The 71,540-nt window shown below is 44.7% G+C and overlaps 3 protein-coding genes across 6 annotated transcripts; 2 read left to right on the top strand and 1 right to left on the bottom strand.

The window, feature by feature from the left end:
- Positions 1-21,220: 21,220 nt before the first annotated feature.
- On the top strand, positions 21,221-44,626 carry LOC136532089 (guanine nucleotide exchange factor SPIKE 1-like). Its single transcript, XM_066524705.1, is given in 37 exon segments — positions 21,221-21,582; positions 21,671-21,777; positions 22,596-22,706; positions 22,708-22,728; positions 22,730-22,760; positions 22,846-22,868; positions 22,870-22,965; positions 23,402-23,514; positions 23,635-23,690; positions 23,810-23,907; positions 24,049-24,078; positions 24,080-24,187; positions 24,286-24,600; positions 24,681-24,944; positions 25,060-25,227; positions 25,309-25,500; positions 25,583-25,626; positions 27,068-27,137; positions 27,247-27,408; positions 27,763-27,870; positions 34,170-34,207; positions 35,267-35,333; positions 35,335-35,412; positions 35,964-36,090; positions 36,191-36,384; positions 36,565-36,695; positions 37,340-37,415; positions 37,574-37,684; positions 38,367-38,549; positions 39,044-39,187; positions 41,465-41,638; positions 41,717-42,064; positions 42,143-42,472; positions 42,661-42,846; positions 42,937-43,518; positions 43,520-43,912; positions 44,019-44,626. Coding segments are annotated over 36 exon segments (5,520 nt in total). The 5' UTR covers positions 21,221-21,582; positions 21,671-21,684; the 3' UTR covers positions 44,274-44,626.
- LOC136532098 (uncharacterized) lies at positions 27,884-31,083 on the top strand. 3 transcript variants are annotated; one of them, XM_066524725.1, is made up of 2 exons: positions 27,884-29,793; positions 30,035-31,083. In XM_066524725.1, exons 1-2 carry the CDS (start codon positions 28,623-28,625, stop codon positions 30,046-30,048), a joined length of 1,185 nt encoding a protein of 394 aa, XP_066380822.1. In that variant the 5' UTR covers positions 27,884-28,622; the 3' UTR covers positions 30,049-31,083. The 3 variants fall into 3 exon arrangements, with proteins under 3 accessions (XP_066380822.1, XP_066380816.1, XP_066380809.1); XM_066524719.1 differs by having other exon boundaries at positions 30,027-31,083; XM_066524712.1 differs by having other exon boundaries at positions 27,884-29,841.
- A 17,235-nt stretch (positions 44,627-61,861) lies between the features above and the next one.
- LOC136539982 (rhamnogalacturonan I rhamnosyltransferase 4-like) lies at positions 61,862-65,705 on the bottom strand. 2 transcript variants are annotated; one of them, XM_066531969.1, is made up of 9 exons: positions 65,339-65,464; positions 64,593-64,638; positions 64,431-64,498; positions 64,214-64,302; positions 63,980-64,133; positions 63,600-63,889; positions 63,302-63,506; positions 63,055-63,212; positions 61,862-62,795 (listed from the first exon to the last, which is right to left on the bottom strand). In XM_066531969.1, exons 3-9 carry the CDS (start codon positions 64,440-64,442, stop codon positions 62,534-62,536), a joined length of 1,170 nt encoding a protein of 389 aa, XP_066388066.1. In that variant the 5' UTR covers positions 64,443-64,498; positions 64,593-64,638; positions 65,339-65,464; the 3' UTR covers positions 61,862-62,533. The 2 variants fall into 2 exon arrangements, with proteins under 2 accessions (XP_066388066.1, XP_066388065.1); XM_066531968.1 differs by lacking the exon at positions 64,593-64,638 and having other exon boundaries at positions 65,339-65,705.
- Between the last annotated feature and the right edge of the window lie 5,835 nt (positions 65,706-71,540).

The following is a 71,540-nucleotide window of genomic DNA, read 5'->3' as shown; positions in this document are numbered from 1 at the left end:
TTCCTGAGTGAGGAAGAGTAATGCCAAAGAGAGAGAAAACTTACAGATTTGCTTGTGAATCTAGAGTGTAATGTCAAGCCAGAGGTTATCCAACATAGATGAGATGGTGCGTGTCGCCCTTGCTAAGGAGTCGCTGCTACCGAAGGAGAAGAGGCGCCGGTGGGCGTCGTACGTCGTCGACTGCACCATCGTCCGCTGTGCTCCTCCTTTGGCGGGAGGCATTTCCTGCCCACACGCTATTGTCAGGGTTGTGGCTGGGGATGATGGCATAGTCCTCGAACGCCCTGGCGGTGGCATCGCTGTCATGGTTGCGGCTGATGATGATGGTGTAACCCCCGGACGCTCCAACGGAGGCGTCGCTGTCGGGGTTGCGGCTGACGACGATGGCGTAGTCCCCGGACACTCTGGCGAAGGCATCATAGATGGTGGCGCCTTCGAGGATCCAGCGAAGTGGCAGGATATCGGGATGTCGCTGATAGAGAGCGTGGTACGGCGACCGCAGTAATACTTGTAGTAGAGCTAAGCAGAGACTGTAATGAAATAACTTTATGGGGAAGCCCCCGAGTAAACAGTCCTCTGAATTTATAAGTATATTGTTCCTTTTTGTAATGAAATCGCTTTGTAAGTGACAAATTTGTGCAAAAAATGAACAAAATTACATCCTTTGCTTATGGCAAGCAATTTTTTATCTTTCTCCTTTCTGTAGGAATGATTTCAGTGCTTTTCGACCCTTCTCATGGTCTAAGTCATAAGAAGCTAGGAACGTGGGCGAACTAATTCTGATTGAACTGGTGAGCAAAGAGGTTGCAGCCGCTGGGGCATGTGTGTCTCACAGTCCTACCAGTTGTATTCAGAATTGTTTCCCAAAATCTTAGCCCTTGGGACTTGTTTATGAGGCAAATGGAAAACTTAGAGAATGTTTGTAAATATAACACAGGAGGTTTTTTGCAAGTGTAATACTTGTATTACATATGTCATATGTTATGATCACATGCCAGCCCCCGAGTGAGGTCTGACCCTTCGCAATTTCCAGGGGTCGGAAGTCACTAAGGATCGGGGTTTTGTTATGACAAAATCTGATAAGGAAGAGTGTAAGCTTATTTTAAGGATAGAAATGACATGGCTGCTCGATGTTCCAGGCGTTGGTGAAGACCTCACCGTTGATGGTTTTCAACCGATAGGCGCCTGGGCGAAGTACTTCCGCAATGACATAGGGCCCTTCCTAGGGCAGGGAGAATTTGTGGTGGTCCTTGTTGCTCTACACAAGACGGAGGATGAGGTGTCTGACATTGAAGGCTCAACCCTGCACCCGTCGGCTGTGGTACCATCGCAATGCCTGCTGGTACTTAGCCGAACGGAGGAGGGCGATGTCGTGGGCTTCATCTAGCTGGTCCATGGCGTCTTGGTGAGATGCTTCGGCCCCCTATTCATCGTATGCTCTGACTCTTGGTGCTCCATAGTCGAGGTCCGTTGGGAGAACGGCCTCGGAACCATAGACCATGAAGAAAGGTGTGTAGCCAGTGGCCCGACTAGGGGTTGTCCTTAGGCTCCAGAGCACGGCCGGGAGCTCAGCTAGCCAGCATGCGCCGAATTTGTTCAATCGGTTGAAAATTCTGGGTTTGAGGCCTTGAAGAAGCATGCCATTTGCGCGCTCGACCTGCCCGTTTGTCCGGGGGTGTGCGACGGCTGCCCAATCAATCTGGATGTGTTGTTCATCACAGAATCGAACGAATTTCCTACCGGTGAACTGCGTACCGTTGTCTGTGATGATGGAGTTCGGTACTCCAAAGCGATGGACGATGTCGAGGAAGAACAGCACGGCTTGCTCGGATTTGATCGTGGATATTGGTCGAGCTTCAATCCATTTTGTAAACTTGTCTATGGTGACAAGCAGGTGGGTAAAGCCCCTGGGCGCCTTTTTGAGTGGCCCAACCAGGTTGAGCCCCCAGACCGCAAAGGGCCACATGATGGGGATCATCTAGAGAGCCTGGGGCAGGAGGTGTGTTTGCCGAGCATAGTATTGGCACCCTTCGTAGGAGCGTACAATTTGCTCGGCATCAGCTACTACGGTGGGCCAGTGGAAACCTTGTCGGAATGCATTCCTAACCAACGTTCTTGGTGCGGCATGATGACTGTAGACTCCACCGTGGATGTCGCATCAGCAGGAGTTTTCCCTATTCGCTAGGGATATAGAGTTGCAAAATCCCGCTATGACTCCGTTTGTAGAGTTTGCCTTCTACAAGAACGAAGGACTTGGTGCGTCGTGCGAGCCGTCGGGCTTCCATCTTGTCTGCCGGTAGTGTGTCATGGAGGAGGTAGTCGAGGTAAAGCGTTCTCCAGTCATCAGGAGGGTTAGACTCCACTGCTGGGTCCTCTTCAAGCTCCATGACCTCGGGGTCGGGTGGAGCAGTTGGCGGATTGGCCCCTGGGGTCAGACTAGAAGGGCCATCGTCGGCTTGTTCTGACCCCGCGTAGCATATCGAGGGTTTGTGTTGGTCACTGGCAAAGATGCTAGTTGGGACTGGCTCTTGCTGGATGCTGCTTTTGTGAGCATGTCGGCTGCTTCGTTGAGGTGCCTTAGGATGTGATTGAGTTCGAGGCCATCGAATTTGTCCTCCAGCCGTCGGACTTCTTGATAGTATGCCTCCATCTTGGCGTCCTGGCAGCATGACTCTTTCATGACCTGGTTGACGACCAGCTAAGAGTTGCCCCTGATGTCAAGGCGTCGGATGCCCAGCTCGATGGCGATTCGTAGGCCAATGATGAGCGCTTCGTATTCTCTAGTATTGTTTGACGAGGGGAAATGGAGCCGAACCATGTACCTCATGTGGACCCTGAGGGGAGATATAAAGACTAGTCCTGCTCCGGCGCCCTTCTTCATCACCGATCTGTCGAAGTACATTATCCAGTACTCTTGATCGACGGCCGCTGGTGGCATCTGGACCTCGGTCCACTCCGCGATGAAGTCAGCTAGTACCTGAGATTTGATCGCTATTCGGGGAGCATAGGAAATGCCCTGATCCATCAGCTCGAGTGCCCACTTTGTAGTTCTTCCCGTAGCATCATGGCTATGGACGACCTCACCGACGGGGAACGACGTCACTACTGTCACGGGGTGTGACTCAAAGTAGTGGCGTAGCTTCCTTTTGGTGATGAGGACGGCGTAGAGCAGTTTCTAGATTTGAGAGTAGCGGGTTTTGGAATCGGATAACACCTCGCTGATGAAATACACAGGGCGCTGCACCTTGAAGGCATGCCCCTCTTCCTCTCGCTCTACTACTAAGGCAGAGCTGACCACTTGGGTGGTGGCTGATATATACAGTAGGAGGGATTCTCCGTTGCATGGAGGAACTAAGACCGGTGGTTTAGTTAGAAATCGCTTAACCATGTCAAGCGCCTCCTGAGCCTTGGTCGTCCATTCGAAGCGGTCAGCTTTCTTTAGGAGTCGATAAAGGGGGAGTCCTCGTTCGCTGAGGCACGAAATGAATCGGCTGAGGGCGGCGAGGCACCCTATGATCCGCTAAACCCCCTTTATGTTTTGGATCGGGCCCATCCTTGTGATGGCTGATATCTTCTCTGGGTTGGCTTCGATGCCACGCTCGAAGACGATGAAGCCGAGCAGCATGCCCCTTGGGACCCCAAAAACACATTTTTCGGGATTGAGTTTGATGCCGTTTGCCCGAAGTTTCGCAAATGTTTGCTCAAGGTCGGCGACAAGGTGGTTTGCTCATTTGGTTTTGACTACGATGTCATCGACATAGGCCTCAATGATTTGCCCGATGAGGTCTCCGAAGCAATTGAGCATACAGTGCTGGTACGTTGCCCCAGCATTCTTCAAACCGAATGGCATTGAAACATAGCAAAACGATCCGAAGGAGGTGTGATAAAAGATGTCGCGAGCTGGTCGGACTCTTTCATCGTGATTTGATGGTAGCCAGAGTATGCATCAAGGAAGCAGAGGGTTTCGCACCCTGAGGTGGAATCGACAATTTGGTCTATTCATGGCAAAGGAAACGGATCCTTTGGACACGCTTTGTTGAGGCTAGTATAATCGACACACATTCTCCATTTTCCGCTCTTTTTTCAGACAAGAACAGGATTTGCTAACCACTCTAGGTGGTATACTTCCTTAATGAATCCTGCAGCCAGTAGTTTGGCTATCTCCTCACCGATGGCCCTATGTTTCTCCTCGTCGAAGTGGCGCAGGCGTTGTTTCACCGGCTTGGAGCCCAAGAGGATCTGGAGAGTATGCTCGGCGACCTCCCTCGGGATGCCCGGCATATCCGAGGGTTTCCACACAAAGATGTCTTTGTTGGCACGGAGGAAGTCGACGAGCACGCTTTCCTATTTGGAGGAGAGCGCGGTCCCGATACGGACTTTTTTGCCCTCGGAGCTGCTGGGATCCAAGAGGACCACCCTGGAGCCTTTTGCCGATTTGAACGACCCGGTTGATTTCTTTGTGTCGGGTGCCTCTTCGACGACCTTCTCCCTGAGGGTGGTGAGCTCTTCGGAGGCGATGACTGCAGATGCGTGTCCGCAGCATTCAACATCGCACTTGTAAGCGCGCTGGAAGGAGGTGCCGATGGTGATGACCCCGCAGGGGCCCGGCATCTTCAGCTTCACGTACGTATAATTGGGAACAGCCATGAACTTTGTGTAGCATGGTCGCCCTAGGATGGCATGGAAAGTCCCTGGGAACCCCACTATATCGAAGGTGAGGGTCTCAGTTCGGTAATTGGACCGATCCCCAAAAGTGACGGGCAGGTCGATCTGCCCTAGTGGTATGGCTTGCCTACCAGGAACGACGCCATGGAAAGGTGCTCGGATGGGATGGAGGTTCGTTCGGTCGACGCCCATCTCGTTGAGTGTTTTGGCGTACATGATGTTGAGGCCGCTGCCCCCATCCATCAGTACTTTGGTGAGCCACTTTGGACCGACGATCGGATCGACGACAAGCGGGGTACCTTCCCAGGTGTGGGACGGCATCCGGATGGTCGGTCCGATCGAAGGTTATGGCGGATTCCAACCACCGGAGGAAGGCTGGCGTGGCTGGTCCGGCGGTATAGACCTCGCGATGCGCGACCTTCTAGCGGCGCCTGGAGTCGTAGGCCATTGATCCTCCGAAGATCATGAGGGCGCCGGTCGGTGTTGGGAAGGCATCGTCTGTGGCGGGAATAGGTTCCTTCCTCTGCTCCCCTTTGTTGAGGCCCTCGGCCAAGTATTTCCACATGAGGCCGCAATCCTTGTATAGATGCTTGGCCAAGAAGGCGTGGTTTGGGCAAGGCCCCTCGAGCATTTTCTCGAAGTGGTTCGGAGTGCCTTCCGCGGGCTTCTGGCCACCTTTGCGGTCGGTAGCGGCCACGAGCGAGTTGTCGCGCCGTTGCTTCTTATTTTTCTTTTTGGCGGGATGGTTGAAGGCGCCTTCGCCGACGTCCTCGTCTCGCCTCATCTTTCTGTCGGAGCGATCAAAGATGGCTCCGACCGCCTCCTCTCTAGAGGCGTGACTGGTGGCGATGTCTAGGAGTTCCTTGGTAGTTTGCGGGCCCCTATGTCCTAACTTGTGGACCAGGGATTTGCAGGTTGTTCCGGATAGAAAGACTCCTATCACATCGGCGTTGGCGACATTAGGGAGCTCATTGCACTGTCGAGAGAAGCGCCAAATGTACCCGCGAAGGGTTTCATCGGCCTTCTGGCGGTAGTTTTTGAGGTCCCATGGGTTTCTAGGGCGTTTGTACGTGCCCAGGAAGTTGCCCACGAAGATCTTCGTCAGATCCGCCCAACTCTGAATAGCATTGGACGGTAGGTGCTCCAGCCATGCTCGCGCCGAATCGGCCAAGAACAGCGGGAGATTGCGAATAATGAAATTATCATCACTCGCACCACCGGCCTGACATGCAAGCCAATAGTCTTTGAGCCAAAGCCCAGGATTTGTTTCGCCAAAATATTTAGGGATGTTGGTAGGTGGTCGATACCTTAGGGGGAACGTAGCGCTGAGGATGTGTCAGCTAAAGGCCTGAGGGCCTAGCAGGCCGGGGCTCGGGCTTCGGTCCTCGTTGCTGTTGTAGCGTCCGCCACGTCGGGGATGATAGCCGTGGCGCGCTGCTTCTCCATCGTCGCCGTGGGCACATCTTCGAGCATCAATGATGCTGCGTACGTCGTGGCCATGGCCGAGGCATTGATGTACTGGGACGACGGAGGGCTGCCTGCCGGCTGGCGGTGTTTGGTGAACGGACGCGTCCTTGGTGGGACGCACTGAGGGGGTGCGCTGGCTGGTGTCGGGTTCACGTCGTCGAGACAATGAACTTTCCGCCTGCTGCGCCGCTGCACGCTCGAGCAACATGCGAATCTCCCTGTGGGCCCTGCGATCTTCGGCTGTCGCGGCCTCCGGAAGGCCATGCAGCAAGGCGGTTGCTGCGGCTATGTTCTAGCTGGCTCGGGCAAAGTGAGGAAGGGTCCCATCATCGGTGAGGATCCTCTGGTGTACGGCGCGGGCCATGGCGCGCGCCCCCCCATCTTTGCAGCGTTCAATCTCACGATTGATGTCCGCGTACTCCCGGATGAGCCTTTGCAAAGCCTCATCGATCTCTTGCTGACGGGCCCTCAGCTGCTCCATCCTTAGGCGAGATGGGGCCATCATCTCTTCCCCAGATCTGCTATCAGGGTTGTTCGTAGAGGTGACCTCTTCCCTGGAGACACTTTTGATATGACCCTCGGGGGTCTGCGTCATGAAGCATTCCCAGGAAGGGTGGTGGTTCTCCTACTGGAATCCAAGCTAGAGAACGATCCTGGCTCCTCATTGAGGAGCTCGTAGAGGGTCTCCGTATCATGTTCAATCGCCCCCACGAACTCGATGTCCATGGGCGACTAAACCATACGTAGCGCCTGAAGGCGGCCAGCGGTCGCCGCAGTGTTGTGGAGACTGAACGGAAACGCCGTTGGGGCGCTCCGTACGGACCCTCTCGGACATAGCGTGGCATTGTGATAGGCCTCCCTTGGTGACTGGACTCCCAGTGAGTTGCTCGGCGGGCCCTCAAGCCTAAGACGGCTGAGGTTGATGGAAGGGAGAGATGGGGTGGCTGAGTGAGTCAGCGCTAGCTCTCCTCCTAGTGTGATGATGAAATCTAGGTCACCGAAACGCACGTGTGCACCCGGGGCCCAGGTGATTGCGTGGGTGGTCATCCGAGGCCTGATTTAGAACACGCAAGCTCCCCTACTAGTGCGCCAACTGTCGGTGTTTCATACAAGCACTGGCAAGTAAATTTGTAGTAATACGCGTTAGGCTCGGATGGTGCGCTAAAGGACACAAGATTTATACTGGTTCGGGCCGAAAGTCTCTACGTCCGGTTTGTTGCTGCTCGTGTTATTAGCACCGTGAACGGTTTGTAGTAAGGGGTACAAACGATCGAGAGAGGGACTGGTCCTAAGTCTCTGATGGAAGGGTTGAAGGGAGGTTAAGAGGTTCGAAGCGACTTGACTGTGGGTATCTATGTGTCGTATTATTCGGTCTTCAGAGTTCGTCTGTCTGATGGAGGAAGCACATCCCCTTTTATAGATGAAGGGGCTGGCTTTACAAGGATGAGGGCTCTACCTTATTCTTGTGGCTCACGTCTACCCAATCCTCCTTCTTCATTCTGATGAGTGCGAAGGAAGATAAGTGCCTATAATACTGTCGATGTCTCTGTAGAATGTCAGGTTGATCACAGAACGTTGCCCTACACAGGGTATGGGCTGTAACATAGTGGTTTTGACTTATTAGCCTCCCCTAGCCTTGCTCCGCACACCTTCTAGTTCTTGTGAGTCTTTGTCGGAGGGACGAGGGGTCAGGATCCGGCGTAATGCTGTGGTCAAGGCCTTCTGACTTGGTGGACCTGAGGGGTCGGGAAGAGGGCGCCACTCCCTTGGGTCCATAGCGTGGTGACGAAAAATCTATCGTTCGTGGAGATAGCAAATCTTTTTCTGGAGCATAGCGGTTGTCGTATATCTTCGTCGGGTTTCGTATCCTAGAGCTGAAGGTGGCACCTACAACTCTACAGGGCGAGGAGCACGCACCTGTACAACCTTTCGGGCTCTGCGGCGCCCGGAAGGGTCTAAAGCACCTGTCCTATCATCCCCTGGTAGTACTTTTCCTGCCAGGGCGTAGGGTATGGTCCTTGGAGCCATGGTTGACCTGAACGTCTTGTCTTGCCCTGTACTTATCATCTTGAGGGAATGGGGAGAAGTTGTCAGGTAAGATGAATCCAATCTTTAGATATGGAGCAGGGTGAGACTCATTCCTTGTCGTCGGGTGAAACGGAGACCAATTCCTATCTCTCAGGCGAGACCGACCTCACCCCTCTAGGGTCGGGCGAGGTGGAATCTATCCCTCAGCCCTCGGGTGAGACCAAGCCCACCCCAAAGGTGTTGGGCGAGACAGAGTTTATCTCTCGGCCCTCGGGCGAGACCAAGCCTGTCCCAAAGGTGTCGGGCGAGACGGAGATTAACCCTGAGCCCTTAGGCGAGGCAGAGTTTATCTCACAAAGGCATCGAGCGAGGCGGAACCAAACTCGTATCACTCGAGCAAGGGATGAAACGACGCCCTTATGCGTCCAGAAGTTTTTCACGTTCGGTGGTTATTGGTTCCATCTTCTAGGGTACCCCGATATTAGGTCCCCGACACAGTGGAATCATCATGATGAGGGAGATGCAACTTGGGAAACGGGAGAATATCTACAAAAAGCTTATGAAGATTTTTATAACAAATGGTTCGTAACCCAAATCTCGGGACAAGATTTTTATAAGGGGGAGGGCTGTAATACCCCGGTGTTATGCCAGCATTTAGGCACTGCAAATCATGCATATTATGCATCATCAAGCATCCTAATCATACATGCCCAATCATGCAAATAATAACTGAAACCCTGCTTCAAAACGTATGAAACATGCTTGTGAAACATGAATGTTGTATACACTTGTTTAGAGTTGTTTTTGCCCAAATTATGCTTGCTAGGTTAGTAAAACATGTTTGTCTATGATTGTAAATCATCTAGAATTATTTAGCATAATTTTTGGAGCAAAGTTTGTATTTAAAATATTGCCAAATTTTGCTTTAAAAATAATTCTTCAAAATTAGGGTTTTGAATTAATATTGAGTTTAATTTGGTAATCAAAATCTATTTGGAATTTGACTTTGGTCATAAAAGCAAAGCTGTAAATATTGAAAAATGGAACAAATTTCATTTTTACACCAATTTGTGAAAATGCTTTTAAATGGCTCAAAAATGGAATTTTAGTCCTGTTTATTTGAGAAATAAAAAGAAAATTATTTCATTTTTGCTTAACAGGCCGCCGCGTCCCTTCTGGCCCGCTCATGGTCTCGGCCCACAGCGCCACGGCCCAGCCTAACTCGCGCGCTCGGCCTGCCTCCACACTGGCCCGCTTGCCTGGCCTGCCTATGCGCGCGCCGTGTCTCGACCAGCGCCAGAGCCGCTCGCCGCGTGTCTGCCATGCATCGGCGACGCACGCCGCGCGGTAGCCCTAGCCTGCCTCGCCCTCCACGCGCTCGCCTTCATCTGTTGACCCCGCCACGCTCGCCTTCACTCTCCCGTGCTGCCTCTCTGCTTCGCCCGCACCGAGCTCGCTCTCTCCCCCTTGCCGCTGCCACCGCACCATTCCCGCAGCCGCCGAGCTCCACCTTTGCGCACCAGCAGCTCTTGCCCGCACTGTTGCAGCTCCGCGCTCGCCTTCGTCACCATCACAGAGAAGGTAGTGGCCGTAGGCCCTTTCGCTTCTTCCCTTCTCGCTCTTCCGTGCGCCTCCGCTCACCGGAGCTCGGCTCCATGTTGACGGCGCCGCTCCGCCTTCTCTCTCCTCCTCTTCTCACGCTTCGGGTCCGTCGTTGCCTTGCCGTGCTCGTGCGCGCCTCACCAGACCGCGCCATAGCCGGTAATGGCCAGCGCACCGCGAGGCAGTGCCGCTGCTCCGCCATTGCCATCGGCAAGCGTTGCTCCAGTGAACCACCCCTCCCTTTTCACCTCTATCCGACGCGGCTTGGCTTGGGGAGCACGTTGGTGCCCTCCGTTTCGCCGGGGAACCTCGCCATCGGTGAGTGCGCACCGGTCAGCGCCGCCCCTGCTTCGGCCTGACCGACAGGTGGGGCCGTTGACCCACGAGGGCCCGCTCGTCAGCGCCCTGGCTCGAGTCCGGGTGCACAGCACCGGGTGCACCCAGCAATTATGTCGGCTGATTTTAAAAGGGATTTAAGAAATGCTTTTTCAGATTTCTGTTAAATGCTTTGGAAAATTTTTGTGTACTCATTTTGGCTCCAAATTTGTTGAAACAAATTTTGCTAGGTTTTTTGTCACCAGATCTACATGATAAAAATATTGCATGTTATTTTTGAAATACTTTTCTATAGAGCTTTAATTAATTCTTGATATTGCTGATATCTTGTAAAATGGTTAGTAAATCCTATATGTATTAGAAAAATATGATTCTAAGTTTGTTACTCTTCTTGTGTAATGTACTTCCTAGAAAAAATATGTGTCATGCATGTACTGTAGAAAAATTATGAGGTGTAGTTCAAGTGCCTTTAATGGCTAATTTTTGTTATTTTTGCTAGAGAGCAAAATTTGTATAAAACATGCATGTGATAACTTTTGTACAGTGATTATTTGTTGTGTAGAACATAGAAAAAATATTTCATCTGTTGTTTGACACTTTTCACAGTACAAAGTATTTTCATGTTCATAATCATGCCATAGCTTGTTATTTTTGTGTAGGCTAATCCACTCATTCAAATACCATAAAAATTTGATGGTAGACTACTTAGGGCAGTACTGTGCTATGGTAATTTTCTAAGATTTTGCTAAGCAATAAAAATAGATGTTGCTATTCAAACCTATTATTATTAGGGTTTAATCAAGTGTTGCTTTATGTGTGATTAAGAAATTAGTGAAGCTTTGGTGTATCTTTGAAGCATTTAATGAGATGTGTTGACTTAGCATATTAGTAGTAGAAGAGAATGTAGTAGATGACATGTGCTTGTAGTATATGTTCTTGGATGATGTTGACTACTTGCATTCAAGCATACCCATTGTGTTCATCTCATCCAATGCACCTTTTGCATAAGCACTTACGCACATGCATCATACAAGATCGTAAACCGAGAACCCAGTCGTCATACCCAAGGAGCCCGAGGAGCAGCTTGAGGTGCATCCGTAGGAAGTGATCGAAGCCGACGAGGAAGACGTTGAGGAACTTCCGGAGTGCCCCGATCACCGCCCGAGCTCCTTCGAGAGAGGCAAGCCCCGGAGCATTTTCTCCCCGATTTACAATTATTAATTAAATGCTTTACTTTAATTGATGTATTATGTTCAGGAGTTGTTTGCAACCGTTGCTACATTATACCTTGTCTACCTTTGTTATACTATATCCTTGTTACCCTGGTATCCGCAGTCGAGTCAATGCTTAGCTGGCTTAGACCGGTAGAAATCAGGTGATTTCCTGTCACCTACGAGCTATATGTGGTTACCTGGATCTGCTTGGATAACTATATAGTCATGGTATAACTAAGTGTTAAATGAAGTTGAGACTGGACGGAGACTTATAGAGTTTTGGACTGTAGTGCTTTCCGTCTGTGTCGATTAAGGACCGATCGTTGTTGGGCCTCGAGTCATGTTGAACGCATGCCTTACATTTATCTAGTCGAATAAAGTACCTTTCGACCGCGAAGCTGGGAGATTATTCGGGCCGAGTAGATTGCCCGCAGCGCACTGTGTCGGAGCAGGTGTGGCAGGACATGGGGGCGAGATGATAAGACCAAAGTGTAGTCGGTCGGCCCCCAGATACATGTGGTTCCTAGCAAACTCGAGATTCCTGGATAGTTGACTCAGTGACCAATACCTCACTTTAGCGGGTGAGTGAGGTTTGTGTAAGGAATAAATCACCAGCTGGTTAGGAATCGATTCGAATCGCCATCGCTCCTGGATAGTGAGCACTTGACTTGAGTTACTTCATCGTAGTAATGTTAATGGAACACTTGGACAGTTATAATGAATATGACATTATGGAAGTTGTTGATGATCATGGGTTATCATTATTTGCTTAATCACATGTTTGCTCTAGTAAAGGTGCAAATCTAGTCGATAGGTTAATAATAATTAACTTGACAATAATGCTTTTAAAAAGGTTCTTGAAATGCTAAAAATGCTTCTTTTTGCAAATGAGTCAGCTACCCTACTATAAAGCCCTTTATAATCCTTGGTGTCACTTATTTTTGGTTATGTCGGGTAAGTCTAGCTGAGTACCTTCTCGTACTTAGGGTTTTATTCCCACTTGTTGCAGATGGGCAGATGTATTACGGCTACTGTTTCAACTGCCTTTATCCTACGATGAGTGATGCTTAGGACCATGGGTATGGTCATTCCTTACGTCTCGTCTGATGCTTTTGTTGGAGATGATCATTAGCTGGCACTGTATTTGAACTCCATGTGAGTGTGTGTGGTTTTGAACAAATGGCTTCCGCTACTTCTATTTGAACTCGTTTTGTAATAACTATGTTTAAACTCTGATGTATCTGTGATGTGAACTTTTATGTAATATGTGATGGTGACCGCTAAACTTATTATGATCTTGGCTGGGATGTGAGTTGGTTTGAAATCCTTCGTGATTTCACGGACTACCGGGTTATACAGGCTTAAGTTTGTTAAATGGTCTGCTCTGGCGGATGATTTTCTTACTTAATTCCGTATAATTGGTCGGTTCTGTTACATGAATCTCAGCAGAATAGAGTAGCTAAAAAGCGCAATCGTACCCTGACAGATGTGGTGCGCAGTATGATAAGTTACTCCACCTTACCGTTGAGTCTGTGGATGGAGACGTTAAAAACCATCATTCATATTCTCAATAGAGTACCAAGTAAGTCGGTGCCTAAAACATCGTATGATTTGTGGATAGGAAGAGTACCCTCACTAAACCACTTACGTGTGTGGGGAAGCCTGCTGAGGCTAAAGTATTTAACCCAAACATTGGAAAACTAGATTCCAAAATAGTAAGTTGCTATTTCATTAGCTATCCAAAAAAGTCAAAAGATTTTTGTTTCTACTGTCTAAACAGACATACAAAGTTTGTGGAAACGAGACACGCTATCTTTCGAGAGGATGAAATGATGAGGGGGAGCATGGTAGCTCAAGAAATTGACCTTGAAGAGAAGCGGGTATATGCGTCCACTCCGATAATTCATGAGCCATTTTTCTCACTACCTGTTGTCGCTGCACCGATAGTGCAAGATACTGTGGTGCCAGCGCCTGTTGTTATTCCGCCTATGACAACAATAAATGACAATGAGGAACCTGTTGTTCAGGATCCTGTAGAACCTATTGCCACACACGAGGGGGAGCAACAACAACCTCAAACAAAAAGATGTGTCAAATGTGGAGGCCCCTAGAAGGTCTCAAAGAGTTAAAAAATCAGCTATTCCTGCTGACTATGAAGTATACAACACTGAGGAATTTTAAATGGAAGATGATCCCACCTCATTTGAAGAAGCCATGAAAAGTGATCATTCATCGAAGTGGCTTGAGGCTATGAAAGATGAAATGAAATCTATGAATGCCAATAAAATTTGGGGCTTGGAAATAATTCCTAAAGGAGCAAAAACAACATGTTGTAAATAGGTCTATAAAACAAACTTGACTCTCAAGAGAATATAGAGAGATATAAAGCGAGACTTGTGGCAAAAGGCTTTACGTAAAGAGAAGGAATTAATTACAATGAGACCTTTTCTTCAGTCTCATGTAAGGATTTCTTCAGAATCATAATGACATTAGTGGCACATTACGATTTAGAATTACATCAGATGGATGTAAAGATGACATTTCTCAACGAGGACTTGGAGAAAAATGTTTACATGGCACAACCAAAATATTTTGTCATGGAAGGAAAAGAACGAATGGGATGCCGCCTAAAGAAATCCTTTTATGGATTAAAACAAGCTTCAAGACAGTGGTACTTGAGGTTTGATCAGACAATAAGGAATTTTGGGTTTAAAGAGAATATAGAGGACAATTGTGTCTATGCAAAGTTTAAGAATGAGAAGTTTATCTTTCTTGTCATGTATGTGGATAATATCTTACTTGCTAGTAGTGATGTCAGTCTACTACTAGAGACAAAGAAGTTTTTGTCCTCAAAATTTGATATGAAAGATTTTGGTGAAACTTCGTTCGTTCTAGGGATCGAGATTCACCGAAATAGAAGTAAATGGGTATTAGGACTGTCACAAAAGGCATATATAGAAAAGATCTTAAAGAAATTCAGTATGCACAAATAAAGTCCCTCACCTGCTCCTATAGTCAAGGGCGATAGATATGAAGATTTTCAATGCCCTAGGAATCATTATGAGATCGATCAAATAAAAACGGTTTCATATGCTTCACCTATCGGAAGCTTGCAATATGCTCAAGTATGTACGCACCCTGACTTGGTATTTGTTACCGGGTTACTTGGCAGATTTCAGAGCAATCCTGAAATAGAACACTAGAAATTAGTAAAGAAAGTCTTGCGTTATTTGCAAGGAACAAAAAGCCTCGTGATGACGTATAGAAGATCTGATTCACTCCATATAGTGAGATATTCAGATTCTGATTATGCGGAAGATGATAAAAAGCCACGTCTGGATATGTATTCACTCTCACAGGGAGAGCTATTTCATAAAAAAGCTCAAAGCAAACCGTCACTACATTGTCCACAATATATGCCAAGTTTGTAGCGTGTTATGAGGTAATGGGACAGGTGAACTGGCTAAAGAAGTTCATACCCGGTTTGAAGGTAGTTGCCGACATCTATAGACCACTTAAGTTATACTACGATAATAATCCGGCAGTACAGTATGTTCACAACAATAAGTCAAGTGGTGCTGCCAAACACATTGACATAATGTATTATATTGTGAAAGATAAAGTCCGGGATCGTGTCATAAGTCTTGAGCATAGAAGTATCGAAAAGATGCTCGCGGATCTGCTTACAAAAGGCTTACCACCCAACGTGTTCAGAGAATATGTAGCTAGCATGGGTTTAAGGAAAAATCTATAATTCCTAGATAAAAGAAGGCCTAAAGTTAAGTATCTATTTTAGAACAGAGTGGTGTGTTGTAGTTGTTAAATCTATCGGCAATTGACCGTGACGATGATACATGCTCTATGCGCTAATCTGTAATGGAATAAACAAAAGTAAATGATATGAAATTGAAAGATGGTAGGAGGTTAAGGGGAGATTGTTAGATTGATCTCTAATCCCAAACTTGGCCCAACGACCTATTTGGACCTTTGATCCGCGTCCTGATCAGGGACGCCCTGCCCACTATGGCTAGAGGCCCCTGTCACACTGCATAATAAATAGAGGTGGGGGTCAGCGGTTCTGAGTACGAGGTTAGCCTGAGCTATAGTTCCCCACCAAAATCCCTAATCCGATCTAGAGGGATGCAGCCAGTGACGGAAAGCCACCAGCCGCGTCGCCATCGCCTCTATATCCACACCGAGGGGCTGCTACGTTGCTGAGCTACCCTGCAACCGCTACTGCACCGCCGCCCTTCGACTCGACACCGCCACTGGATTATCGCCAAGCACTGCAATCGCGAGCCCATCTTCATCCAAGACGGCCGAAGATTTGCACCCTTCACCTTTCTCTTTCTCTCGTTTTATCTACTGCTACAACACTAGTAGATGTTCTAGAACTCATGGTTTTATTCAATAGCAAATAGACATGCTAATTCTTTATCAGAGATCCCGCTTAAGGTCTAGCAGGCAGAGCCCCTTGAGGCGGCGTGCTCGGCTGCTCGCTGGTCGATTAGTGACAGTGACAGTGAGCGCTGCAGCCTGCGGCCTGCAGGATGTTGGATACTAGCAAGCCCCGTGTGGACAAACTTCCAAGCATCAGGCCGTAATCACCCCCATGTCCTCCCAAGGACAAGGCCCCAAATCTCGTTGGCGCCACGCAGTATGGCTATGGGTAGAGTGTGACATCCGCATCGGACAAAGGTATCAAATGGCCATCTAGTGGCCCATGTATGGTGTATCCCGTCCGCATCTACCGCTCTTTTGCCAAGGAAGATGACTGATTACCGTGCCTTAACCTCGGAAGCATGCACGAGACGGTGCAGTAGATGCTCAGATCATGGAAGCGACTGTACGAATTCGTTCATTGCGAAACAAGCTCGACTGCTTGAGGCAGGCAGTAAATTTGTCAGTCTTCTTTCTTCTATAAGGATTTGCAGGTTATAGCGCTGTGCTAATCATGGTACCTGATTTTACCGAGTTCACAGAGCATGCAAGAAGAAATTCAGCATAATTAGATGAGCACAACTGGCACTTGCAATTGCAACCCCTGGCCTTGAGAATTCTTTACCAGGAGCGGTCTCGTAAAGAGGTTGTTGCTTCGGAATTCAGGCCGTGCAGAGGTTGGTGGCCGAACGACCAACCAAATCTAGGCCACCGCAACTAATGGTAATGGACGCCAGACAAAACAAATTTAGAGCCCGAGTGCCTGACTTGGTGCAACTCTGCCATCCATACCACCAACCAAGTGTCAGCATCCGGCTCGATACGGCTGGTGGCCGCACATCACTGGCCTAGCCGCCTAGCCCATCGAACTGCGACGCCGGCCGGACGCCGGATAGGAGGCAGGACACGCCTGCGAGAGACCGGCCGGATCAGCATCAGCCCGTGCCTCTGAAAAAGTTACCTTGAAAGGATGATGCCGTAGGTGGAAATGCAGCGAGGACAGAGAGAAAGACGGAGGCTGGACGCCACCGTAGCTTGACAGACAGACAGACAGACAACGAGACGGCACTGTGGTTTTTGCGGGGTTTCGAAGGGATCACGGGGAGTGCGGCGCAAGTGGATCGGAGTGGAGTGGCGTGGCGTGGGCCGACGGCGACGCCCGCACATCATCGAATAGAAAAAAGGGCTCTCGTTCGCTCCCTGTCTCCGAGTTCCTTTGATTTCACGTATGTGTTATTTTTCTAGTGATGCTGCTATGCTAGCTGTAGCTGTACCGGCCAGCCACCGGCTGCTGCGAGGTCTAGTAGCCCGGTCCTGGCGAGTCCACACCGAGAATAGTGCTGGCGCCACTTGAATGATACTATTTCATGGACTTCTATTGGTCCAATCCTTCGTGCGATCACTAACGCCTTGTTTAAATCTAGAACTTAAAGTTTTAAAATGTTATATCGGGTGTCACGTAGGATATCTGTCAGTAATCCGCAAGACGAATTTATTAAGCCTAATTAATCCATTATTAGCACATGTGTACCGTGGCACCACGTTGTCAAATTATGGACTAATTAGGCTTAGAAGATTCGTCTCGTAAATTAGTCATAAACTGTACAATTAGTTAGTTTTTTTAGTCTATATTTAATACTCCATGCATGTGTCCAAATATTGAATGGAATAGGAAATAAACTTTAGGGGAGGAACTAAACGAGGCCTAAGCTATCGTTGCCGACGCGAGAGATGCGTGTGGCCACATGCAACAAAAGGCATCATCATATACATGCACACACCCGCTAAAACCGTTCTTTGGCTCCGTTTGCTTCGCTGAAAAAACGAGCCAAAACACTATTTTTCAACTGATTTGTTGTGAGAGAAAAACACGGTTCTAGCTGAAAAACAAGCTAAAAAATACGGATTATAAGAGAAGCAAACATGGTCTTTATTTGCTAAATTAGTTTAGCTATATCAATCTATCATAGGATCATACCCATAGTCCGTAGAGACAAGGTGAACTTACGCGGTTAAGCATAACTTGCGGCTACGGGTGAATCAACTGTCGTTCTTTTAATATTGAGGAAAAAAAATGAAATTAGTCATTTCTATTTATGACGAAACTTCTCAACTTTTTTCTTTTTAAAAATGGGCATAGTCCGCAATGGAATTCAAAAGTCATGAGCAAGGCGTGAGCATCGGAGGTGACAGGAAACGAAGTGTTTATGTCACGTTCGTTTGGCTAATAAGTCATTACTGAATGTACTGTTGGCTGATTTATTATAAGAAAAAAATATTATTCGTTGGCTGAAAAAATACGGCTTATAAGCCAAGTAAATAGGGCGTTAGTTGTTACTTGTTAGCAACATATCGCACTTCACCTTAGGGCCATTTTGGAAAGCGGGTTAGTTTTTTTTCACTGTAAAACATAAAAAACGGAAAATATTCCTCCATTCCAAAGAAGATCATGAGCAGGTTTGATTAAGTTAGTAAGTTTTTTTTACAAGTAATTGGAGTTCACATGTCATAGAGTAAAAAGAGTACGATTAGATTCTCTTAGGCATAGCAAATTGTGGTTCTAAATTTCCTAGCCACATTTGACACTCACTACTATATAATTGACTTTCGGCAATGGGGCCCTTTTTTTTTTGAGGCGGCCTAATCTATAGCCACCTCTATAGTGCGTCTGAACCGAGCCGCCTCTAAAAATATATTTGTATAAAGACAATACAAATACCCTTACTTCTAGAGGCGGTTCCGCCTCTAAAAATAGGAGTTGTACAGTAAAAATTGAGTTTTTTCAAACAACCTCAAATGGAGAAATAACCAAAACCGAAGTCGTAGATCTCAAAGAGTTACATAACTTTGTAGTTGACATCTTTTTCATTTGAAATCATCTGTCTAAAAAAATTATATTTGAATTTCTCACATTTGAAATTCAAAAATTTCAAACGATCTTGATGGAGAAACGACAAAACCAAAGTTGTAGATCCCGAAAAGTTATATAACTTTGTAATTGATAGCTTTTTCATTTAAAATCGTTTAGGATCCCAAATATCCACTTCGAAATTGCACGAAGATAAAATGAGGAGAAATAATATTTTAGATTGACACAAATGACTTATGAGTGGAGTGATTAGGGGAGACACACATGAGCCCTGAGGTCATGAGTTTGATCTCCTGCGGCCGCAAAGCGCACGAAAAATCATGTGACTTGTGATTTTGCAGGTCTCCTCGGATTTTAAAAGGTTGCTAATTTTTGAGCCCGAATTTATGATTTCTAGACAATAATTTTTAGAGCGGCTGTACTTTGAGCCATATCTAGAAATGGTTGTCCAAACTGCCTGCAGAGGCGGAAAACAAAAAACGGTTATTTTAGTTATGTATCTAGACATAGTGTATATCTATTTAAGTGTATAACAGAAATTATGTATCTACAGTCAAAAAGTTTTATAATTTAAAATATAAAGAGCACATTCTATATATATTTCTTGCATTGTCTTTGTATATATATATTTCTTGCACATTCTATATATATTACAGGCAATCGCACTTGATCCAGCCTCAAATAATAAATGACTTGGTGTAGCATCGTTGTATTTTTTGAACAGCATAGTATATTTATTCTTATATATTCAGACGAAGCAATTGCTCAGAAGTCATGTCTGCTCCGACGACTAGGGGCCTGTTCGGCAGGACTGAAAAATACTGTTCCGGCTGATTGTTGTGAGAAGAAAATACTGTTCTGGCAGGACGTAAATAGTGTTTTTGTGAGGTGGCTGGCCACAGCCAGCCAGCCAGCCGAACACAGCCCAGAGCAAATAGTAATTTGTCGCATATAAATTAGTTCGTGGATTACTCTCCCAAACCCTCGCAATTTGTGAGAGTGAGAGGTTCATTTCTCTACCAGATTTGGATTAAGATCTCGTTTGGTTACTAGTGAATTTTTAGAGTCCAGATAAAAAGCCTAGCGCATTTCATTAGATTTCGAAAAATCCCTAGGAAGACCAATATACTGTACTTCCCCTAGCAGTAGCATGGTTGTCTTTCAGCCTGCTGAGAGCGAAGCACTCATGCGTGCGACAGCGAGAGCAGCTGCTGCACTGCACAGTACGAACACACGGCAGCACTGGCAGAAGGGCATTTCAAAAGATTTAAAAAGGGTTATTTGGATCCACGCCATTATAATTCTTCAACTTTGGAGATATGCCATTACAATTCACCTATTCTGAAATTTGCCATTACAATTCTTCTTCTATCCGATACTTGCCATTTTCTACGTCTTTCGGGTGTCTGGGCCCACTGTCAGGCCGTATACCTGTACACATCTTCCGCATGGACCAAAACACCCTCCGCTGCTTCTCTCCCTCCACTCACTGACGTGTGGGCCCCACACGTCAGATGCTCCTTCAACCTCCAGCCCGACCTCCCGCGTGGGAGCTCCGTCCAGGTCATGGCCACACGCGAGCTCCGGGCAGGCCTCTCCCCGACGCCGACAGCCATGGCCCGCGGCTCCTGCTCGCTAACCCGCCGCCCGCTGTAGCCGCTCGCTGCTTGCCGTGCTTGCGCGAGCGTGCCCTACTAACCCGAGTGTGCGCTGCCGCTGGCTGCTTGCCATGCTCCCGCAGGCGCGCGGGTGAGCAGCAGCCGCCGCCGCCGCCGCGCAGATCCGGCCCATCCCTCGCGCCCTCCGCTCACGCCGAGCAGCATGAGCCCCAGGAACAGCTTTAGCAGCATCCCTGTGCCACCATGGTCGCGCGCAGGCGAGCGCGGAGTTGCTCGGAGGCGGCGGTGGGCTCGATCTTGTTGACCACGGCGAGCGCGGCAGTCTCAAAGCGCCGGCACGGACTCGGGCACGGGCGAGCACTCGCTGATGTCCACCATGGCCACCCCCGGGAGAGAGAGCCGCTAGCCGCTTGCTTCTTCGCCGGCGCTGGACGAGGCGCCGCCTAGCAGCCGCTGGAGGAGGCGGGCGACTTGAGCAGGAACGAACGGGAAGGTGGGCGGGGGCAATCGGTGTGGGCAAGGGGCCGCGATCTGCGCGCCGCCGCCGGCGAGGTAGGGCAGGGGACGGAAGAGGGGGAGAGCTCGGGATTTGGGGGCGCGATGGGGGGGATTTTAATGCGAGCAGAAAGAGGTTGAAGGAGCATCTGACGTGTGGGGCCCACACGTCAGTGAGTGGAGGGGGAGAAGCAGCGGAGGGTGTTTTGGTCCATACGGAAGATGTGTACAGGTATACGGCCTGACAGTGGGCCCAAACACCCGAAAGACGTAGAAAATGGCAAGTATCAGGTAGAAAAAGAATTGTAATGGCAAATTTCAGAATAGGTGAATTGTAATGGCATATCTCTAAAGTTGAAGAATTATAATGGCGTGGATCCAAATAACCCATTTAAAAAACCTGCGGAACAAATTAAAAAAACGAACCGGTAGAAGCCAAACCAAATCTTTGTATTTTACACTTCCCTTTTCCCCTTCCTTTTCCCACACACACACACAAAAAAAAAACACTCTCTCCCCCAACTCCCACCTGCTTCCTTCGTTTCCTTCCCTTCATCCCCAGTTCCCCACTCCACCAAATCCTCGTGTCGCTGGGACTGGGAGCAGAGCAGAGCACAGCGGAGCAGAAGGTGGCGAGTGGAAGCAAATGGCCAATGAGTGGCGGGCGGTGGTGGTAGCATCCTCCTCGCCTTTTCTCCCTGCCCTCCCGCGCTCTGGTTGTTGCAGCGAGTGGGAGCGGGAGGACTCGTGCTGCCTCTGTCGCTTCTCGGGAACAGCCTCCCTCGCCCGGATCTGGGCCGCGCGCGCGAGATCCTGAGCTCCGGGTTGGAGAGCTCCCGTGCTCCGGGTGGGAATTTCTTCGGTCGGTTGATGCGTGTTGGTTGCGCTGAACTAGTGCTGATTCGCGCTTAACTGGTCTGCTGGTTGAGTGGCAGCTCAGGTGACGGCGATGGAGCCCGCGGTGGCTACAGCGGGTGAAGGGCAGCGGTTCAAGCGGATTCCGCGGCAGGCGTGGTCGGGGAACCTCGAACTGGATCCTCTGGTACGTCTCGCTAGCTCCCTGCCCGTCCGTGCTTGTGACCTGACCGGGGTGTCTGATTTGATGGTGCCGGTGTGATTTTATTGGTTTTTTGGGGGATTGCTGTGTTGTTGTGTAGTCAATGTAGCGTCGAGGGACGCCCGAGGTGTTTGAAATGTGGCAGAATGGTGTTCAGGATCTTAATGTCATGCTGCTTGGCGGTTAGGGTTTAGGGGTTTCTGAATGCGTTAATGCTTTGGTGAGAGCTCAGGAGTGTAAACTGATGTCAGTGACGCTTAGTGGTGCAGTGCCACGAGTATCGCATTGTTGAGGTGAAACCTGCATTGTGCTGCACAAGAATCTTCGAATTGCTTAGAGTCTTCAGTTGGGTTATCCATGTTGGATAAATAACAGCTTTATGTGCTCGGTACTCAAAGGGTGTATCATTATTTTTGGATTGGCACTATTCGGGCAATATTTTCTACATATGGATAATTTTAGCATGAAAACAGAGGGCTACACCATGCCTTATTTTTTTTGCTTTGTTGTGCGCATGGCATTTTGAGATAGAATTACCCAACCGTTTCAAAAGTTACTTGGTGTTATGCATTGTGCTTGCGCATGTGTTGGACCAGGATCGTCGAGGCAGCTTGGGGCAATTTTAAAAGCATTTATTATTCCCTGTGTATTAGTGTAGTCCATTCTGTCGCTAGTAATTCATTTTCTTCCTTTTTATTGTAGCTCCAAAATCAAGTAATGATGCCTGATTTTAAGAGTTTCAGGTGATGTCAAGAGCTAAGTATCTTTTCATCTGAAAAAACTAGTGCCTTTTCTATTTTCAGCTTAATGAAAGCTTAGATCAGTGGCCACATCTAAATGAGCTGGTACAGTGCTACAAGGCTGATTTTGTGAAGGATGACTGCAAATATGGACGCTATGAAAGTGTTGCACCTACCATCTTTCCAAAATCAAATTTTTCGAGGGACCTGATACTGACATAGAAACAGGTAATCCATCTTCCTTGCTGCTGAATGCCTGTATTAATTTCACATGTATCTTGGAAAAGTTTGATATTCTTGCTCTGTGTCACAGAATTGCAGCTTTGCAACGCAAGGCAATTCCAAGCCTGAAGATGCTACCGAAGATGATCCGCCAAGCACCTCAGGGAGGCAAATATATGAAACCGAATCATCTGCTTCATCATCAAAAGTGGTAAGGGCATCCTCCCTGGATTTCTGTACTGGATAGATTTGTCCTTTGCTTCCCAGGTTTTCTGTTGTGCTGGCCTATAATCTGCAATTAATCTTAGTGCTTTTATAGTGGGCTATTCACATTGGATAAGAACTATTTCATGCTTGATTCTTTAAGTATTTTTTGTCTGTGATCCTTTGCGTCCAATCACTTTTAGTACCTTTTCCATCGCTTTCTGATTTCTTTGCTTACCGTGCAAACAATTTCTTTCAATGGAGCTATAATACTGGTTGAAGACTGGTAAAATCATTTTAAGCCTTTTGAACTAACACACCATGGGTTTTTATTTTTTAAAGCTCTCATTGGACAATTTTTCCTCCCAAATTATTGCAATCAGTATCAATTCTCATCTTGATGTTGGGCATTAACATTATCTTTACCATGTGTGTTTTCTCAGCACTGTAGTCTGTCACCACTGCCAGCATATGAGCCTGCATTTGATTGGGAGAATGAGAGGTCTTTGATATTTGGCCAAAGGGTGACAGAAACTATGCCTGCAATAAGCAACAGGTTGCTTCAGCACACAGACTAAAACAATGCATCCATCATTTCTTTCTCCCCACCCCTTCTGGTGCTCTGATCAATGCTTATTAGTTAATCCTGTTTTAAATTATTCTGTACTGATTACAGTGGTTTGAAGATAACTGTCAAGGTACTATCTTTGTCATTCCAAGCTGGATTAGTCGGTGAGCAAAACTAGAATATTTTGTGATTGCTTCTTAACTTCTGTACTGTAATGTATCTCATTTACACTTAACAGCACAATCTTAACTTTCTGTTTTCATGATCTATCATGTGCGTGCAGAACCTTTCAGTGGAACGGTTTGCTTGTATAACAGAGATAGAAGAGAAAAACTGTCAGAAGACTTCTATTTTCACATACTTCCAACAGATATGCAGGATGTAAGCTCAGTGCAAGTTGCTTTCTTGTTGTTGTTTCATATCTACATATATAGAATATTGTAGCATGTTAACTATGTTAAGTTTCCACTTTAATCAAATTTCTATTCTTACTGATCATTTAACTTCCTCTGGACTTAACAGGCTCAGGGTTCCTTGGATCGTCGAGGTGTTTTTTTCATTGGATGCACCTTCACCATCGGTCTGCCTTTTGATTCAATTGGAAAAAGCTGCTACTGAAGAAGGGGGAGTAACACCTTCTGTTTATTCTCGTAAAGAGCCTGTAAGTTAAAAAAACATTCTTCATTGTAATATTAGTGTTGTGCTCCCTACATCGATTGTGTGTTCTCATATTATTCCTGTACTCATTTTTTGTGTCAGGTGCACTTAGCTGAGAAAGAGAAGCAAAAGCTGCAAGTATGGTCTCGAATCATGCCTTATAAAGAGTCATTTGCATGGGCCATGATTCCTCTGTTTGAAGGTAACCATGCGGGTGGTCTTAGTGATGCTGCTTCTCCTAGCAGTCCTTTAGCACCGAGTTTATCAGGATCAAGTTCTCAAGATAGTATTGTGGACCCTATTTCAAAGCTTACTTTAGATGGAAAAGTCAACCATTACTCAAGTGGAAGCTCAGTTATTGTAGAGATATCAAACCTAAACAAAGTGAAGGAAAGCTATATAGAGGACTCCCTCCAAGTAAGAAGGATCAGTGCCGCACATTCAGCTAATATTTGTAATTTGGTATGCTAAATAGTTATAACTTTTGTCTCCTATAGGATCCAAAACGGAAAGTACATAAACCAGTGAAAGGTGTATTGAGATTAGAAGTGGAAAAACTTCATGATGGCCACAATGATGTGGATAACGCTTCTGAAGGCGGAAGCATGGCCAATGATTTGAATGATGCTGGTGACATCAATAATGGTAGAAGCAACAGAAGTAGCTTTGATGGGATTCACAGTTCTGTGAATTCAATTGCCATTGGCAAGAAAGATGCTCATCACAATGGACACATTTCTAATGCTGAGAATGGTGACATCGTAAGTGGCTGGCTACTGGTCATATAGGATAACACTTACTTTTCTGTTTATCTGTGATACATTCTTGTGTTATTCATGTTATTCTGCTTAGAGGAGATACTCTCTCTTATTGCAGTTTCAAGCTTTTGACTTTCGGATGCTGACCCGAAGTGAGCCGTTTTCACAACTTTTTCATTGCCTCTATGTGTACCCGTTGACTGTTAGCTTGAGCCGCAAAAGAAACCTGTTTGTTAGAGTGGAACTGAGAAAGGATGATTCTGACATCCGAAAGCCTCCATTAGAGGTTTGCTTGCTGAATTATTTGTCCTGTTGAATGTTGGTGTCTAGTCAAACATCCTTATCCATTAGAGATGTGGGCTTCCAGGCTGTTCATCCTAGGGAGCGGAATACGATGCTACAGAAGTGGGGTCATACACAGATTGCTGTTGGAACAAGAATGGCTTCCTACCATGATGAAGTTAAAATCAGCCTACCTGCTCTTTTGACACCCCAGCATCATCTTGTGTTCACATTTTTCCATGTAGATCTCCAAATGAAACTTGAAGCACCGAAACCAGTATGCATCATGTTCCTTATTAGTATGGATTATGCTTAGTTGTTTAGTTTGCTCATGTCTGACATGTTCTTTATTTCTTCAGGTGATCGTTGGGTATTCTGTACTTCCACTGTCGACACATATTCAGTATGCATCATGTACTCAATTATTTTTCAGTGAAGTAGTAACATTATATTACTCTTTGTCACTTGTCAGCTGCTTCAGATGTGAGATCACATCCCATTCCCACTTCCCAGCCATTGCTGTTTTAGCCTTCAAACTTATTCAATTTATGTGATCCATAGCTAATATCATGTAATAGCATGAAGTTACTCTCGGTGGCGAGGAAAGGTTTATCACTAAAACTTAGGGGCAATAGTTCGTATGCTGTGCTCCTTCCATTCTTTTTTTTTAAACTTTTCTAAGCATTTCTTATTTAAAACTATTGAAAATATAATAATTTGAAAGCATTTTTAAGAAAAAAGTTGTTAACAACATTTTTCTGGAATTCATAGTTTGTGTGTGAGTGAAGTGTACCAATGGTCCCTAAACTTGTTTGGGGTTGTCCCTTAGCAAGTTCCATGTCTCTGAACTTGCTAAGTACTCCCTCCGTCCCAAAAAATATGTAAATCTCAAGTATTGAAGCCAGATTAGTGTGGAAATTATGCATGTGCCCCTCCCACGTGCTGGTTCACAGAAGCAATAGTTGCATCGGGATAGTTCCACACAAGTTCAGAATATTATTTACTCATCAGGCAAATAACCGGAGGCGTGTGGATGAGAATGACCGTGGAGATGGATGGATAGGGATGCTGGGCGGTGGATGCATTCGGTGTCTTACTTTTTTTTGACAGATGGATTCCACACGAAAAGCTGGTGTCTACAGTACTATGTTTACATTCTTTTCAGGACATGTTTTGAACCTCAGGATTCCATTCTTTCTGGGACGGAGGGAGCAGTTCACTTGAGGTCCAAAACCTCCCTGATTAGTGTTAATCTGTCTACTTGGATCTACCTGGCATCCAGAAGGTGTCACTCCTCTCTGCAGGTGTTGCTCAATCTGTGAGATAGGAGGAAGAATAGAATTGAGAAACAAGAGAGTGGACTCACCACCACTTGGGCAGTTATAGATTGATTAACAAAATTTTGGCCCTGAGGAGAAACAAGAGAGAGATGGACTCACCACTACATGGGCAGTTACAGACTGATTAGCAAAAATTTGCCCCCCCCCCACCCCCCACCCCAGTAACTCAGTTAGCAAGTTCATGGTGTGGACATAACACGGACCTAGGTGACAAGTCGTTAAATGTTTAGGGACCACTGGTGCACTTTACTCTTTATGTATATTATTAGCGGTCGAACTTTCTGAGGTTAAGCAAACAACATCTATGTAAGATCTGTGTGTGTATCATTGATGTTATATCTGGTTCATGATTTAACTCCAGTATGTAAAGAAACTGCTGTGATACATGATTTACTAACATGGATGTGTATTGTATGTCATTTTTTTTACTATGCTAAAAAGAAAATTGTGGGCAAGAGATAATGAATTGGAACTGATACACTACAACTTTTCTGCATCTAATAGGTTACTTTCAGATGTGTCCTTGCCAATTTTGAGAGAGCTTGTTCCACATTACGTGCAGGAAAGTGGAAAGGTTTGCTTCTTGATTTTGTGTTTCTCGGTTCCACCTTAATTGCAGAAATTTTTATCTATGGAAGTATATCTGTGGTAAGATTCTTCTCTAATTTTCAATTTTTATACAGGAGAGAATGGACTATCTGGAAGATGGAAAAACTGTTTTCAGGTTGCGTTTAAGGCTCTGCTCGTCATTGTTCCCAGTTAATGAAAGGATAATAGACTTTTTTGTTGAGTATGACCGCCATACTCTACATACAAGTCCCCCATGGGGTTCTGAGCTTCTTGAGGTAATTATTCTACTTCTGGCCAATGTGGAGGATTGATGTTTTTTGCTTTTATGATAAACACAGAAGCTAGAGATTTTGCTTTTGTGGTTAGCAGATGTTTTATCTTCTGTGCTTATATTTCTAGAAGTAGCCAAATATAATCAAGTTGTAGAAGACAGCGGAACCTCTCTTTTCCTTTTATTTCCTAACCCCAAATTTCTTTTTGAAAGATGGTTACTAAATTTCCTTTGTAATTTATTTTCCTCAAAGAATTGATTTCTTGTATTGCTTTTGCATAACCTTCCATGTTAAAGGTACTTCGCAGTAGATACCAGTGCTATACACCGACTGATTTTGGGATGAGTTTTTTTGCAGGCCATAAATAGTTTGAAAAACGTTGAATCTACTGCATTGATACAATTTCTGCAACCAATACTTAACATGCTCCTTCATCTTATTGGCGATGGCGGTGAGACCCTTCAGGTTGTTAGTTCGTTACAAGCTCCTCTTGTGCATAATTATTTTACACAATTTTCTGGACCTACATATTTGTAACAGAATATACTCCGTCATATATTTTTACACTTAAGAAAATGGAAGCCATTTTCTTAATAAGACAAGTTACGGAGCGGTATAGGGAGAAGAAGAAGGACCTACACATGGTTTTATTGACTTGGAGAAGGCTTATGATAAAATACCAATGAATGTTATGTGGTGGACTTTGGACAAACATAAAGTCCCAACAAAGTACGTCGGGCTCATTAAGGACATGTACAATAATGTTGTGACTAGTGTTCGAACAAGCGATGGAGACACGGATGACTTCCCGATTAGGATAAGACTACATCAAGGGTCAGCTTTGAGCCCTTATCTGTTTGCCTTAGTGATGGATGAGTGTTAGGCAATAGAATATGCCGCAGCCCCTTACCATATGCTGCGGCATTTGTAGCCATAATTAGTAGATGTAAATCAAGGATTAGTTGCTATAATTAGCAGATGTAAATCAGGGATTAGTTACTATATTTAGTAGATGTAAATCAAGGGAATTACCCTTGCCTTGTAAAGCAAGGCCAGCCGGCCCTATATAACAGAAGGCGCCCCCTCCTATTGAGGTGTGGCCAATTGCCTCCCAATTCTATCTATCTACATGGTATCAGCAGTCCGGGTCTCGTTCTGATCTCCCGGCCCCTCTCCACCTTCTGCCCAGACCTCCTGCGCCCCCCACCCCCCCTGCCATGGACACCACCGCAGCCTTCTCCTCTGCCACCAGCGGCGTCCTAGGGGCCGACTCTGCCCCCGCCATCTGCCCCTTCGCCACCATCAACATCAAGCTCCACGTCCCCATGACCCTTGAGTTGAAGCCCTCCAACTTCACCAAGTGGTCGACGGCGTTCCAGGCCACGTGTGGGAAATTCGGGCTGCTGCATCATCTTGCCACTGCCTCCACCTCGCGCCCCACCGACGAGGCCTGGACGCAGGCTGACTTCTGCGTCCGCGGATGGATGTACAGCACCGTCTCCGACGCCGTCCTCAACCTCGCCATGACCGACAACACGCAGACGGCGAGCGCCCTTTGGACGGCCATCAGCGCTGTGTTCCAGGCGAACAAAGCTCCTCGCGCCATCTTCCTGAATCACGAATTCCACTCGATGACTCAGGGGGACCTGTCCATTGACGCCTACTGCGTTCGCATGAAGGAGAAGGCCGACGAACTGCGCGACGTCGGGCAGCCCGTATCTGAGCCCAACCTCGTCCTCAATCTGCTGCGCGGGCTCAACGAGGTCTACTCCACCGTCGCCGACACCATCGCCGGAAAGCAGCCCCTCACCTTCGCCGACGCCCGGCACCAGCTCCTTCTCAAAGAACCGCGTCTGCACAACGAGGAGAAAGTGCGCGCCACCACCGCCCTCCTGGCTGCTGCCTCCTCTCCTGGTGGTAACCAGCGGCAGCAGCAGGGCGGTAACCAGCAGCAGCAGCAGGGCGGCAGGCGGCCTAACACCAAGAAGGGCGGCCAGCAGCCCTTCCCAAACTCCTACGGCGGCTTCTCCAACACCTCCGGCAGCACCAGCACCAACAAACGCGTTCCCTGGGGCTTCAATCCCTGGACCGGCGAACGTGTGGCCCCTGGAGAGCGCGTCACCCCTCCTGGACAGCGCCGCCAAGGAGGTCTTGGCGCCCCTGGAGGTCCTGGTGCCCAGGCTGGGCGCAACCAGAGCATCCTCGGGCCTTCCCCGCAGGCCCACACCGCCTTCGCTCCGCTCCAGGCGTCCTCCGGCGGCTCCAACACCTCCACCAGCACCTGGGATGCAGCCGGCCTCATTGCTGCTCTGCAGAACATGCAACTGCAGGGCAACTCGCCCTGGGTCGTTGACTCCGGCGCCTCCACGCACATGATGTCCTCGGATGGTATGCTTACCCAACGCCTCCCCCCCTCCATCTCCTCAATAACAGTAGGTAATGGCACTAGCATTCCTGTTACGTCTAGAGGTCATTCCGTCCTTCCTACACCTACAACAAATTTCGCTCTTAACAATATTCTTGTTGCACCATCCATAGTCCGCAACCTGTTATCTGTCCGTCAGTTCACTCGCGACAATAGTTGTTCCTTTGAATTTGACGCACATGGTTTTTCTGTTAAGGATCTCAGGACGGGACGCATGATTCTCCGCTGTAACAGCGACAGGGACCTATACACCATGCCTGCCGGCACACCTGTCGCCCCATCTCATGCTCTCTTGGCTGCTTCGTCGACACTGTGGCATCAACGTCTCGGCCATCTAGCCCCTGCTGCATTAGAACGTCTTAATAAAATTCATGCTGTTTCCTGCAATAAAGTGGACCGTTCCCAATGTCACTCATGTCAGTTAGGCAAGCATACGCGTCTACCCTTCAGTTCCTCGCATTCCATAACTCATGCACCCTTTGAACTTGTTCACTGTGATGTATGGACTTCCCCCATCAACAGTCTGTCTGGTTTTTCATATTACTTGGTATGTTTGGATGATTATAGTCACTACTGTTGGGTTTTTCCGCTCCGAAAAAAATCTGAGGTCCACCAACACGTAGTCGAGCTTGCTGCGCTTGCCAAAACACAATTCAGTCTTCCCCTAAAATGTGTTCAGGCCGATAACGGCACTGAATTCATCAACACCGCCACCACCAAATTCCTCGCTGCTCAAGGCACTCACCTCCGCCTCTCCTGCCCCTACACATCACCCCAAAATGGCAAAGCCGAACGCATCATCCGCACACTCAACAATTCCATTCGTACTATGCTCCTTCATGCCTCCCTGCCGCCCACATATTGGGCTGAGGGGCTCCTAACAGCCTGCTACCTCCATAATAGGCGCCCATCCTCCTCCATTCAGCATGAAATTCCCTACACTCGACTGCATAACCAGCCACCAACCTATAGTCATCTGCGTGTTTTTGGGTGCCTCTGTTACCCCAACATGCAAGCAACCTCCAAACATAAGCTCGCCCCTCGCTCCACAGCATGCGTCTTCCTCGGATATCCCCCCTCGCACAAAGGTTACCGCTGCCTCGACCTATCGACCCGTCGCATCATCATCTCTCGCCATGTCATATTTGACGAAACCACTTTTCCCTTTGCAGCCACCTTAGACACCTCCTCCCCCGCTTCCCTCGACTTCCTCCTCGACGACGATATGGTTTCGGTGCCTTGCCCTACTGTTGTTGCAGGTGGATTCTCTCCTCGACGCCTGTGGAGCAGCCGCCCTCAGACGTTGCGGCATCGCCTTCTTCGCCACCGGGCGGGCGTGGTCACGTGCCCCCGCCTGGACCCAGCGTGGTTCCCTTCCCACGGGTCTACGTCCGCCGCTCCCGTACGACGACTACGTCCGAGCCGGCCGCTGCCCCAGCAGCCCCTGCGGCTCCTGACGCCCCGGCACCACCTACGGCGCCCTTACCAGCACCGGCGGCATCTCCTGCTCCGCCATCGCCACCGCCGCCGCGTGTCACCCGCACCATGACGGGTGCCATCCCTCGCGTCAACTATGAAGGGCTGGCGGCCACAACGTCATCCTCCCCATCGCCGATTCCGACGAACTACCGCAGCGCGCTGGCCGACGCCAACTGGCGTGCCGCGATGATGGATGAGTACCAGGCCCTCGTCGACAACAACACCTGGCAGCTCGTTCCGCGGCCCCCCGGCGCCAACGTCGTGACGGGGAAGTGGATCTTCCGGCACAAGTTCCATGTCGATGGGTCCCTCGCCCGCCACAAGGCTCGCTGGGTTGTCCGAGGCTTCTCCCAGCGTGAGGGCGTCGACTACGACGAGACCTTCAGCCCGGTTGTCAAACCGGCCACCATTCGGTCTGTACTTAGCATCGCCGCGTCCCCCGCCTGGCCGATTCATCAGCTGGACGTGAAGAACGCTTTTCTTCACGGCCACCTCGAGGAGACCGTCTACTGCCAGCAGCCGCCAGGATTTGTCGACCCTGGCGCCCCAGACTACGTCTGCCGTCTGCAGAAGTCCTTGTATGGACTGAAGCAGGCTCCGCAGGCCTGGTACCAGCGCTTCGCCACCTTCATCCGGCAGCTCGGCTTCGTCACCTCCGCCTCCGACACGTCCCTTTTCATTCTACGAGAGGGGACGAGCCTCTCCTACCTACTACTGTACGTCGATGACATCGTTCTCACCGCCTCGTCCTCGGACTCTTCTTCAGCGCATTATGGCTCGGCTGAGCTCCGAGTTCGCCATGACGGATCTTGGTGCCCTCCACCACTTCCTCGGCATCACTGTCACACGCTCCTCAGATGGCCTCTTCCTCTCCCAGCGACAGTACGCTGTCGAGCTTCTTTAGCGCGCGGGCATGGCTGAGTGTCATCCGACCACGACACCTGTTGACACTCATGCCAAGCTATCCGCGGCCGACGGGGATCTACTGTCAGAGAAGGACGCATCTGAGTACAGGAGCTTGGCGGGGGCTCTCCAGTACTTAACCCTGACTCGTCCTGATCTGGCATATGCTGTTCAACAGGTGTGCCTCTTCATGCACGCCCTGCGCGAGCCTCACCGTGCGCTCATCAAGCGCATCCTACGCTTCGTGTACAGGGGACTCTCCTCGGGTCTTCACATTGGCACCGGGTCTGTCGACAAGTTGACTGCCTACTCTGACGCTGACTGGGCAGGCTGTCCAGACTCTCGACGATCCACCTCCGGCTTCTGCGTCTATCTCGGTGACAATCTGGTTTCTTGGTCCTCCAAGCGCCAGACCACGGTGTCCCGCTCTAGCGCCGAGGCAGAGTATCGGGCCGTGGCTCACGTTGTGGCTGAGTGCTGCTGGCTTCGACAGTTACTCCAGGAGCTCCACATCCGGCTGCCCTCAGCCACCGTTGTCTTCTGCGACAACGTCTCCACCACAAGCGAACGAAGCACATTGAGATCGACATTCACTTCGTCCGCGAAAAGGTGGCCCTCGGTGGGATTCGGGTTCTCCATGTGCCCTCCTCTCACCAGTTCGCCGACATCATGACTAAAGGGCTTCCGACAGCACTCTTTCGAGAATTTCGATCCAGTCTTTGCGTCCGGGAGCCTCCCGCTGCAACTGCGGGCGGGTGTTAGGCAATAGAATATGCCGCAGCCCCTTACCATATGCTGCGACATTTGTAGCCATAATTAGTAGATGTAAATCAAGGATTAGTTGCTATAATTAGCAGATGTAAATCAGGGATTAGTTACTATATTTAGTAGATGTAAATCAAGGGAATTACCCTTGCCTTGTAAAGCAAGGCCAGCCGGCCCTATATAACAGAAGGCGCCCCCTCCTATTGAGGTGTGGCCAATTGCCTCCCAATTCTATCTCTCTACAATGAGGTCACAAGGGACATACAAGGGGACATCCCTTGGTGTATACTTTTCGCGGACGATGTGGTGCTAGTTGATGAAAGCCGGACATGAGTGAATCAGAAATTGGAGTTATGGCGGGAGACTTTGGAGTCCAAAGGTTTTAGACTTAGTAGAACTAAAACTGAGTATATGAGATGTGACTTCGGCACTACTACTCGGGAGGAGGAAGATATTAGTTTGGAAGGTCAAGTAGTGCCTAGGAAGGATACCTTTCGATATTTAGGATCAATGCTACAGAGAGACGGGGATATTGATGAAGATGTTAGCCATAGAATCAAAGCAGGGTGGATGAAGTGGCGCCAAGCATCTGGTGTCCTATGTGACAAAAGGGTACCACATAAGCTAAAAGGCAAGTTTTATAAGACGGCGATTAGACCTGCTATGTTGTATGGTGCAAAATGTTGGCCTACGAAAAGACGACATGTTCAACAGATAATTGTCGCGGAAATGCGTATGTTGCGTTGGATTTGTGGTCATACAAGAAGGGATCGAGTTCGGAACGATGATATACGTGATAGATTAGGGGTAGCACCAATTGAAGAAAAGCTTGTCCAACACCGGTTGAGATGGTTTGGACATGTCCAACGGAGACCTCCAGAGGCACCGGTGCGTAGTGGAATCCTAAGCCAGGATAGTAACGTGAAGAGAGGCAGAGGAAGACCGAAGTTGACTTTGGGTAGAGGCAATAAAAGGAGACTTGAAAGGATGGTATATACCCAAAGACTTAGCCTTAGATAGGAGTGCTTGGAAAACAGCTATTCACGTGCCTGAACCTTGATTGCTTCTGCTGGGTTTCAACTCTAGCCTACCCCAACTTGTTTGGGACTTAAGGGCTTTGTTGTTGTTGTTGTTGTTGTTGTTAGTATTCGATGCTAAGGGTATTAATGGCTACAACATTGCTGTTTTGCAGGTTGCTGCATTTCGAGCCATGGTTAACATTTTAACCCGGTAATTTGAGTTTTCTTGTTTTATTTAAGTTACTACTACAATTTTTGTTATGCTAGTTTCCTTATTAAGTACTCCCTCAGTTCCAAATTGTAAGTCGTTCTGGCTTTTCTAGATATATAGCTTTTACTACGCATCTAGACATGATGCATATCTATTGGCACATAGCAAAAACTATGCGGATTAAACTTCTTGAATTCCTATTCTCTAACATTTAGAAGACCAACTATTTGCTGGAGGAGAGAAAAATCAAGCCTTTGGATCAAGGGTGTCATTTTACTGGAAACCCCATATTATCCATGTATTTTGTAAAACATATTATCTTCTTATGGACTGTAGTTACTAAAGATGGCCCGCATGTGTTAAATATCGAAATGCTGTTACCATGGGCAAACTGTTAACATGGCCTGTATGTGTTAAATATTGGAGTGCTGTATTATGCTTCAGGGGTCCTCTTATGAATGATACTAATATTGGCTCTAATTAAGCTAATTCTAACTCTACCAATATTCACTCCTCTAGCTCTTTTAAATTTCACTTGCAAGTTACAGTTCAGATGTGAGAAGTTGTTAAGCTTTGACAGTATGGTGTATAGTTGTCTTTTGAGGCATATTACACAAGAATGTTCAGATGTGAGAAGTTGTTAAGCTTTGACAGTATGGTGTATAGTTGTCTTTTGAGGCATATTACCATAGTTTTAAAGGCGGTTAGGCGTCCAGATGAGTGCTTGGTACGATACGCCTGGACGCCTAGGCCACAAGGCGCCACTGTTTCCCAAGGCGAGCTGGGTACGCCTGGACGCCTAGGCGACGCCTTAAAAACACTGCATATTACACAAGAATATGGTAGCAGTGCCCTCTTAAGTAAGGTCTTAATTTATGGGATCCAGTTGTCTAAGAATACTATTTGTGATTCTTTTTCTATAGCATCCATCTTCCATTATCTATCCACAACAGTAGAAAGGGAAACTGTTAATTTTTGGTTTGCAACTGCTCAGCACTCACGAGTTAGGATCACGCTTATATCTTAAATTGAATTACAGATGATGCATGCCTTTTGCAGTGTGCAGCAGGAGTCATCAGATGGGGCTGAGAGAAATAGATTCCTTATTAACTATGTTGATTTTGCTATTCGATGACTTCGATGATCGGCAAGCACCTGTTTATCCTGGTCTGTCTACTGTTTGGGGAAGTCTGGCTCGGAGTAAGGTTAGCCTGGATTCTCTGGTTTCAGCTATCTGTTATTATGTTTGTTGAACTTGGTCTATCACTAATACATCTTTTACTTCCTATATCCTTGTTGGTACTGGCTGTTGCTTTTGATCTCTAGCCTAGCCCAACTAGCTTGGGACTAAAAGGCCTTATTGTTATTTTACTTGATCTATTGATTATTTCCATGTTTAAATTGTATCTTCTGCATAGAAGACCCTGACAGTGACAGCTGTCATATTACTTCTAAAATATCTCAGATCTTGAATGCTGCTATGTTGCCACACCATTGTTTGACCATCCTGTATTTTGTAACTTATGAAGTCTTGAGAAATTCACATTGTTTTGATTTTTCAAATCAAAAGGGCTACAAGTAAAAGGGCACACTGGGGTTAGACCCAGTGCTGTGTTTGCAATTTCTCTATTATTTACAATTTTTCTTTACTCTGGAATCTGGATGACCAAGAGGCATCTCTGCTGTTCAGTCTATTTTTTTTGAAACATAATTACATGCTTGTACTGCTCTCACTGTTTACTCTTTTGGCTTTTAGGCGAAAGGTTATAGAGTTGGTCCTGTGTATGATGATGTGCTGGCAATGGCTTGGTTTTTTCTGGAGCTTATTGTAAAATCAATGGGATTGGAACAAAGTCGTCTCTTCTACCACAACCTTCCACTAGGTAGAATAACCTTAAAGTTTAGCAACTGTTCTTTTAAAAAAAAAATCCCTACATGTATATTTAGTTCTAGAACAATTGATTGTTTTCTGCCATGCTCTAGGTGAAGATGTCCCACCGCTACAATTGAAAGAAGGTGTCTTCAGGTGCATCATGCAGCTCTTTGATTGCCTTCTAACTGAGGTTCATGAGCGTTGTAAAAAGGGTTTAAGCTTGGCAAAACGCTTGAACAGCACGCTTGCTTTCTTTTGCTATGATCTTTTATCAATTATTGAGCCTCGCCAAGTTTTTGAGCTGGTAAGTTAGGAAATCATTTGAAGTTTGTGCTCTCTCCCTGGTTCTTTATTATTTATATTTATGTTTTTGAATTCTCAGAGTGTCCCTGAATTGCAAAAGCACTAATGCTTTGCCACAATAAGGTTTTTGTGCACAGTGATGTTTTATATGGTGCTAAAAACAAATGTATCTATTCTTCAGGTTTCGTTGTACATGGACAAGTTTGCAGGAGTTTGTCAATCAGTCCTTCATGACTGCAAATTGACATTCCTGCAGATAATATGCGACCATGATCTATTCGTTGAGATGCCTGGGCGGGATCCCTCTGATAGGTAGTTTGTTGAAATATTGCATTTGCAAGCAGTTGTTGAGTGTTGACAATGCTTATATGTTTTCCATATTTTCTTGTGGATGTAAATTTTTGAACTGTCTTGCTAGTGAAGTTACTCTATTGATTCTAAGCTTACAAGTTTGACACTATACCATATTTCTTTTCATAGACCACTAATTAATTTTTGAGCAGTAATTCTATTAAGATTCTAAACTTACTAGTTGATCTGAAGTATTGCACTTGAATCACCCAACCTGTGTCTCTTGCTTTAAGATTTTAAATTAATCACGCATAGATATGTTGACTTTGTCGCAGTCCAAGATGCCATCCTAAAAGGTATGCATCCAAACCAAACTTTTAAAACTGACCGCAATCATACATTGAGGTTTTTAGATCCTTCACATGAGAATGATACTACTTGATTCATCAGAAGTATCATTGTATCTTTTATCATATACTAGAGAAGTAATGGTAAATGGTTGCATAATCGATCATGTCCGTATCCTAACAACAAATAAAGGTGGAGTATCTTGAGATTCCAATAAAGAATGCAGTGAAGCTCATGGATGGCGAATATTCTACAATTTTTTTCTCATGTTCATTTATTGGGGACCGTGTTTTGAACAAAGCAATTTTGTTTTACAGAAACTATCTCTCGTCAGTTCTTATTCAAGAGATCTTTCTGACCTTAGACCATGATGATTTGTCTCAACGAGCGAAGGTAAGAAACTCAGTTCTGAGAAAACAACATTTATTTTTATTACCATGCTTTAGCAACGCTCCATATGAACTCAGAACTATTTGAACATACATAAATTTGTAATAGGCAATAATATTTACTTTGTTTTGTATAAACATACTGTTTTGCACCCCTCGCAGGCTGCTCGGATTTTGGTTGTCCTTATATGCAAGCATGAATTTGATGCACGCTATCAAAAAAGTGAAGACAAGCTGTACATTGCTCAGCTGTACTTTCCTCTTATAGGGCAGGTATGTGCCTTGTACACTTCGAAACTAGCTATGATGTAATGATATCAGTAATCAACATGTTATTCCCTTTGTTTGAAAGTTAAGATCCTAGTGCTGCTGTTGGTCGCCCTTTGAAACAGTCACTGGGCGCGCTTATATCCTAAGGATCAGAGAGTTTGGGGGAGTTTTGTGTGAGTTGGTGTGAGTGTGTGGGCTTGTCTTTTGGCTGGCCTGGGGTGTGTTGTATGGGTTCTTTCCCATTTTTCACTTCTTAATATAATGATCATACGCAGCTCTCCTGCGTTTTTCGAGAAAAAAATTCCCTTTGTTTGAGAAAAATATGTTGTTCCCTCACATGATTTAGTATATGCTTCCTCCGATCACAAATATAAGTGCATCTAGGTTTGCCTGAATCAAACTTCTTCATCTTTGATTATCGATATATAAATTTTTATATAGATTGGTATATATAAATTTTTATATAGATTGGTAACACAAGATTGATATTGTTGGATTCATTATGAGAAGTACTTCCGTATGTGAATCTTTTGTTGTAAATCTATATAAAATTTAAGATATTAATTGTCAGTCTTAAATGAATTTGACTTAGGACAAACTTAGATGGACTTCTATTTGTGTCGGAGGAAGTGAAATATTTTCATTACATATTTCTTTGCTTATGAGAAATCACTCTTTGTTTTAGATCCTTGATGAGATGCCTGTTTTCTATAATCTGAATGCCGTTGAAAAGCGTGAAGTGCTAGTTGTCATTTTGCAAATTGTAAGGAACTTGGATGATGCAACTCTTATCAAAGCATGGCAACAAAGTATTGCTAGAACCAGATTGTTCTTCAAGCTTCTTGAAGAATGTATAACCCATTTCGAGGTTAGTAGTATGATCTTTGAGTTTTTAGAATTCCAAAAATATTTTTCAGTATAAGACTAGCACTTCTGCTGCCCCTCACAGTTATTATTTAGTATTTTGTTAATGTGGGCTTTGATTTTGTGGTAAGCTCTTGATGTCATTCATATAAATACCTTTGCAGATGATTGATTGGAGTATATCTGAATGCGAATTCAATATTGAGTTCATACCTTTTGTATTTTTCATGCATGGACATCCTATGGATCTGAAATGCAATACGTTATACATGCATATTTAAGTTATCAAGTATGTGTGCTAGTTCAAATTACACTTACTCATCCACACCTGTTTAATTCAGTACTAATGGCAAAATGATTATTTAACATGATGATATCACATATTGTTAAATAGGATCTGTGCATTTTGTTTACTCTTTGTCATGTACTCATGCATTTGCTTTGTTCCATTGAGCCGTGTTTTATTTGAAGTTAAATGTCTTGAATTTTTCTCTGCAGCACAACAAAACAGGAGACAGCATGCTACTTGGTGCTAGTTCTCGGAGCCCGGATGTCGAGCGTCCTGCATCCCCAAAGTACTCTGAACGATTGTCCCCATCGGTCAACGCATATTTGTCGGAGGCTTCAAGGCATGAAATAAGGGTAATTGTTCTCCAGCCCTAGTTTTGTTTTGTTTTGTTGTTGTTGGGTTTGTTTTTTTCCCCCTTTACCAAGGTGTTGTCTCAGGACTGCTGCATATCAGGTACAGTCCTTTCCAAGGCATTGAGCATTAGTGTCACTCAAATCAGGCTGCCTTTCTTGTAGTGCCTAGTTTAGGGTAGTCTGAGTGTCTCTTTAAGTATTTGCTCAGTATTTTTTTGTGTGGCAACTGGTAAACTAATATGCTGTTGCAGAAAATGTGGATAATAAGCATCATCAACTCAAACCAGTGTAGAAATGATTCAATTTGATCCCCACAGGACATTTTTCTTTGATCTATTTAACACATTTCTTAGTTTTCTACTACTTATTTTGGTTTATTTATTTTATTCCATTGAGTATTCAGAAAATGCTACTCTCACAACAAGACCGCTCCCTCAGCTTTAGTACTGCTGCAACAAGAACATTAGGTTTGCTACCAGATCTAGCATTTGGATCTCATGTCTGCAGACAGAGCTCGCCAGGGACATTGCTTGAGGTGCTTACTTCTTGGCATCTGAGCTCATATTCGCGGCGGAGTGTACAACTTTATGTCATGGCTACTGTACTGTAGCTTTTGTAGTCTGGACAGAGATTATGGTACTGAATGGCTGTAGTGCAGTAGCAACAGAGCTTAGAAGATGAATTCAGGAATTGCATGTTTCACAGAATTTCCTGAAACCATGAGCATAGGATCTATGACTTAAGAAGTGATGGCATAATCCGATTGTGTATCATTTTCGGAGGAAGTGCCCTGGGTTGGTTATGCTGCTTGGTTAAATTTTTTATAGAATGTTTCCAAGGGGCTTGAATGTATTTTTGGCTGCCAAAATCTGGAATAACAGTTGCTAATACGATGTCTATTGAGATTTGAACATATAGATATAGTGACAATGGGGAGGTTTGGTTTGAGGAATTGGACGTCCATCACATTCTCACTCACCTTTTTGTTTGGTTTGTGGAATGGAATGGGTTGATTCACCACAGCCTCATCCCTCACAAGCTAGTAATTAGTATAGGCATGGGGGATGGAGTCATTGCACGAATTCATGGGATGGAGTCATGATGCACCACCTCATATTATGGGGGTGGTTCCTGAAACCAAACATCTGATGTTCCATGCCACTGCCTGCAACAGTGGAATTGACCTTGTGTCAAGCAATGTTTTCAAATCATGATATGGACTCTAGTCGCCTGGTCACAGACTAGGTGATTAATTGTGCCTAGGCATCAACTAGTCGTGATTAGTTTGGGGCTAGTCTACAAGTGACCCAGGACAGCTTAAATAAAGCACGTAGCATAGCATATTAGCATCTAGCATTTGGCATTCAGGTAGCATAGCAGGCAGCCAACCATAAATGGAAATGGTAAACAAGAGTGCTTACTGCTGCACATTGAAGTGCTTAATAACTTAACAAGTTCATGATGGTAACTAATACTAAAAAAACTATGAAAGAAAGCTTGTCAATTGTCATCATAAAAAACCCAGTTTGCAGCATATGCTGCACATCAGCATTCAGCCATCCAAAGCCCTATCCAATTGGAATGCCCCTCTTCAATCCTGGTTCCAGATTCATCCTCCATATCTTCATCTTCATCTTCTCGAGTTAGAAAAGAGGGATCACGTCTGCCATCAAGAAGCACACTCTCCTCTCTGTTTTCATTATCCTCATTGATATTTTCACTTACAGCAACCACTGACCTTGTAATCTTTCTTGCATAACTCAATTGTGCACTTTAGGCTGACTATAATCACCACAAGCTGCTGTTTTCCTACTGGGACCATCACCTCGAGCAGCTCTAGGAAAATTACAACCTCTGAGATTCTGAGATGCACCTAAAGCTTCATTGGTTCACGCTCGCTCGGTTCAGCTGGCGGCTAGGCCAGCCAGAGGTCCAGTATGTAACTAGTATATAGGTGGTGGTATGGGCCTTGAATGCTACTGGGCTGACCTGCTGAAGACCAAGTTGCTTTCTACAGGCTGATCGTTCGACTAGAAAGCACCGACTGGTTGTGACTAGTCGACGATTAGTCGTCTGATTGAGTGACTAGGGAAACTAATGGAATCACTTCACCTAATCGATGTCCAGGGACTGATTTGTCGATTAACAGAGCGATTTGAAAACACTGTGGCATGCGCATATACTTCCTAAACTGATGTGAATAAAGTACCTCCTTAATTTACAGCCAGTTTGATATTAGTTATTTCTTTTCATAATGATCACTGTTATTTAATGTAGCCTCAGGGAACACCAGAAAATGGATACATGTGGAACAGGGTTAGCCCTCAATTAAGTTCCCCTAATCAACCCTATTCATTGAGGGAAGCACTTGCTCAAGCGCAATCTTCAAGAATCGGGTCAACTGCCAGGGCATTGAGAGAGTCTCTACATCCAGTACTGAGACAAAAATTGGTATACTCTATGTGTAATTATCATATGCGGTGTTGCAGGTTGCACGTTTCTCTCTTTAACCTGAGACAATTCTTACAGGAACTTTGGGAAGAAAATCTCAGTTCTGCTGTGAGCCTCGAAGTGTTGGGAATAACTGAGAAGTTTTCAGTTGCTGCAGGCACTCGAAGCATCACTACTGATTATGCGAAGCTAGATTGTGTAACATCTATCTTAATGGGTCTTTTATCTAGGAGCCAGCCCTTGGCTGTTTGGAAGGCTTTCCTTCCTGTGGTCTACAATATATTTAATCTTCATGGTGCAACACTAATGGCAAGGGAGAATGACCGCTTCTTGAAGCAAATTGCTTTTCATCTTTTGCGGCTAGCTGTTTTCCGAAATGATTCGATTAGAAAAAGAGCTGTTGTTGGGTTGCAGATTCTTGTTAGGGTAAGCTGCTTAGCTGAATTGTAGCTTTATCTGGTCTTCAATTGAATGATACTGATATAGATGTTCTTGTGGTTCCAGAACTCATTCAACTATTTCAAGAACACTACAAGGTTGAGGGTCATGTTGACAATTACTTTGTCAGAGTTGATGTCCGATGTGCAAGTAACTCAAATGAAATCCGATGGTTCTCTTGAAGAAAGTGGTGAAGCTCGGCGCCTTAGGAAATCACTGGAGGAAATGGCTGATGTGAGAAGCAAGGATCTGTTAAAAGATTGTGGCCTCCCTGTTACTGCATTGGAGGCGACCCCTGAAGGTTCCTCTGATAATAGGTGGTCTTGGGTAGAGGTGAAACATCTGTCTAAATGTCTAGTCCAGGCCCTTGATGCTGGTCTGGAACACGCCCTCTTGGTAAGCAAAGTTCACCAATGAATTCTAGTGTGCTATCCATTATTTGTCGCGGCAAAATGGCAATTTGTAATCTGCAAAAGGAAATTAGATTTAAGACATTAACATACAAGTAATGGTAATATGCTTGGCTCTGCCACTTTATTTGAGTCCTACAACTGACGACATGTAAATCCAAATAATTCTTGTAGGGTTCTGTAGTGACTGTAGACAGGTATGCAGCTGCCGAGGGTTTCTATGAACTAGCTATGGCCTATGCGCCCGTTCCAGATCTTCACATTATGTGGTTGCTGCATCTGTGTGATGCACACCAGGAGATGCAATCATGGGCTGAAGCAGCACAATGTGCAGTTGCTGTAGCTGGCGTGATCATGCAGGTCGTGATCTTTGCTCCTGTACTATCTTTTATTCCTGCAATCTTGACATATTCTGTATGGAGTTTTGTAACCTCTGAAACTTTCTTACAGGCACTTGTTGGAAGGAATGATGCTGTGTGGAGCAAGGAGCATGTTGCTTCGCTGCGCAAGATTTGCCCTATCGTCAACACTGATGTGAGTGCAGAAGCATCTGCAGCTGAAGTTGAGGGATATGGTGCATCCAAATTAACAGTGGACTCAGCGGTTAAATATCTTCAACTTGCCAATAATCTCTTCACACAAGCCGAACTTTACCATTTTTGTGCAAGCATTCAGGAACTCATAATTCCTGTGTATAAAAGCAGAAGGGCTTATGGACAGCTGGCCAAATGCCATACATCACTCACAAACATCTATGAGTCAATTCTTGAACAGGAGGCTAGTCCTATACCATTCATTGATGCCACATACTACCGAGTTGGTTTCTATGGTGAGCGTTTTGGCAAGCTCAATAAAAAGGAGTATGTATTTAGAGAACCACAGGATGTACGTCTTGGTGATATTATGGAGAAGCTTAGTCATATATATGAGGCTAAAATGGATGGGAGTCACACTTTACACATAATTCCAGACTCTAGACAAGTCAATGCTGATGAGTTGCAGCCTGGCGTCTGCTATTTACAGATCACTGCTGCTTGATCCTGTGATGGAGGATGAGGACTTGGGTAGCAGGAGGGAAAGGATTTTTTCTTTGTCTACTGGTACTGTTCGTGCACGTGTTTTTGACCGTTTTCTTTTTGATACACCATTCACAAAAAATGGAAAAACACAAGGTGGTCTAGAAGACCAGTGGAAGAGGCGCACGGTGCTCCAGACAGAGGGTTCCTTTCCCGCTTTGGTGAACCGCCTGCTAGTTACCAAATCTGAATCTCTGGAGTTCTCTCCTGTCGAGAATGCGATTGGGATGATCGAAACAAGAACAGCTGCATTGAGAAATGAACTAGAAGAACCACGGAGTTCTGAAGGTGATCAACTCCCAAGGCTTCAAAGCTTGCAAAGGATACTCCAAGGAAGTGTGGCTGTGCAGGTGAGGCTGAATCCCCTTTGCAGAAATGGAAAGATTTATGAGTTTGTCACTACCGTTTGCTCATTTTCTTGCTTTTTTAGCTAGTTCTTTTGATATTGCCATGCAGGTCAACAGTGGGGTATTAAGTGTGTGCACTGCATTCTTGTCTGGTGAGCCAGCGACTAGGCTCAGATCCCAAGAACTGCAGCAACTCATCGCTGCATTGCTTGAATTCATGGCTGTCTGCAAGCGTGCAATCCGTGTGCATTTCAGATTGATAGGGGAAGAAGACCAGGAATTCCACACCCAACTTGTCAATGGGTTCCAGTCACTCACCGCTGAGCTATCTCACTATATTCCTGCTATACTCTCCGAGCTATGATAGAGTGATAGATCCTGTAGCAAGCCAGAAACTAGGTAGCATGTGAATGGTTGTTCATTCTTTCAGTTGTGGGTTACCCCCAATTGTCCATATTGCCATTAGCTTTGGTTGTATAGTTAGGAACCGGAAATTAACTAGTCTTAGAAGTTCTGTACCGTTTTGCAGCACCGATTCCTGATTTTGGAGTGTAAAGTTTGTATAATACCTAGTGTCCTAGTGTTATCGATTATGCACCAGTTGTGTGCTGAGTGCCATGTTTTTTTGCAGTTTGCTACTGTATCACAACGAACGGACATTTTACAACAGTTGTATTGTGATGTTCTGTAGTGATACATGGTGGCTAGTCTGGGTGATGTGTTTTTTTCCAGTAGGAAATTAGCTGCTGACAAGTGCATGTTTCCTCGCAATTTGTTTATGCACGTTTTGAAGCCTTGTGTTACTGAAGTCGCTCCCATAACTGTAGTTTGCTTATTGGTCCTACTGTATAATGATGCCTTAAATTGCTCAGATTCTATGGTTGAACATTTCGAGGAGTCCACTTAAATTTAATCTCCTACATTCTCATGGGAGGTGGGGAGGCATCGTAGACCTAGATCCTAAGTCTTTCTTTCACAAAGCACTTCCATCATAAATGAAAGGATCAAGATGTCCAAGAGTGGGAATGAATTGAGCTAATTCTAAAATTCTTTGGTCCCTGTTCGGTTGGTAGAATTTTGGCTAAAACTGGTTGAAAATATTGTTCTGGTGGAATTGTTATGAGAGAAAAATATTGTTCTAGCTGAAAAAAAGAAGCCGGACAAGCTGAATATGGGTAAGCCGAACGGGGCCTTTGTAATAATTAAGCTTTACACTTAGTCCTACTTCACTTCTTGTGCCTAGAATGTGTTCCTATTGTTCTACCACACATAAATTTTGCACCATAAGTTTTAATCCTACTCTAACATAGCAATTATAAGAATGTAAAGATAAGAAATGAATTGCTCAAATGTAAATGTTTAAAGTAAAGAGAGGAGAAGGAATGTGGCGATGTTTTATCGAGGTATCGGAGAGTCGCCACTCCCCACTAGTCCTCGTTGGAGCACCCGTGCAAGGGTGTAGCCCCCCCTTCATCCGCACAAGAATCAAGTGCTGTCTACGGGTTGATTCTTCAACACTTTGTCGCAGTGAATCGTCCACAACCGCTCACAACTTGAGTTGGGTCATCCATAAGCTCCGCCAGATGATCACCAAACTCTCAATCACCACCGAGTTGTCTAGGTGATGGCAATCACCAAGAGTAACCAGCATAAATTCTCACTTGACCACGACAAGCCTAATGAGAAGGGTGGATGCACACTTGCTACTCTCCTTACACTAATAAGGCCTTAATCTTGGATTCTCAAATCTCAATCACCTCACTTGGCTCTTGCTCTCCTTTACACTCTCAAGGGTGTTTCTCAACTGAACAAATAGGCAAGATGCCTCCCATAGACGAGTGACGTAAGTATTTATACCCACTCTATTTAAAACATAACGTTTGGAGCCTAAGTCATCACTCTACGGGGTGATCGGACATTCCGGCCAGTTATTCCCGCCACTGTGTCAGAAAGAGCCGTTAAGTTTTAACCGGACTCTGACCTGCGTCCGGTCACGAAAACTGCTCTCTAGAACCTTACTGATGCTGACCGGACGCTGGCACCCAGAGTTCGGTCACTTCGTAGTTCAGCGTCCGGTCAGTCACCGGATCCTGACCAACGTCCGGTCAGCACTGACCGGACGCGTCCAATCAGGAATCTACCTCTCTAGAACTTCTCTGGAGTTGACCGGACGCAGGCACCCTAGCGTCCGGTCACTTTTCACTCAGCGTCCGGTCGTAACCAGACGGCTCCAGTTGATCAAATAGACTGACCGGACTAACTCTTCAGCGTCTAGTCACAACCAAACCTAGCGTCCGGTCAGTCATTTGACTATCCATTCACTTCCAACTCAAAATCATATGTGAATGAAGTTTGCTCCAATTGATCTTAGGGCTACTCTGGAGCTACCTAGTGCTAGATTTGACAAGTGTGCACTACACCTAACCCACTAGACTCACCTAGGTCAAGCTACTAGTCCATATCCCCTTAATAGTATGGCCAAAGGAAAAATAAAGTTCTAAACTACTCTAAGTGTCTCTTCAACACCAAACGACACTTAGAACTAGTCCATCCTTAATCTTGTCATCCATCCTTTGAAAATCAAAACGATTTCGATCGTAGGGGCATGACAACCATGATTGCCCAATCAATTACCATTACCATGAACCTAACTTAATTATCTCTACAAAACACATGCTAGTCATAGTAATCTCGTATTGTCATTAATCACCTAAAACCCAACTAGGGGCCTAGATGCTTTAAATCTCCTCCTTTTTGGTGATTGATAACAATACAACCTCGAGTATGTAAAAGAGATGATGTTTTCAACATTCTTGGTTCATATAAGCTTTTGACAATAAGAGCAAAGGAGTTAGACATGCTTATATGACCCAAGTCAATATAGGTGTACTCAATAGATATGAAATAAGCATGAGTACAAGAAATAAAGCTCATTTGAATCGGAGCAAAACGCGGAAGCAAGACAAATGAGTATAACCAAGTGACATGACATATATATAAATCAAAGTAGAGAGCACACATGTCACATAAGTATCACAATCACATGTATGCAGTTCAATGCATGAAAGTAAACGTGAATGCATAATGTATCACACATAAAGAGCCAAAAGAAATAAACCATATGCTCCCCCTAGATATAACGCTCCCCCTAGATCTAACATACTCGAATCCTTCTTCCTCTTTGGCGTCAAGCACCAAAACCTAAGGATCAGATGGCGGGGTAGGAGCAGACAAGTTAGGAGCTGAGGTGTAGTGAGAAATCTAGAACTGTGCAGCATCATCCTATAACCCTGAGCTCTGAGTGGTTTGACCCTCTATCGCTAGAAGTAAAGCTGAAGCGATCTGGGTCTGCTCTGGAACTAGCATGGCCTATGACTCTAGAGGTATCACTGTAGGCGATGGCTCTAATGATGCAACAGATGATGGGAGCATGTCTGTAGTCCCAGTAACTAGGAGCAACTATGGTAGGTGCAGGGACTTGCAACTCTGGCGGTGTAGGCTGCTCTGTAAGCTCACTGAATGTCGCACTAAGACTCCTGGATACTAGGGGTGTCAGCCACTAGCACTGAAGAGCTCTGAGACTGGAGTAAAGCCCATAACAATAGGAGTGAAGTGAGGACCCTAGGCTGTCACTGGCAAAGCAAACCACTAGGACACTTGCTCTATAGGTGAAGTAAACTGAGTAGCTAGGTGTCCCAGACTCTTAAGCCCACTAGACTGTACAACTAGAGTCACTGAAGTGGTGGTAGGCTAGCCTATCTGAGGTGTAGGCTATGGAGGAGCGGCCCCAATAGCAGAGAAAACATGCTGCATGAACCCAAGTAACCACTGCTGCATCATGAGCTGCTGCTGCCTCTAGAACTCGTCTTGTCGAGCCTAACCTATACAAGAGCAGCTGTTGTCTTCTGTGCCTAGCGTGGCTGATCCTGCCTCATCCGCTCAAGTACTACAAGAAGAGCTAGATCTGTCTATGGTGGCTATGGAGCGGAGATAGAGCCACTAGCCTCTCTGTCGTGTGGTCGAGGAGGCATATGAGGAATAGGCTGATAATCATCATCTGAGCTATCACTAGGGTCTCTATTGACCATGCCCTCCTACTGAGCATCTAGCTACTCCTCCTCTATCGCTACAATGCCCCTAATGATCTCATCCTACTGGGCTTGCTATCTTCGGGACCTCTGACATCGACTCGGCTGGCGAGGTGTCCACACACTACTGTGGCAGAGCATCTAAGTCATGTTATATAGAGGGAACTCTATAGTAGCACCTGTGTACTTAGTCATCATCTCAGGGGACTTCTGAGTAACTACCTTTCTGATCAAGAAGGTAATCCAGTGAGCATAAGGCAGCTATCGGTGACCTTTGAAACCCTCAGCAAGTTTGTCCTCCATCTCTGAAAGAATGACATCCCAAATATCAAATACGGTCTACTGCACCAAAGAGTTCACTAACCACAACTGGATACGAGTCAATCCCTTGCGGTAACCCATCCTTAGGAGCAGAGTCCTCCTCATGATAGCATCAAGAAGCCGAGCTGTAGGAGTAAGGTCCCATGGTGTCCTACTCGACTCCTTGCTGAATGGCTCTATGAAGCATGGTCAGGATCAGATCTATGGGTGGCACAAGTCCACCATGAGGGCATCTAGGAGGCTCTGTCTGACCATAGCAAACCTCATGAAGGCGAATGAGTGACTCTAGAATCCTGAGAATCTCTCTAACCCTCAAGCTCTACAGCCTGTAGTCACTGGCCTCTAAATGCAAAGTGTATGAATCTGTGCCTTGGGTCAATCCAAAGTGAAGAGTAGAACTCATAGACCCATGATGAAACATAGCGGCCAGTCCATCCAAGAAGATCTATCAACCCTAGCAGATAAGATAGATGGGGATGAATCTGCTCACCTGCTGCTGTAGCAAGTGACTCAATGGAGCAAACTCTGTGAGACCTGAATACAACTCCACTATTCAAATAAGCATTATAGAAATCCTCCTGCAGTGGTGTATAGAAGTGCTCTGAATCACGCTAATCCCGCCTCGGCAGGAAACCAGTCCTCAAACTACACGAAACTGGAGCTGCTGCACCTGCTTAGCTATGGCTGCCCTCAGGTCAAGTTAAGTCACCGGAGGCAGACCCTATGGTCTAGGAGGTGGATGAGAACCCCTCCTCTGTGTCTCAGGCCTCGACGACACCTGAGTACGTGTATGACCAGAGCATCGAAGCTATGGCTGTGCTACCTACTTTGTCTACTCAGTCTGCTCTACCTACTGGGTATCCTCTGACTGCTCTACTGGCTATGTCTGCTTGCTCAATGATCTCCCCCTGAGGCTGACTCTCATATAAAGCAATATGCCATCCTTCAAGCATGACTAGTCCCAGCTGGACTACCATGAAGACTCTCAACCCTCTCAACGGTAGCCTTCTAAGCTAGTGAAAGCTGATCTACAATACGGACACCACTCCTAGCCTTCACCTCTCTCTGCTCGCTCAGCGACGGCTACCATTGCTGCTGCTCTCTTAGCCTCCACATCAATGAGCTTCCACTTCCTTGTAGTCTTCTTAACCTTGCCTTTCTCCTAAGCAGATAGGCAAGGCGGAGGCCTTAGATCCTTATCACCTAGGACCACCTCCGGCATTGTTGACTCATGCCATTGCTGGAGCTAAAGAGAACTACTGCCACTAGATAAGAATCAAGCTAGTCAACTAACACTCAGCGAGGCTTGACCTCAATCTATACTCGCAGGCTTGGCCCCGAGTTCACTGACAACTACAAAGACAACCATAAAAGCACTGACTCGCTGCACGATAGAATAGATATGATATATAAATAATCACAATATATATCTAGAGATGTGAAACCCTAAGAAGCAAGTAGTAGATACTAAATTAGAGGTGATGGCTTGCTACCTGACAAAATCAGATGATCCGACGATGAATCAGCAGAGGAAAGAACCATGGGGCACCACTGGAATTGACGAAGTCTAGGGTTAGGGTTAGCGAGACTATGCGACGGCCAAGAAGATGCGATGGCTAGGGCAATCGACGGTGTAGGCGAAGGTCGATAGTGGACGGCGTTGGTGTAGGTACAATGAGGCAGAGGCGAGCGCAGACGCTGTAGGCATGGACATGGTGGCGCTGTTGCGGACGGCGGACGCATGGCTAGGGCACTGAACGTGTGGCGTGTGAGGTTGGCACGGGCATGGGAGCATGCGGTGACGCAAGGCACACGATGATGTGGGCGAGATGCGGCAGTGCGGGAGCGGCACAGGCAGCGTGTGGAGCGTGTGGTGGTGCTAGGAAGGCGCAGAGCAGGTGTGACTAGGGCTTAGGCGAAGTTGGTGCGGGTGTGGGCGATGTAAGGTCAAAGTGGCATACAGAGATTAGGTATATATGGTGGCCCCCCATGACGGATAAGAAAAGGAAAGGAGTATTAGATCCACGTGACTTCTACTGACCGGACATACATGTGGCAACGATCGAACGCTACCACCTAGAGTCCGATCGACAATAGAGAGGTCCAAAACCCCTCAAGTCACGGCCGGATGCGTCTGGTTACCCCTGACCGGACATAGCCAGAGTCCGGTCGATCTTGAGTTCATCTTCTTTGCTTGACCGAATGCAGGGACATCATCTGACTAGACTGCATGATAGGTACTATTTCAGCATCCGGTCACTCCTGTGCAGCAATGGTTCACCTCCTGTGAACTGACCGGACGTTGGAAGCAAAGTCCAGTCCAACGTTCGGTCACCCTTTTTCAACGAATCTTCAATGTTCCTTCACGCTACCTGTTCCCAATCAAGTCTCAACTTCAATAAGACCTAAATAAACACCAATTGGGACTGATGTGAGTGACCTATCTCAAACTCTCAAAATTTTTAAAATATTTTGCCTTAGGCTATACTTCTTTTTAAGAAAATAGGCAATAAAAGGGTAATCGAAAGAAAACGATAAAGCAACACACATGCATATGCAATGTAATACTTGAAAGTAATTCTAGTTGCTTGTCAGGTTTGATCTAAGGTTAACCTTCTTCACACGCTTTTCGGTGATTATCTTAACCATGTTAGACAAGCCCTAAATATATTACTAAAAATTAAACATGTTGTATATTACAATACAATGCAAGGGACAACATAAGCTCATTTTCTAGTGAAGTTACTAAAATCAAGCATATTTAGCTTATTCTTCAACCGACAAAAAGTAGCCTCATCTAGTGGTTTAGTGAAGATATCCACTAATTGATCCTCGGTCCTTACACCTTCTAGTGATATATCATTTTTAGCAATATGATCTCTAAGAAAGTAATGGCGAATATCTATGTGCTTGGTGTGAGAGTGTTGAACTGGATTATTAGCAAGCTTTACCGCACTCTTATTGTCACACAAAAGAGGTATCTTCTCTAGAACTATACTATAGTCTAGAAAAGTTTGCTTCATGTAAAGTATTTGTGCACAACAAGCACCCACGATAATGTATTCCACTTCAACGATGAACAGAGCCACACTGTTTTGCTTCTTGGAGGACCAAGACACTAGTGATCTACCAAGCAAATGGCACCCTCCGGATGTGTTTTTCTATTAATTTTGCAACTGACATAATCCGAATCAGAATAGCCAACTGGTTGAAATCTAGCTCCTTTAGGATACCAAAGATCAATGCTTGGTGTGTGCTTAAGGTACCTAAGGATTCTTTTAACGGTAACCAAATGTGCTTCCTTAGAATTAGCTTGGAATCTAGCACACATACACACACTAAACATGATGTCAAGCCTAGATACGGTCAAATATAAAAAGCTACAAATCATAGAGCGACAGAGAGTATGATCAACCGTTTTACCTCTCTCATCTAGGTCGAGATGTCCATTGGATGGCATTTGTGTCTTGATTGGCTTACATTCATCCATTTTAAACCTCTTTAGAAGATCATTTGTATATTTCTCTTGAGAGATGAAAATCCCTTCTCTCATTTGCTTGACTTGAAAACCAAGAAAGAATGTAAGCTCTCCAATCATTGATATCTCGAACTCCTTCGACATCAATTCACCAAACTCTTTACAATAATCTTCATTTAATGATCCAAATATGATATCATCAATATATACTTGACAAATGAAGATTTCTCTATCAAGCTTCTTGGTGAATAGTGTGGTATCAACCTTTTCAATGGTGAAGCCCTTCTCAATAAGGAAATCCTCGGAGACGCTCATACCATGCTCTTGGGGCTTGCTTAAGCTCATATATCGCCTTGGACAACCTATAAACATGATTAGGATATCTAGGGTCTTCAAACCTGGGAGGTTGATCAATATAGACTAGTTCATTTATGAAGCCATTTAAAAATACACTTTTAATATTCCATTTGATATAATTTCATTTCATAATGCGATGCATATGCAAGGAGGATACTAATGGCTTCAAGTCTTGCAACCGATGCAAAGGTCTCTCTAAAATCCAACCCTTCAACTTGAGAGAACCCCTTTGCTGACTAGTCTTGCCTTGTTCCTTCACTATAATGCCTTGATCATCTTGCTTGTTGTGGAATATCCACTTTGTTCCAATGACTCTTGCACCTTGTGGTCGCTCTTCAAGAGTCCAAACTTTATTGCGAGTAAAGCTATTCAACTCTTCATGCATGGCATTTATCCAATCCTGAATCTTGAAGAGCTTCTTCTATATTCTTAGGTCAACGCAAGAGATAAAAGAGTGATGTTCAATAAATAAAGTAAGTTTTTGAGAGCGAGTCATTACACCCTTTGAAGGACTCCCTATGAATGAGATATTGTGGATGAGCTTATAGTAGAGGTGAATTTATTCTATCAATCACTTAAGGGGGGAGGTTGTGGAGCATCAATATCTTGAGCTTGTACCACCATTTGATTCATGAGAGACATGGATATCTTCATTTTCTATGTAAGGAAAATGGACCATAGGCCCATTTACTTTAGATTTTGGTGTTTGATGACTAACACAATCCAAATTGGACTAATGAATTTGCAAGTGTTTAGTTTTGTAGTTCAATAGGGTGCAAGACGTGACTTGGACAAATGCGACATGATGATTCGATGATCAACACCATAAGCAAGACCTTAGGAGCACAAGAAAAGACACAAGATATCAAGCAAAGTCGAAGCACTGAAGATAAGAACCAAGCCGGACGCAAGATTGCGAAGAAACGAACTCATAGAGGGCATAGGACTCTGCACATGACGCTCTGATGCACCGAATGCTGCACCGGATGCTGTATAGGGCGCTGCACAGGATGCTCCAATGCACAGGATGCTGCACCGGACGCTTCGATCGAGCAACAGCAGAGTCAACAGCAGCGACCGGACGCTACACAGGACGCTGCACCGAACGCTGCACAGGACGCTGAGTGCTAGAGTCCGGTCAACATCAGTAAGGTTCCAGAGAGCCGTTTTCGTGATCGACGTGTCTGATCAGTGCTGACAGGACGCTGGTCAGAGTCCGGTAGTAGCAGAAAAGCGGGATTTCATCCACAACGGCTACTTTCTCAGTGGGGCTTATAAATAGACCCCCCAACCAGCCATTTGAGGCGTGTGGAGCTGAGGAAATATACCAAGGGTGTTGATACACCATTTTAGTGATCTCCACTTGCATAGTGCTTAGTGATTCATTAGGTGATTAGCATAGGTGCTTTACGAAGTGCTTAGGTTGATTAGACCACCGCTTATGTGCTTGCTCTAGGTTTCGGCCTAGTGTTTAGTGAGGTTTACATACCTCTTACCACTCGATGCTTATGAGCACCATTGTTGTACATCAGAGGGGCTTGAAGTCTTGCGAGATCACACCAATCGCGTTTGTGGTGTGGCCGCCACCGTGTACCGGAGGGAACAAGGCCCATGGCAGTTTTGGTCGGAAGCTTGATAGTGAAGACGGCGGGGAGCATCCAGGAGAGGCTTGCCGGAAGGCACGTCAGAGACCCACTTGAGCGTGGGGAAGGCCTGAGGCTATCCACGGAGTTACCCAATCCGGGAGCTTGGCCCTTGCGAGGGATTCCTTGCAAGGGGCTCCAACTGAGGACTAGGGGGAAGCTTATGCGCTTCTCGATACCTTGGTAAAAATACCGGAGTCATCGACAGGAAGTTTGCATATCTCTACCTTACTCTTTAGCTTCTGTATTTACATTGATTACTTTACTACGTTTACGGTAGAGATAGCAACACACTAGCAAAACCAAAGTTGTGCATCTAAGATAGCTTATCTATTGCATAGGTTTTGCTAGGGTTAGAAAAAGAGGCCATAGTTTAGAGTTAGATTTTTTAAGTTGCCTAATTCACCCCCTCTCTTAGGCGTCACTGGTCCTTCATTCTACTCTCCCATCTTTATCACCATCTTATGGCATATTTGATGAAGAAGGATGGATCAATCACTTGTATATTATCTTCATCATCTTTAGGCTTTATGTCTCCAACCGAAATATTCTTCATAGCCTCCCTTAATGGTTCATTACCTATATCATCAAGATTCTTATGTGCTCCTTGGAAGCTATTAGATTCATCAAATTCCATATCATATGTTTCTTCAACCAAGCCGGTGGCTATGATTAAATACTCGATATGCTTTGGACTTTGATGAGTAACCAACAAGAAAGCCAATATCACAACATCTTTAAAACTTTCCTAGGTGTTGTTGCTTCTTGTAGATGTAGCATTTGCAACCAAATACCTAAAGAATGAGACACCCGGCTTCTTCCTATTGAGCAACTCATAAGGTGTCTTGCCAAGAAATTTTTAAAGGAATAGGCGATTGAATGCATAACATACGGTGTTGATAGCATCCACCCATAGAGCTTCAGGTGTATTATACTCATCAAGCATTGTTCTTGCAAATAGTGATAAGTGTCTGGTTCTTTCTCTCTACTACACTATTTTGTTGAGGAGTATATGTTGCGGAGACCTCATGCTTGATTCTAACTTCATCACAATAAGCTTCAATGTTTGTGTTGTCAAACTCTTTTCCATTATCACTTCTTATCTTCTTGAGCTTCACTTCAAACTCATTTTGTGCTCTCTTAGCAAACTTCTTGAAACATGATGCAACTTTAGTCTTGTCATGAAGGAAGAACACCCATATATATCTAGAGTAGTCATCAACAATCACAAGACAATAAATATTTCCTCCCAAGCTCTTATAGATTATTGGTCCAAATAGATCCATATGAAGGAGCTCTAGCACTCTTGTTGTTAACATGTAAGCTTTTGTAGGATGAGTGTTTACAACTTGTTTGCCGGCTTGACATGCACTACAAAGTTTGTCCTTCTCAAATTTCACATCCTTTAACCATCTCACCAATTTATTCTTCATAAGCTTCTTGAGTGAGCTCATCCCAACATGAGCAAGTCTTCTATGCCATAGCCACCAAAGTGATATTTTGGTGAATAGGCATGTCTTCAAATTAGCATATTCGGAGATGAAATCCACTAGATATAGGTTGTTGTATCTAAATCCCTTGAATATAACTTGATCATCATCTTTCTTAGATACTACCACTTCATTCGGTGAACAAGCATTGAAAACCAAGATCACACAATTGACCAATGGATAGCAAGTTGAAACTCAATGAAGTGACATATAGCACATTTGAAATTGAATGATCATTTGATATTGCCACTTTGTCCAATCCTTGAACTTTACCCTTTGAGTTGTCACCAAATGTAATTCTTTCTTGGCCATCTACTTTTTCATCTAGTGAGGTGAACATACGAGGATCACCGATCATGTATTGAGTGCAACCACTATCAATTACCCAATAACTTCCACCGATCTTGTAGTTCACCTACACACAAGAGATCAAGTTTGTTTAGGGACCCAAACTTATTGAGGGCCCTTGACTTTCTCAACAAGTGACTTTGCAACCCAAATTTTCTTAGGTATATTTTTATTGGGAGGTCCTAAGAACATGACTTTCATTTTTCTATTAGAATCCTTTCTAAGCATGTAATGATCATTGAATGCAAAGGGTCTAGCATGCTTGGGCAAAGATTATGGTGGTGGAGTTTGACACTCATGGGCAAAGTGACCTTCTTGTCCACACTCGAAACACCTCTTTGGCTTTGGCTTTAACTTGTGTTGTTGGTGGTGTTGAGCTTGAGCATTCTTCTCTTGATGTGCCAAGTACCCAATGCCACTTCTTTCCATCTTCATTACGGTATTCATGAGTAGCTCACTTTGAAGATGTTGACCTCTTGTAAACTTGCTCAAGCCGGTCTTGAGATGTTCTTTTTTTAACTTGAGCTTCTTGTTCTCTTCTTTGAGTTCATCATGATTTTTCTTCATCTTTAGTCTCTTGTTCTCATCTTTGAGCATCTCATTCTCAAGAGCTAGATCACTATCATGGTCAAGGTTCTCTATTATGATGGTGTTGGTGGTTGATAGATTTTCAAGATCTTTCTTAAGCTTCTCATTCTCATTCTTGATCTTGACATACTTATCATAGTTGTTGGACTCAACCACTTGCTTGCCTTTGCTACTAGAATCTTGCTCAATGCTCTCAATAATGAAATTATCACATGATGTAGTTATATCAATCTTAACAACATGGTTAGTAGCATCATGTGGCTCATAGGATAAAAATTCATGAGAGATAACAAAATTATCATGATTAACCTTGAGGTTGGTATATTCTTCTTTTAGCATATTATAGCTAGTGATGAGCTCATTATGTATCCCCTCAAGTTTATCATGTTTTTTAAGCTCCTTTTTAGAAGATTTAAGCTACTTGAGTTTGGATGACATAGCTTTATTTTCTTATCTAAGCTCAACACTAGCTTTTTCTGCTATGTCACATTTAGCTAAAAGTGAGTAATTCTTAAGTTCTAGCTTTTTATTTTTAGCTCTTGTCTTTCTAATGATTTTAGTATATTGGTTTAGCAACTTGATAAGATCATCATAAGAAGGTGATTAAAATTCATCATCACTATCACTATCATCATTGCTAGCATGATCATCACCACTACTTTCATCATCACCTTGTACCTTTCGTTCACCCTTGGCCATAAGGCAGTAGGTGTGTAGAGGATGATGGCGGTGGTGTCGGTGAAGATAGTGAAGAGTTAATCACAATAGTGGCCACCTTCTCATTCTCACTATCATCATCGGATGAGCAACTTGATGAATCAATATCCGTGAGCCAATCACCGATGATGTATGCCTTGCCATTCTTCTTCTTATTGTGAAAATCCTTCTTCTTGCCTTCCTTTTTCTTGTATGGTTTGTTTTTTCTTCTTCTCATCATTATCTTCATCACTTGAGTTATCTTTCTTGCTCTTGTACTTCTTCTTGTACTTGTCTTTCTTGGGCTTAGGGCATTGATGAGCTAGATGACCAAGTTCTCCTCAATTATAGCAATCCATCTCAGAGATTGGCTTCCTTCTATTGCTAGTGAAGAACTTCTTTTTGCTATCAAACTTAACACCATGCTTGTTGAGCTTCTTAAGCATCTTTTCGGTTCTTCTCACCATGAGAGCAAGACTTGCATCATTAATTTCATCATCACTTGAGCTCTCATATTCAACTCTTACTTTGTCCTTGTTCTCTTGGCTAGCCTTGAATGCTAAGTCTTTCTTCTTGATGAAAGAAGAGCTATCTTGTGGTGTGATGTGCATATACATCTCATGTGCATTGATCTTTCTCAATATTTGAGTTGGTGTAGCGGTGGAAAGATCACCTTGATGAAACACGATCACAATATGCCCATATTTGTCAATGGGGAGGACACTTAAGATTTTTCTTACAACATCGGAGGGTTGCATTTGTGTAAGTCCTAGCCCATGACTTCCTCTACAAGAATATTGAAGCATGAGTACATCTCATTAGCACTTTCTTTAGGAAGCATATCAAATGAATTAAGCTTTTTCATAACTAGATAATAGTGTTTCTCACGCTCACACTTTGTTCCCTCATGGAGCGCACAAATGTCCGACTATAGTGCATGGGCGTCCTTGTGGTTTGGCACATGGTTAAATACATCTTTGCAAAGGCCTCTAAAGATTGTGTTTCTAGCCTTTGCATTCCATTTCTCATAATTGACTTCATCGTCTTGAATGTGTGTGGGATCCTTAGGTTTTAGGAAACCTTGAGAGGCGGCTCTAAGAATTCCAATATCTAGAGCTTCTAAATAAGCCTCCATGCAGATTTTCCAATAAAGAAAATCATCTCCCTTAAAGATAGGAGGAAGGTCCATCCCCATGGAACATCTTTCTCTAGGTAGTTAAGCCTACTTTAGTGATCATGAGGCTCTGATACCAATTAAAAGAATCAAGATGTCCAAGAGGGGGGTGTGAATTGGGTTAATTCTAAAATTCTTTGCAATAATTAAACCCTACACTTAGCCCATTTCACCCCTTGTGCCTAGAATGTGTTTCTATTGTTCTACCGCATAAAAGTTTTGCACTCTAGGTTCTAATCCTACTCTAGCATGGCAATTCTAAGAATATAAAGACAAGAAATAAATTGCTCAAATATAAATGCTTAAAGTAAAGAGAGGAGAAGGAACGCGGCAATGTTTTGCCTGAGGTATCGAAGAGTCGCGCACTCCCCACTAGTTTTCATTGGAGCACCCGCGCAAGGGTGTAGCTCTCCCTTGATCTGTGCAAGGATCAAGTGCTCTCTACGGCTAATTCTTTGACACTCTGTCTCGGTGAATCGTCCACAACCGCTCATAACTTGAGTTGAGTCATCCAAAAGCTCCGCTGGATGATCACCAAACTCTCGATCACCACCGAGCTGTCTAGGTGATGGCGATCACCAAGAGTAACAAGCAAAAACTCTCACTTGACCACGACAAGTCTAATAAGAAGGGTGGATGCACACTTACTACTCTCCCTACACTAATGAGGCCTTAATCTTGGATTCTCAAATCTTAACCACCTCACTAGGCTCTTGCTCTCCTTTGCACTCTCAAGGGTGTTTCTCAGCTGAATAAATGGACAAGAGGCCTTTCTTGAAACGAGTGGAGTAAGTATTTATACCCCCTCATTCAAAATATAACGTTTGGAGGCTGAGTCATCACTCTATGGGGTGATCGGATGCTCTAGTCAGGATGACCAGACGCTTCGGTCAGTTATCCCCACCATTGTGCCAGAAAGAGCCATTAAATTTGGACCGGACTCTGACCTGTGTCCGGTCAGCACTGACCGGACGCGTTCGGTCACGAAAACTGCTCTTTGAAACCTTACTGATGTTGACCGGACGTTGACACCCAGAGTCCGGTCACTTCGCAGTTCAGCGTCCGGTCAGTTACCGGAATCCTGACCAGCTTTCGGATCAGCACTGACCGGATGCGTCCGATCAGGAATCCTCCTCTCTAGAACCTCTCTGGAGTTGACTGGACACAGGCACCCTAGTGTTCGGTCACTTTTCACTCAGTGTCCGGTCGCAATCAGACTGGCTCCAGTTGATCAAATGAACTGACCAGACTCATCCTTCAGCGTCCGGTCATAACCAGACCAGCGTTCGGTCAGTCATTTGACCCTCCATTCACTTTCAACTTGAAATCATATGTGAATGAAGTTTGCACCAATTGATCTTAGGGCTACTCCGAAGTTACCTAGTGCTAGATTTGACAAGTGTGCACTACAGTCAGTGTTCGCCTAAACGAATTAAACGACCGTTTAAACGGCCAGTAAACGATAAACAGTGGTAAACTATTTTGTTTAGGGGGTAAACAGAAATTAAACGGTTGACCGTTTAAACAGTCAAAAAACAGAGAAAAACGGCCTAAACTGGAACGGAGATAAACAACATTAAACGAGCTAAACAGCTGTTTAAACGGTCGTTTAGACGAACATCGAGATAAATCTAGTTCAGTTTTGTATGGATAAATTTGTATACTTAAGTTTATTATATTTGTAAATATGTACACTTGATATGTTACATGCATAAATATATATATATACCAAAATAATTGATTTTTACTCGGATAAATATGTATAAATGCTAGAATACTTGATTTTTTACGTACACATATATAATTATATGTATTTTTTTTAAAGTACAAAACCGTTTAGAACCGTTTAACTTCGTTTAAACACCGTGTAAACAGCCTAAACGCTAAACGAAGGGCGACCGTGTAAAGACCGTTTACCGTTTAGGAAAACATTGACTATACCTAACCCACTAGACTCATCTAGGTCAAGCTACTAGTCCATACCCTCTTAATAGTACGACCAAAGGAAAAACAAAGTCCTAAACTACTCTAAGTGTCTCTTCAACACCAAACGATATTTAGAACTAGTTCATTCTTAACCTTGTCGTCCATCCTTTAAAAACCGAAACGATTTCGATCGTAGGGGCATGTCAACCATGATTGCCCAATCAATTGTCATTAACATGACCTAACTTAATTGCCTCGGTAAAACACACGTTAGTCATAGTAATCTCGTTTTGTCATTAATTACCGAAACCCAACTAGAGGCCTAAATGCTTTTAATAAACCCCCTATACTTTAAACATGCAATGAAAGGAATATATTTAATTGCAACAATGAGAAATTGGTGTCACAAAATGGACCCAATAAAAGTAAAATGAAATAAAAATGACCAATGCACTTTAGGGTGACCTCGTAATGCGAGTGCACAATTCTGAGTTGTCTACATAACTCTGAACATTAACATTCGTCTCCAGGCAAGTACAGATCCATGGTTTTTAGTCACAGTGCGATGCCTCCGTACTGGTACAAAGTTTTTAGTCATTTCAGCTGTAGACAAGCAAGGGTTCCCTCTTCAGTCTTCCCTGTCTCCACCGCAAGGTGCATACAGACGAATGTTTGCTACTACTACAGTACCATGTTAGACAGAGTGACCAACCGAACTGTATTGACAAGCTCAAAGGGATAGATATACAATGTACATATGCTAAATATGCTAAGAAGCCCTCCACTGGGAGGGATGGCGTGAAATGGAGAAGAATGGAAGAAGCGAAGCTTTGGAGGGAGGGACAGCTGGACAGAGGGACACGTCCAAGCTGCACTCCCCGCCGGCTGCCACCGCAACTGCTCGTGTAAGGTTTCTCAAGTTTGGGGATGGCGGAATCGGGATTGGCATTTGGGCGGTGGCCCTGGTGGGGAAGGGGAAAAACTGAAAAAGTAGTGTTGCAGTCTGACGGGAAAGTAGGAGGAAAGCAAAGCTTGTGGGCTATCATCCTGAATCGATTTAAATTAGGTCCATTTTCGTTTTTGCATTTATATACAAAGTATACACTACACATACATAATTTTTTTTTTCAAAAAATAATGGGATTTGCTAAATTTCAGGTGCCTGAATTTTAGTTTTCATTCATGCGACGATTATTGCATATATTTTGTACTAAACTTAGTAGTTTTAGTTCGTTGCAATTTCTGTAGACACTAATGTGCAAAAATTGGTTTCGAGAATAAAAACCCATTAGACATAACTACAAACCTGACAAAAATCTGATATGTGTTTGCACAAAAATAATTTAACTTATTTCTATAGTCAGACAAGGACAAAAATTTGATATGTTATGACACAAAGACAAATAACAAATCATAAAAAAAAGCAGTTTACTTATACTAATTGATAATACAAGAGTGTTGCCTGAAATCAAGTTCAGGCACCTGAAATATAAGAGAAGCCAGAAATAATCAGCCTGTTCGGTTGACTGGTTCGTATCGTTGCTGGTTCGTGAAGAAGTACTGCTGGCTGGTTTGTGTGAGAGAAAAATACTGTTTCGACTGAAAATTTACGATCGTTTACGACAAGCCACAGTCAAACGAACAGGCTGAATATGTATTCAACTGAATACCCATGAATTGAGCTGGACCCACCCCAAGCTTACTGCCTTGTCATCTACTACAAACTAACACTGTGCCAAATATGAGCTAGTTTTTCATCGAGCTAAGAAGTTTTACTCATCCAAATACTGGAAAAGTCGTAATGGATCTCGCTGAAAATCTAATGGGTCGTCAGCGAGAATCAGAGATAGATTCTAACATCAGCTAGGCTAAACCATTGCAAACTCCAAGGCAGCAAGACTTGCCTGCCGCTCTTGGTCGAACGATACAATTCTTCAGTGCATTTACACTGCTTTCCTTTCCAAAGTTGCACGAGGTCTTTTTACATCGACAACAGGTTTAACTACCTAATACAAAGTATACAACATATCCCTCGTACATGCAATTGACCACAACAGAGCATGACATCTACAGATTAATATGTGCCATGTCATCTCTCAGCTCAGTCAGACTATGCCATCAGTATATCTCGGTAGCAGAGGCAAAATGAAAACAGAATCAGCAAAATCCGAATCCAGGAACCAATAATGTCCATCAAATTTCTGAATGGCAAATGCTTCTCTTGATGCTCCCTGCTGATCATCAACATGAAGAATCATCTTCAATTCGTAGCACAGATCAGCTTTACCAGGCAGAGTAGGGCTACCAGTTTGTTCACCCAACTGCACTCCATAAGGGTGTGGCTCGGCAAAAATCATGAACAGAGATCAGTCAAATGAGGACGCTGAAGGTTGTTTCACCATTGGTGCAGCCAGCTAATCTGGTTATTTAAAATGGCATGTAAATGCTATCTCGTTACCAATTTCACTTTGGCATTCTATCTGTAGTAGAGTACTAGGCATTAAGCACGCGGCTTTCAAATCTCCATATGTTTTAATCTATCCCTTCGCTTTTTTGCAGGCCCAAGGCATTCATGAGGATTAGCATAAAAGTAGTCCTCTTCCTTTGGTTGTCCGGGGATAATTCTCCTTCTGATGGGCTGGCTCATTCGGCCCCCATGGAGCTCCTTGACAGCAACAGAGAATTCTTCCCAGGACAGCTCCTGATCTTCGAAAAGATCTATAAGCTCAACTAGCTTCTTCCTATCCAACTGTATGGTTCTGTGGAAGCCTGTAAACCTGCATTCCCAGCATAAGCACTTGTCAGCTAATCAAGTGGCATTTTCTTTTGCTGTTTTTATTGCATGATTCTTCAGTGCTTTCTTAAGGGGGGAAAGCACATATAACTACAACACTCCCGTGAGAACAAATAGTACACACGTGTCTGCACAAAAACTAAACATTACAACACTTCCGTGAGCACAAATAGATGTACTTGATGGAAGTCAAGGAGGAATAAATAGTTAAATGCTAGGGAAGTCAAACAAAGTATGCAGACCTGCGGTGTCCTTCTACAACTTTAGCCATGTTTCCATCATTACTGGGGATGAAAACATCACTTGCAACAGAAACACGATAGTCCAGTGCTGCCATTTGAGTTGAGTGCTTCTGAAAGGGTCGCAACTCATCATCAGATAAAAGCATCTCCTTCCGCACCTACATTTTAGATTTTACAATAGCAAATAAGCATACACTTCTAGCACTGCAAGCAAAAAATTATGGATGTGGAGTTAAGATGACCTTACAATGTTAGGAAATTCTGTCTTCAATACAGCTAATCTTTTTTCACCACCATATATTTCACCTGACGCAATATATATTCGAGTGTCTCTGGGGAAACCAAGAGCTTTGAGTACTAAAGTTGTTTCTCCAGGAGTCAGGGGGCACAATCCCTCAAGCCTTTTCTTCTCAGAGTCTATTTCCTTTTCTTTCCACCAGGGATATGCATATCTGAGGTCCCAAGAACAGACAACAATGAGTATTGGAGACAAAGGTTGGGAGGAGAAAATAAAGTTGATCATGAAGTAGTAATATCAAAAGAACCTCATTCTTGTCAACTCTTCTGTTTCTTCATCAGAACATCCATGTTTACAGCCAGAAAAAGCAAGCATATCCATCTCATATCTAAGATGAAGCACAATAAAAGATCCAGTTCTCCTGAGAGTTGAGATCATCTTGTTTCCTAGAGCCTCAATGGATGGTGTAAACCTCAATGCGTTGTAGTTAACATGGCAGCGAAGTTTTTGGAGCTTCAGAGGCAGGCCATTGTTTGCAAGGCGAGAATCTGTCTTGCTAAAACGTACAACCTTGTGTTTTCGTACTAGAGGCAAGATCTGAAAACAAGACCACTGATTGTGAGAACCAACAACTGACAGAAGAGAAAAAAAGTAGTTCTAATTGTAAGAGAAAAAATACTATCTAACCTGCCTCAAATAGTATTTGTCACTAGACCAGCTGATTGGTTGCATTGACAGAGGAACTTTTTCACTGAACTTCTGTGGGAGTTCTTTGACAATCTTCACTTCATTCCTCAATGAATCGATGAAATGATTTACATCAAAAATATCCCCAAAATCACTGAAAAGTATAACAAGTTTGCATCATTACTCTTGCCTAATTCTGTAATCGACCAAGAAAGCATAGGGCAAAATGCACACCTAGGATCAGCCCAGAAGGATTGCTTATCAAGTTCAGGTATCACCATGGTGAGATTCAAGTAGCGTGCTACAGTCACCATGTCGCATATCTGCACAAAACAATATTTCGCAAAGCATAAGAACAACATAGTTCGGGGCTTTTTGCTGTACTTGAAGCTGCCAATGTGTAAATAGAGGAAGTGTAAGATACACTAATAGAGCATATATAAGTACTAACCGCTGCTCGCATTTGGTTCAGACCACCATTGCATGAAACTAGAAGGTAGCCATTACTCTTGTAAAGCCCTACATGAAGAAATAAATGTTATATTTGGAGTGAACTATCATATTAATGTAATAAGATGATAGACTACTGTCAACAACATGGTATGCAGTATACTCTGATAAACATGAGCAGAAGCTTGATTAATTTCGCCACCTAGCACCTACATAATGATTAGCATCTTACTAAGTAGTCAGTCTTCATGTTAAAAAAACCTGAAAATTTTACTTGCAAAAGATCAAATCGTCTCTGGGCCTACTATTACTTACAGATCATGAGACTTGGCATTTCTCATTCTACTTACAACTTGGAAGATTGTCCATTCCAACAAGCTCCCCCCACCCCCAAAAGAAAAGAAAAGAAAATCAAACGAAGAGATGGCACAATCATTCGCTTGATATGAACGCATTCAGACCCCAATTTACGATTTCATTGAAAATAGCAATCCAACCACACACACACATCACCAAACCCCAGCGAAGTCTATTTTTCTGACAACCCCTCTTATGTCCACATCACAATCTACGAAACAAATAAGAATCTCAATGACCAAGAACAAAGAGGGAGCAATTGATCGTCAATTCAGAAATCTGGCAACTTCTGAATCGCCCAACATCCAAAATGTGGGCGATATTAGTCAAAATGAGTCAATTTAAGCGTTCCCTTTTTATTTACTCTGGAGAATAATTTGATCCAACGGACAAATGCTCTAGAACTACCACATTCTGATTCCCGCCATCGGGGCAGCACGAAGCGCCCCATCCCCCCAACCAAGAACAGAGCAGGAAGACGGCCCAGATTCCAAGAAAACCCAACCCCAAGACCCAAGAGTCCCCCGGTTGAAGAAGACGAGAGCCACTCACTTCTGGGAGGCAGAGCCGGGGGCGCCAGGTGCCTGGCCTCGCCGGCCGCAACCACGGAGTTGGCGGCGGTGGAGTTGCTGCGGCCGCCCAGGCAGGACGGCCGCGCGATGGGCAGCGGCGGGCGCGGGATGCCGAGGAAGGTGAAGAGGTGGAGGAGCAGCGTCCAGGCCACGATGCTGGTCGCGACGCGCAGTGCCCACCGGATGGCGGACGCCCCGGCGCCGCCGATGCGACGGCGGACCGCGGCCGGAGGCGAGGCCTTGTGCTTGACCATAGGGCCGCGGGGCTTGGCTTGGCTGCCTGCTGGCACGCCGCCTTCGTTTCTGCCGGGCTCGTCGCTAGAAGTAGTCGTAGAGGAGGTGGACGAGCGCTGAGCGCAGGAGGAGCGGTCGTTACCGTAAATACTCCTACCGTATGATGGCGTAATTAAGGGGGTTGGATGGGATTCCGGTCGGTGTTAGGGTGCGTAACTGCAACGTTCGTGGCGTGGCGTGGCCGCATGGATCCTTTTCTGTAAAATCATTTTCACCGCCTACTTAAACCTGTCGTAAAATATATAATTAGGAGGATAGGATGAGGAGAAACCTGTCCGTAAAAGACTCTAAAAAGTAAAAACTAGGAGTAGGAGGAAACGACGAGGAGAGGAAAATTTTTAATTGTGTCTTATTATTATCTGGACTATATATTACGTACTCCCGTCCTTAAATATCCATCGTTTTCGCTTATCAAGAAACAACTTTGATTAAATATATAAAAATATCAATATTTATGGTATATAATTAATATCATTAGATAGATATTTAAATCTAATTTTTAATAAATTTATTTGGAGATACAAATGTTACACATATTTTCTGCCGATTGAGTCAAATTTTAGGCATGAAAACCAACGACGACAATTAATTAGGGACATAGGGAGTATATGAGCATTATATTATATGATTATCAATATTTAGAGGATAAAAAATTATTTTCTTGGAAGTGTGCCACATGCTCTACATCGACTTGCCTTTGAAGCCAGCATAATGCTCCAGTTAAGACATACGGAACAGACGAACGCCTCACTCGCTCACTCCCGCACCTAGTTCCTCCCTCCCGCGCTCGCGCCCTACGCCTACCCCGACGCGTGGCCATGGCTGCCTTCCTGGCCGCTGGCGACGCAATCCCCACCCCCGTCGTCCTTACCCACCGGGAGCGCCCAACGCCTGCGGATCCGGTGGCCCTCTCCCCACCCTGACGAGATCCAAGCAAGCCGCTGACCCTCCCTTACTCGAGCTAGCGGCGCCTTTCCTAGATCCGACAACGTCTCCTCTCCCTCGGTTGACGACGGGCATGGCGGGACGTGCGGGTACGCACCATCCAGTGAACCTGCGCCACCGCAGTTTCCCACCAAGTAGGTCATGGCCGCAGCGGCGATGCTGTGTTTCAAGTGTTTCTAGATGCTTTTCAAACATGTTGCAAACCCATGTTTCAAGTATTTCAGTTATTTCAGATATATGTTTCAGTTGTTTCATGCGGATGTTGCAAAAGTAGATCAGAATATTGCATATGTTGCAATGGTTGTACACGTATGTTGTAAGCATCTATCCCCAATGTTTCATCTGTTTTTTGTACACTTATGTTGCAAGTGTTGCATCTAAATGTTTCAAAAGTAGATCGGGATGTTGCACATGTTGCAATGGTGTTTCAACTGTGTGTTTCAAATGTTCTATCTGTTTTAGACGTATGTTGCAAAGGTTTCATCTGGATGTTGCAAAAATAGATCAGGGTATTGCACGGCGTGGCCAGTGGCTGACGCTGCTGCTGGGGCGCAGCCATGGGTCAACCCATCTATGCCTAAATCGATTTAAACCTCCAAGTTGTGAATCGATTTACACTATAAACTTGTAGATCTGAAAAGTGGCGTGACAACGTTTTTCATACCGGAAACGCCGTCTAACGTGGCGGATGTTGCCGCGCCAATGCACGTGGCACGAAATGTTGGCGCGGCCAAAAGAGTCAGATCCAAAAAAAATTTAGGAGCGATTATTATTGAAATATTGAATAAAAAAGGATTAAAAATAAAAAACCACAGGGCCGTGGGTAAGTAGGGGTGGAAGGGCTGGAGTGTGGTATAGAGGTGGACGTATCGACGATGGTGCAAGTAGTGGTGCTTGGCTATTGAGAAGGACATGGGGTCATGGACAAGGGGATGGAAAAAAGAAACTAGTAAAAGATTCACGAAGGTTGTTTATAAAGAGGTCCTAGCTCTATACAAGAGGTAATATCTCCCTTTAATATATATTTTTCTATATATAATCAACATACTTTAGCTTTAAATATTAACAAAAAAACTTACATGTAGGAAAAAATTGACTATTGTGACTGGACTTATCCTTTAGCCCTCGTTTAGGTGAGTACTTGTATTTTTGTAGGGTCTCTTCGTGTTTACATAAATAAAAGGAACCCTTCAAATTCTTTACTTTTTATTTGAGTAAATTACGTTTACCATATAATAACTTGATAGAGTACAATGTACAAATTGGTCCAACACCTTGTAAACTGCGTATAAATAAATAACTTAACAAATTGATGCATATAAGGTCCAATCATTACTAATATGACAAATACAATACATACTCTCTGGTTACGTTAGAATTAATGGATAATCCAGCCAATATAAACATCTCAAATTAAATCATGACAATATTAGACTGGTTGCAATCTAAAGATGATGACGTTTGCACTAGGAATTTCTAACCTACTATATTGAACAAAGAAGACATAATATTTTCATCTGGCCTAATTATTAACAAAACTGATACATCACAGTAATGATCCTATCAATACCATATGCTATCACTCCAGTATCTAACAACAAACTTTTGATCACCTTTCAGTGAAAACACAAACTTATAGGATAATATATTAGGCCTCCTTTGGAACACATATAAATGATAAAACATATCAAACGAAAAGCATAGGAATAGGAGAGGAACGCAAGTGCAAAACAGAGAAATAAAAAAAATAAAGGAACCTTTCATGCCTAGGTGTTTGGATAGTCAAAAGAGAAACACAGGAATCTTAAAAGGAATTTTAGGAGCAAATAGAACTTGCTTTCTTGATTAACCTAATTATTCCATTTTACTCCCTTGACTAGACACAAGTTGCTATCGTAAATCCATTGCTTGCCTTGTTCCTTGCATAGGAATTTTTTCATGAGATCTTAGTGGATTGCTTTTTCCTGTAGGTTTCCATTGGAATTGAAGGCAAAGGAAAGTTAGTTTTCGTTTAGAATTCATGTTAGCAATTCCTATGGACCAAAGGCTGCTACAGAAATCCAATCCATAGAAATTTGAACCCTTTGTTTTTCCTCCATTCTATACGAGGCTTTAGCCAAGAATAGAGTAGTTGGTGCAAGAACAGAAAAACTCCATGGTTGCACTCTCACCGTCTTACGAGCCTATAAGCTAATACCAATAAACCACATTCAAGCCCCCTTTGGAACCAAGGAGAGATGGAGAAATTTTAAGGGATTGGAGTTCTATAGAATTTTTTTCTATAAAGCCCTTTGGAACCAGTAATGTCTTTCCTACAAACCCTATAATATGAAATTGTTTGTTTTATGATAACTTTGGAGGAATTCTACCAAGAGGTTGAACCTTATGGAGAGTTTTTTTTTTGTCACTCTCTCTCATCAATTTTTTGTTTTTTTATGCTCCATCCAAACGTCCAATCTTATATAAGATTCAAAATATTAGCGCACATTCCTCCATTTTCAGAATCTTGCGTTCAAATGAAGCCCTTATTATGTCTTTTTTCCCCTTCAAAGAACTGTCGGCGTGTAGCTCCCATGCGATTTTTTTTAATTTTAACACTTTTTGAAAACTAATTTTAAATCTAACCTGGTTGGCTATTTTTTTTAAACTAAAACTTTTGGCCGCGCCTATTGCCCTGGCGCGGCCAAATGCCTGTGCTGCGCCACGCATGATTGCGCGGCAGAGGGCTGACGTGGCGGCGATCGGAATTGCTGACCGCTGACGGGGAAGGGCCTGCCGCGCCCTGATCCGTGGCGCGGTAGAGCCGAATAAATATCACGAGCGAGCCCCCCGCCCGCATGCACCCCTGCCCGCCCGCCCGCCGCCAGCCGCACGCGCCCCGCCGCCGCGCAGCGCCCGCACGCGGCCGCGCCCGCCCGCGCCCACGCCGGCCGCGCCATGAACGCCCGTGCGTCAAGGCCGCCCGCTCCTAAGGTACCTCCCTCTCAATTTTATGTTATTTTGATTTTTATTGTTTCAGGATAATTAGTGATTTAGGATAATTAGTAATATAGGATAATTAGGGTTTTATGATTGTTATTGATTTATGATAGTTAGTGATTTAGGATAGTTAGGTTAGTGAATTTGTTTGTGATTTACGTAGGTAGTTTTTAGGTTTGAGGTTAGGATTTTGGGTTTATGGATTGATTAGGTATTTATTATTTAGTTTATAGTTAAGGATTTTGGGTATAGATACTAGTTTACAAATATCGATACTTACTAGTGTGTGGTACATCGATTTTGATTACTTCATGAAGTTTCGTCAAATGCTTATATTCCTAGTGAAGTTGTTTATGTTACTAGTGCGTGATATGCCTGTTAATTTTACTTTGAATATATACATGTGCTTTCATATTGCATAACAAGTAGTTCAAATTTTGCAAAGCTACATAATGTAAATTTAAATTTTGTTAATTTGAATACTCTAACGCTTTGTTTATCAATTTATAACAGGATGACCCCTCCCACACAGCACCCGTTATACCTCATTCTTGAGGTGGAGTACAACGATCGGCACCGAGCACACATCTTGAGTGACAACGACGCAGAGGTGGCCTTGCTTACTTTGAGGCCCCGCACGCACATCAGGGCGCACTAGTGGGACGAGCGTTATGCGCCGTACATACGGCGTGCCGGCTTCCTCGAGCTTGTCTATGTTGTCAACCACGGTCTTTCGCTTCTTGACCCAGCACTACTTACTGTAGCTGTAGACAGGCGCGAGTGCATTCTTTGTACATAAACTTTCTTATAACAAATTTGAGGCAACTAACAGTCGTTCTATTCTTATAACAGGTGGAGGCCTAAGACCCACACGTTCCACCTACCTTGTAGCAAGATGACCTTAACCATGCAGGACATAAAGGTTATTTTTAGCCTTCGGTTGGGGGGACCTCTAGTGATAGGGATAGTTGACAACGATCACTGGAGGGAGCTGGTGGCTCAGTTTACTGGCTTTCTTCCACCGGACGACGAGGCTTCCAAGAAAAATAAGTGAGAAATTGAAGCCTATTTAATACTTGCATTGCTTTTCTGCAACCATCAGGTCTCATGTTCTTTGGTAAATTTTAGGGAAACTTCCAGTGTTTCGTCGTCCTGGATCATGGAGCACTTTGATTACTTGGACCCATAGGCTGAGGAGGCTCAGATCGACAGGTTCGCTCAAGTGTGGCTCTGGCACTTTCTTGGTGCTTTCCTCTTTACAGACGCTTCGGGCAACACCATTAGCTGGATCTTCCTTGACATACTATGCTAGCCATGGGAGAACATAGCGGCGTACAGCTGGGGCAGCGCAGTCCTGACATGGACATATCGACAGCTATGCGTTGCCTGCCATCGCACCTCAGGATATGCGAACCTTGGAGGTTGCTCATACCTACTCTAGGTTTGGTATTGGGAACGATGACCCGTTGGGAGGCCACTTAGTACTGGTTTACCGGTAAGTACTTCGGTTCATTATATTCTTTGATATGGTTACATATGATGAGTTTATTAATGGCTAATTCATTATCGTGTTCAATGCAGCAATGGAACGGACATGATACACTCCCTACAGCTCTGTTTATCTGGACGGAATCAAAGTTAGTTAGAGGGAATATGAGGCGCAAGTGAAAGATCATAATGGCTAGAGGGGGGGGTGAATAGCTTAATAAAAATTTCTACAATAACACTTAACAAAATGGTTAGACAATTATGAGGCAAAGCAAGTGTTACGCTAGTCTACTCAAAATGCAATCCACCTACCACAATTCTAGTTTAGATAGTATCTATTCACACAATAGCTATGACACTACCCTATGTTAATGTGCTCTCAAAGGCTAACTAAAGAGTCACACCAACCAAGCAAGTAAGCTCTCACAACTAGCTACACTAAAGAGCTTGACAACTAGTTTGCGGTAATATAAAAA

Source organism: Miscanthus floridulus, chromosome 2 (assembly GCF_019320115.1).
Source record: "Miscanthus floridulus cultivar M001 chromosome 2, ASM1932011v1, whole genome shotgun sequence".
Classification (NCBI taxonomy): Eukaryota; Viridiplantae; Streptophyta; class Magnoliopsida; order Poales; family Poaceae; genus Miscanthus; species Miscanthus floridulus.
This window is presented reverse-complemented; position numbering and strand designations above follow the sequence as displayed.

Coding starts and splice junctions, on each gene's coding strand:
- LOC136539982 (XM_066531968.1), bottom strand. CDS start 65,612: ATGGTCAAGCACAAGGCCTCGCCTCCGGCCGCGGTCCGCCGTCGCATC. Junction 64,499..65,338: donor CCCGGCTCTGCCTCCCAGAA/GTGAGTGGCTCT, acceptor TTCTTCATGTAG/GGCTTTACAAGAGTAATGGC. Junction 63,507..63,599: donor GAAGAGTTGACAAGAATGAG/GTTCTTTTGATA, acceptor TTGGGACCTCAG/ATATGCATATCCCTGGTGGA.
- LOC136532098 (XM_066524712.1), top strand. CDS start 28,623: ATGGACACCACCGCAGCCTTCTCCTCTGCCACCAGCGGCGTCCTAGGG.